Source organism: Lissotriton helveticus, chromosome 10 (genome assembly GCF_964261635.1).
Source record: "Lissotriton helveticus chromosome 10, aLisHel1.1, whole genome shotgun sequence".
Classification (NCBI taxonomy): Eukaryota; Metazoa; Chordata; class Amphibia; order Caudata; family Salamandridae; genus Lissotriton; species Lissotriton helveticus.
Genome location: NC_136071.1, coordinates 214,242,668 through 214,314,756, shown reverse-complemented (window position 1 = coordinate 214,314,756; position 72,089 = coordinate 214,242,668).

The window sequence follows — 72,089 nt, the reverse complement described above, 5'->3', positions numbered from 1 at the left end:
CCAAAGTCCAACATTTTCCCAGATTTTTCTTAGATTGGTGTGAGAATAGTACATCTAACCACTCCAAAGTCCCACAGTTTTCCTGCTTTTGTTTATGTTGGAGTGAGATTAGGGAATTTAACCTCTCCGAAGTCCAACACTTTCCCTTTCTTTACATACATTAGATTAGGAATAGTAAAACTAAAAGTTTCAAAGTCCAGTTCTTTCACTACCGTTGCTTACAGTGGATTTAGAATATCAAATCTGACTTCTTTTAAGCCCAACACTTTTTCTAGTGTTGTTTAAATTGTTGCGCTGTTTTCTTTATTTATTTTTCTTTAATGGGTATATTATTTATCGAAAAGAATTGTAATTTGAGTTTGTAATTTTATTTTTTACTTGCTTACCCGTCGCGCGTTGCTGCGATCTGTGAAGAAAGGAAATTCAAGGAAACTTGTTATGATAACATTCAATTTACATTGTGTCGTTTTTATTGAAACGTATTCATTTTAATATGGAAAGCATTTCAAAGTGTTGTTTTCATTTTATTCATTTATTCGAGTGCTTGTGGATACACGTTTTTTTGTTTTTCCGTCTGGTGCGTACATCAGTATTTGAAAGATTATGAGGGCCCTGGGGGGCCGATATTTAAAAAAAAAATTATGCCAGAAACCTTTGCGGGAGTGTACTCAACAACTTCCGAATGTTTCCTGGCGATTGGATGAATGCTGTTTTAATTCTATTTATTTATTTGAGTGCTTGTGGATACACGATTTTTTGTTTTTCCGTCTTGTGCGTACATCAGTATTTGAAAGATTATGAGGGCCCTGGGGGGCTGATATATAAAACATTTTTATGCCAAACCTTTGTGGGAGTGTACTCAACAAATTCCCAAAGTTTCATGGCGATCGGATGAATGTTGTTTTAATTCTATTTATTTATTCGAGTGCTTGTGGATATACGATTTGTTGTTTTTCCGTCTGGTGCGTACATCTGTATTCAAAAGATTATGAGGGCCCTGGGGGGCCGATATTTAAAACAAATGTATGCCAGAAACATTCGCGGGAGTGTACTCAACAACTTCCCAAAGTTTCATGGCGATCGGATGAATGGTGTAGTAATGCATAAAGGACAAACATACAGACAGACAGACATACAAACAAACATACATTTGTTTTCATATATATAGATCAATTATGTATTAATTGTATTTGTTTAAATTAACTGTGATATATATTTTCATTAAGAAGCACTTCAGCAGACCACATAGTTGTAGTATGCAAAAGTCGATTTTGGGAAGCACTTTACTATAATGGGGCAAATGAAATGTGCAATTTCTCTATCCCCATGGCATGTAAGACCTCTTTTATAAAGCCCTGTATAAGTACATGATCCCCCACCCCTGGGACCCTGGGGGTACCTAATATGCCAAACTATTGTTGTTTATCACTCTTTAAGTGCCCAATTTAAGGGCACAATTTACCTATAAAAGCAGTGCTGCAACCCAGGGCTGCTTTTAAAATGACCTCAGGCTCTCAGCAGTGCACACATGCAAGTGCAAAAAGGGCTGCAGCCTCTAAACTTCCATGCCCTATTATATACTAGGGACTTAAAGGCAGTTGTAATCCCCCTGACATATTATGTACTAGGGACTTATAGGGTAGGTCATGCCAAGCAAAGGTGTACCCTAACACATAGTGTACCCTAATGTATGTGTGGGTTTTCACTGTAACAGTGAGTGTTTTTGACATAACACTGGGCCTAGGCCTGCCCAGAAGAGACCAAGGCACTCTCAGAGTAAGAAAACCAGCGTCCAGGGGTCTCAAATGGGGCAAAAGGTGGGGGGGACACTAAAAATTGGTCATGATTTCTAACAGCAATTGACTAGGGCATTACTTTTTGACTTTCTCAGGAATTGGTGATAGTGGTTAAGGGAGGTCTTGAGGGTGGTACAGTCTGTGCGCTCCTTGTTGGTGTGCCATTTCCTTTCTAGTCAAGGTTCTCAGTTCCATGGTGTACCAACTGTCCTGTTTGCTGGATCTTTGGAAATTGGTGGCTTTTTTTAAAGTTCAAAGTTTATTGAAGAAGAAATTATAGCATACATAAAAAGAAATGTCATATAGGCAAAATCACAATGAAAAATGTCTATGGCTATTAAAAGGGGAGAGAGAAGGAGGGAAAGAAAGAAGGGAGTGGGGGGGACGGGCGGAACAATAAGAGGGGAAAGCATTACTTGAATCACAATTCTAAGTCAACAACATTAATAATATTAAGTAAAATATGAAACATAAACAAAAGAATCCATGAGAAGGAGAAAGGAATAATATCGGAAGATATTCATCAGGAACATAAAGAAAAAAGACAACAGAGAATTTATGGAGGTTTCCTAACTTCATCCCGAGTGCTAACTATAGTGGAAGAAGCTGAGGCTAAGTTTGTTAGATATGAGGATAAAGGAAGCCATAAAAGATCTCTTTTAATGCATAAAGAAATAGGGGTGACATTGCCTGTATCTAATCTATGATGGAAACAGACAGCGTTCCAACAAGCCCTGAAAGTGATTTTCCCAGCTTCTTTCTAGTTAGAAGTAATTAGGTGTAGGGCTATCGCTAATAGAAGATCAATTAATGAGGGGATGGGGGTTGGGTACGGCCAGGAGGGTGATAAGGAGCCGAAAAAGATGTTGGAAATGGAAAAAGGGATTTGGGTATTGAAAATTGTATTAATTTGAGACCAAACTAAAAGCCAAAAATGGGAAAGAGAGGGACAGTCAAAAAGCATATGTTTTAAATCGGCTGAAGAGCCTTTACATGACCAGCAGTCTGAGGGGAGGTCTGTGGAAAACGAGGCTAATTTCATTGGAGTTAAAAGAAGGCGTTTGTAGATGAAATATAGGGTCTGAGAGGTATTAGCTGCTTTTGACATTTTATGAATTTGTAACCATAATTTGTCCCAAAATGGAGTAGACCAACATTCTACAAGATCCTTTTCCCAGGCCAATTCGCATTTTCCCTTGGGCCTGTCAGAAGATAAAAATAAATTTCTATAAATAGAGGAGGCCGAAGTAGTAGAAGACAATAAAGGAAAGAGATTGGAACATTTGGCAGGAATATTGGGGTTAGGTGGCAAGGAAAGAAGATATTGCAAAAGAGGAGGAAGAAGTGAATCATATTGAGATTTACAGGCAGAAAATTTTAATTGAAGGGGCGAAAAAGGGAGAGAGGAAGGTTATTAGATACCAGTTGAGAAATCCAGATTAAACCTTTGGTTCTCCATGTTTTCCAATAAATAATACGGCCCTTAATACGTAATAAGTGATTATGCCAAACAGGTTGTTGATCTAATGAAGAAAAAGCAGGGTAGGAGGACGGAAGAAGAGGTATTAATATTTCACGTGTATGGGAGATCACTTGAGGGCGAAAGGAAGAAATATTGTTAGTAAAAGCAAGAGATTCATTAAAATGAAAAGGAGCTATAAAGTATTTCTCAATATTCAACCAAATAGGAGGATGGACGCTAAGATCCTGATCATGAGAGCCAACGAGAATATTGCCTCAAGGAAAAAGCATAATGATAAGATTTGAAACCAGGAAATTTCAGACCACCAGAACGTTTATCAGCTTTGAGAGCATTAGGAGCTATTCGAGGAGACTTATTCTTCCAAAGGAATTTGTTTAATATAAAGTCAATTTTTTTAAAGTAAAGACCAGGAATATGGACTGGAATCAGGGATAAAAGATAGAGAATTAGCGAAGAAAGCATCATCTTAATAGAGTCTAGGCGACCCCACCAGGAGAGAAAAAGTGGATGCCAAAGGTTAATAGATGCAGATAAAGTTTTGGAAAGATTAGCAAAATTTCCTTTCAAAGTTTCTGGAATGGTAGGAGAGAACCATAAGCCTAAGTATTTAGTTTTAGAAGTTTTCCAAGAGAAATGGAATTTGGTGGCTTTGACGGGGATGACTCTGTCAGAGCTATCGGTGATCCAGGTGAAGAAGTTCTTGTTCTATGTTGGTGTGGTGTCAAGGTTAAAGGTGTTGAGGGCATTGGGCCATTGATACTCTGATACTTTGCTCCAGCTGTGTTGTGAGGTCCTGTGCAACTTGTTAGCCGTGCTGGGGTATACAGTGAGCGTGAAGTGGATAATGGGGTGGTCTGTCATGGTGAGCTTGGTGACATGGCTGGACTTGACTCAGTAGCTGGCTGTGAAAATGGGGTCGAGCGTGTCTCCTCAGATGTTTGGGGGGTTGATGATTAGTTGGGTGAGGCTGATGTTGTTCATGCTTTCACAGAGGATGGCTGTGTTGGTGTTAAGGTCATCAAGATGAAAGTTGAGGTTTCCAAAAAAGATGTAGAGTGTGGAGTGAATGGCAAGCAGTGCGATGAATTCGCGGATGGCATTGCAGAAACTGGGACATGGTCCTAGAGGTCTGTAGGTGAGGGTGCCACTGATGGTGTTTTTGCCATCGGTTTTGAGTTGGAAGTTAAGGTGTTCCAGAAATGGGGTGAAGTTGCCTGCAGCAGTTGTGCAGTGGATGGTTTCTTTGTGGTTGATCTTGATTCCAACTCCAAGTTTGTTGATATTGTCCCAGTGTGCTCTCTTGTAGCCATCGACCATTGCTGAGGCTTTTTCAGGTGTGGCTGCGGGGTTCAGCCAAGTCTCAGCAGGGAACAAGACATTGGGGTAAGGGGGGTGATGGTGTCCCACATCTCGGTGGCATGCTTGCAGAGTGATCAGGTGTTGAGCAGGAGACAGTGGAGTTATTCTGACATAGTCGTGGTTGGTGTGGTGGAGTAAATGAGATGATGGTAGCAGGAAAAAGGTCCTAATATTGAAGGCGGAGTGGAGTGACAGCAGTTGTTGTGGAGTCTGGGGTCCAGGACTTGGAACTCGGATGCAGTGTATCTGTGAGGAGTAGGAGAGCTAGGATTCCTGGTGCTGGGTGCAGTCCAGGTATAGACAGACACAGATGGGCGAGCCTTTGGCACACCTTTGAAGCTCTGGTGGCACGCCTACTGCATGCGTACTACGTGACCACACTGCAGTGTGCATCAAGTAAGTCCTTGGAGGAGGGAGGGGTGCAGGGTGGTGGTGGGTGGGGCAATCGGGAAGTGAGAGGAAAAAATTGGCAAGAAAGGGTGGCGCAAGTAAGTAAAATAAAGAAACGGGGGAAAGCAATTTATTCCACACAACAATTACAATCAATGTTACAGCAAGGAAACCAAGAAAATATCAATGCAGAACACCAGTAGAGCCAAGCAATAAAACAGCAAGGCAAAACAGTCGGAGACAACAAAGTAAATAAAATGGACTAACAAACTAAGCAAATCCTATAATCCTATGCAAAAGGCATAACGTGAAGTGTGCAAAAAGCAGCTGAGCATGGCGGGGAAAAAGGGAGACCTGCAGACGAAGCAGCAAAGTGGACCTGGTTCAAGGACATTTACTTTCAACATGCTCAACCACACTTGCCTGCCCAGTTTACACTACTTCTGTTCTCTTCACCCACATGTGCACGCAGAGTAACTCTATGCTGTCTATGAATACGGTGTTATCAGTGATGTCATCGATGGTGCGACTTGAGATGTCATTGTTGATGTAATATGTGAGGTCATAAGCAGAGCCAGCCCTAAATAAAGGCAAGACTGTGTTCCTTCTTCAACGTTCAGTACATTGCATAGCCCTGAAGACCTGCGATACACGTAAATATTCACTATGGAAAAGCGGAAAACATTCACATTGCTAAGGCTTGTTTTTTGGCAGGTATTGTGAAAAATAACATATATCACAATAAAAATCTTGTATTCTGCATTTCTCTTTCAATACACATTGATACACGTGGCTATGTTGGCTCGCTGCTTTGTACTACACCAGCGATGTGCTGGAAAAAGAATATGAACAATTTAAATGCAAAAACGTTTTCCTTTTATTAACAGAGCAGCGGAAAATCAGTCTTCTTTTCACCTTTTACTTCTGGCGTGAGTGTGCAGTCGCCCAAACTATTGCTCTCAACGGTGCTGCTGATATTATCCACGCTGCATAATCCGGAAATCTGTGCCGCCGACACACACGCTCTGGAAGACTTGAGAGAAAGACTGAATAAAATTAAATCTCCCTAGCCCCACAAATACTGTGACAATCAAGCCGAATTTTCACGGACATTGGGTGCCATCTGAAATCTTACGCCGCCTTTAATGTTAGAAACAGGCCTAATCAAAATTACACTGCTTATTTAAAATATCCCTTTCATTTTGCCTAATTAGGCAAGCCTTCGAAGAGCCAATATTTCCAAGCACGGCATTCATGCGTCTAAACTGCCCTTTGATGAATTACTTCAAACTGACTTCTTTTCGTCGCTTCGTATTGCAAAAATGCTTTTTTATCTCCACAGAGAAAGCGCTTGCAGTCAAACCCTACTGCTGGCGATTCTGCAAACGGTAACAAGCGAGTCTCGCGATGAACTGTGGAGCCATTTCAAAACTAATTAGAGCCGCGGTTCCAGAAATGCGCTGCGCGTGTCAGAAGGCCGCTGGCAGCCACGGGGGTGCAGGCGAGCCCGAGACTGCTCGCATGGCTAACACCATCTCCCCAGGAGAGCTCCAAATGGGGGGAGGTGGAATCAGGAAAATGTCTCAATCTCCCACTGATAAATATTCGAGGGATAATCTTCGCTACCATAATTATTTCCCTTCTAGAGGCCTACGGCAGTGCAGATGGGACCCCAACTCTTCAGGGGACAACTATTCAGCCCAAGACCAATTAATATATGGGAAATATGGGAGACTTAGGGGGCCTTTTCATATTCTGCAGGAGGCCCATCATTTTGTGTTACACCACTGTGTCCTACCTCGGTCTTAGCTTACTACTGCATGAAGTGACATCATTACATGCTCTCACTTAAGAAGCAAAACTTCACAGAACAAAGGTGACACGCTGCAGAGGTGGTTAGACATGGGAATAATCGTGAATTTTTTTTGTATTTTTAATATCATGGACCACTGTTGAAAACGAGAATGTGTTGTTTTCTGAAAATAATTTATATTAGATAACAAATAGAAACAGGCCGAGAAGACTAAACTCAAGCAAAAATAAATATGAACTCCTTGAAAGCATTTTCAGCTAACGAAAGGAATTTGGGGACTCAGTGGGGCATGATGGGGCTTAAGTGGAAGATTACAGCACTAGGACGCAGGGGAGACAGCCTCCTTGCAGTCGTCTGAGGAGTGTGGCTTGTATGGGACATAACTCCATCTACCACTCCAAAGCAGAAAGGTGCATAGCAAAACGTGTTGTAATACATTGCTTCCTGCAGCTCCTCAAATATCTTTAGTTCTCTCGTCAATCCAGTTATCCAAATGCCACCCTAACTGCCTGATGTGGACATGAGCTGGAGAATTTTCAACTTCTGTTTGCCCTTGTCACTTAGAGAGCCTGATTGATATCTTCGTGATAAGCACAATCCATCGCAACAGCGATAGACTATGCTTACCACCAGCGTAATGGTCCGCCCGACGAATTTAGATGCTGATGGACAATAGTTTGGCAATGGTGGAGACTACTCTGTCCTTGCCGTGGACAAACTTCTCTGACCGCCTGATGGAGAAAGGGACCGTCGGAGAAATGGCAATATGCCCACCAGTCCAATTTAGATGAGTGGATATATAGCTGATTTTTACTGCCCATCACCGACAGGACAACTGTGGTGGTAAGCAGCAGTAAAAAACAAAAAAGTGCCCCCCTCGCTGTGGATTAGGACTTCCATGGTTTTAATTTGCAAAAACAAAAACCTACTTTGGATTTTTGCTTTTTTGAAAATAAAAAAAAAACTTTTGAGATTTTGCTATACAGCTCCATTATGTGTGACAGAGCCGTACGGCAAAGTTCCCATACATTGGCAGGAACTGCCTAGACTGCGGTTTCTGCCAAAGATTAAAAGGTCCATCAGGCTGATGGACATTTCAAAATTTGGCAGATGGTTGCTCATTCACAGGGTCGCTCATAAATTGTTTAAAGTTCATACTATACCATAGGCCGTGCTTTTGAGGACGTCTGCATGTACAATAAAAAAATACTAACATGAGTCGTAGAGGGGCTTTGTTATTGTGTACACAACACATAGCCTTATATAAAAGTCCACCAGATGAACCTACCTATCCTGTTCACCCTTTAGAAACCTCACATGAGAAAGGCAATACTGGAGGAAGCGTGGAGGGAAGGCTTGGGAATTTCAGGAAAGGTAGTGTAATCTGGGGGTGCATCAGCAGAATGTGGAACCAGAGCGGAGCCTCCATCGTTTCTCCTCTGTGGAGGCTCCCCTTCCCTTTTCGGTACACACATAACAATTGCTACAACTATGCATTAGGAAAGTGTGTAAGAACAATATGTTTGCTCTTGACTTCTATGAGGTCATACTAAAGGAGTGGAGAAGAGAGTCCATGCTCCTCGTAGGCTTCTGCAGACCTCCCCTTCCTAACTTTAAGGCCCTGAATATGAGTGGCGGAATTTCACCCGGAGAAATAACTAATTTTGAGAGTCCTGGCATCTCTGGGGCCAAATTATGTGGTCTGCAAAAAACGGACATGAAAATTCCAGTCCTGGAAATACCGGACTCTGTAATTCATGCTCTAGAAGCAGTGGGCAGGAGCACGGCCTGTCCAACCAAACCCCTGTAGCAGAATGGGGAAGCAGACAATGCCCCCTCCCCCTGAAAGACTCAAGCCTAGTATGACACCTGCATCCCAGATCATCTCTTACCCCTTCAGAACCTAACTCTGATACTTTCCACCTTGTTTGATCAGGCATAAATGTCAAGGGCTTTTTCACCAAAACTGGGAAAAGATTTTACAGAGTCGATGCATGGTCCATTGTGCAAGTGCTGCCTTCCCCTTTACAAAGTGATAAAAAGTGTACTAGTTAGAATATAAGTTTATCTTTTTCCACCTCCTGCTGTCAAAGTTTTTTTTTTCATAACTTGTCCTATCCCGACTAATGTTTAATTGAGGACACCCTAGCATCTTAAAGATGATATAAGACAGTCACTCCTAAACAATTTAAAAAAATGGGAAGACTAATGTTGCTTGCCTACAGATTCAAGTTTTCAGTGGTTGCACCTGGTTTGTGGCCCTGTCCAGAACAAAGATAAAGTGTTACTGCTCTGGTGGCTAAACGAACGCTGCACAGAGTTTCGACAGTGGATAGCTGTTGCCAATAATCATTCATTGCAGTTCATTCAATACCTGATCAGGGGTTATAGTGCTATATAAATTCAATCTTCCTGCCACACAAGTGGTAAATATTCACCCATACCTGGTCGAGCTCATTTGTGAAAGATCTTATTTACAACAGTGCTTGAAATGTAAATGAAGAGGGACAAATATTCTATGTGCTAGAGTACGCCTGCTGCTGAGAAGTGCTGATATTCTGCCATTAAAAGCATTGGAGCAGTGCTGAGAATTGCCAGTACTATTCCTTCAAAAGTAAAGAACTGCTGGTACTGAGTACCCGATAGTACCTGCCCATTCAAAGAACAGTGTTACATCCTTCAGCACATTGCAGAGACAGCACTTCCGGTTTAATTTTGGGCTTAGAAGAAAAGTTTGTGATGAAATCTCCGCAGCTCCCCCGGCTGATAATTTGATTTGCCCTGCAGTGCCATCTATCACTATTGCGAAGGTCTGTATGTCTGGCCCACTCTGCAACGATGGCATCTTTACAAACTCAGGAGAAGTGTCAGAAGCAGCAAATGCATCCCTACTTGCTCCAGCCAGAGTTCTCAATGGCAGTACTTCTGAAGTTAATAAAAGCCCCTGCAGTAGAGACATGCAATAATGGTATTGTGGATGTTGAGGAAAGTTGCAGAATATGTAAGACATTAGACAAACCCTCCGAGCCGGATGATAGATTCCTCTTGTTAACCAAAGGATCAGATACTTCTACTGGGGAAGATGTAGAACGTTCATTAGCTTCGGTTAATACAACAAGTGGGTCATCAGTAGAGCTTGATCCCATGATGCCATATAAGGAGCCACAGGAGGTCTAAAAGCTGGAAGACAGCTGGAGAAAATAGTGAGAATCTAACGGTCCCTGCACTGAAATGGGAATATTCAGCCACTCAGCAGGTGTATGATGATCTATCTAATCCACAGGAGAGCCCTCCGCCACCTGCAATTTCTTTGGGCTCACCGGGTTAACCAACACTTGAGCTCATAGATCGCTCCATTAAACAACACCATGAAGAAACTCACTCTGATGGATGTAAGGTAAAGATGCCAACAAAGAAACTCCATGGAACAATGAGAATGCTCTCTAAGGCCTGCATTGCAATTGGAGAAAGGGTTGTGGTGGTCGAAATACAGGCTTCAACACTAGAGACAGATATGTCGGTTCTCAAAGGTCAATCATATGCTCAAGAATCTTAGATACTGGCTATACAGTGGAAACTCAAGGACTTGAAGAACAGACAACAACAAAATAATTAGCAAATCTTGGGCCTAGCGGAAGAAGTCAAAGACAATGAAATTAGATCCTTTGTGGTTAAGTTATTAAAGGGAGCTTTTCCTAAACTGGAGTATTGAGAATAAGAGAGCAGTCTATGAAAAAGCACATCCAGATTACAAACAACATTTTGATGGGTGTTCCTTTTTTAGAAGGCTGGATTTTTTCCATGTTACAGTGGAGATGTTGGAGACTCAGACAACTTATAAAGCCTTGACAGGAGAAGGTTGTGAAAGCCTATTTGATAAACCGTGCACATCTCAAGATTATCTTTATAAATAAGACTCATGTGTTGGCCTCAGAGATTAAGGCTAAAGATTACTTAGATGAGCGTGCAGGCTCAGCAGGATTTGCAGAGTCGTGAGGGAGGTATTGACTGGCTCAATCCCAATGGCCTGTATAATGCTACTGTTGATTTGTTTTCCCCTCTTTTTTTCTCGTTACCTTTTTATTCCTTTCGTAGAACTGTGATGATTCTGAGGATGCTTAAGAATTTGTACCTGGGGTAATTTGTTTTATATTTGAGAATAATTATTCCATCTGTCTTCTCTAACTGTCATTTGAAGAAGAGGATTTCAAAATTGGTGAATATATAAGTTGGGAAGGAGGGCGAGCATGTGAATCATCTCTCAGACCAGTGGAGGTCTGATTGCTTAGGGTGGGGTATTAGATGGAATGGTTGTGCAGGGTGTGAGATGCGCACTGGGGTTGGGAGACAGGGTGAGGGGAGGGAGGAGGCAGATAACACAAGAGGAGAGGCAAAGGACGAGAAGCTGTGCAAAATTCAGCAGGATTGATGGCTTCAGTCAGTTTTATGCCTGATTGAGTTGCAATATTGAGTGTGGTGGGATAGGGAAGAACTTAATTTTTTTATGGCACGAGAAACTCAGATATTTGTAGCCCCTATTAATCTTTGTGGTCTGAATGATCAATCGAAAAAAAGGACTGTAGGAGAAGGGATACAACTATTGTGAGCAGCCATTGTCTGTATTCAAGAAACCCATATAGAGGGGTCTAGGAAAGATCTTCTAGAGTCTTTGGGCTATACTTTGTTAGGATACACCACACAGGGTACAAATAGGCAGGGGTGGCAATTTTGGCATGCTTTAATGTGTATTGTCTTAATCGCAGCATGTCTAATAATTACGTGAGATGGGTTATAACTCAATGCCAGTTTGCCAAAGGGGTAGCTACACTCTGTTCTATCTGTGGCACCATTCTACACAACCCGACTGTACTTGATCACTTAAAAAAGGAACTGGCTCTGTGGCCTACAACAATCATATTTTTGGGGGATCTAAATATACATATAGCTAGTGGTCCGGCTGATTTAACAGAAGGGTACTATCTGGGCAGGAAGCCAATATTTTTTCAGTTGCTTCAGGGTTTGGTGGATATTTGACAAAAGGTTAAGGCTCCAGACCCAGGGTATACCTTTTTCTCTGCCCCCCCACAGAAAGCATGTCAGATTGGACTATTTTTCTACATCTCTGACGAGTGCAATGTAGAGAAATATTTTGATTCTATCGTAGGTAGAATGGTTAACTATGAAGAACCGGGTTGCTTAGATGTAAGTATGAGCGCAAAATCCATTACGCTCGCGGATTTTGCGAATTTTCGGTAAATTTGCAATCCGCGAACTCCCGCGAATTTACCACGAATTCGCAAATCCGCGAGCGGCGGATTCCGGGGGCAAAAGTTCAAGCCTTGCTGGCCTGTTGTAACTATTTTACGATGGCGCCGGCAAGCTGCCAGCGCCATCCTAAAATAGTTACTGAATTAGCTTCAACAGGAAGCTCTAATAGATAAAATAAAGCAGGTGCTCGAGCGCCTGCTTTATTTTATCTATTAGAGCTTCCTGTTGAAGCTAATTTAGTAACTATTTTAGGATGGCGCTGGCAGCTTGCCGGCGCCATCGTAAAATAGTTACAACAGGCACAAAACGGTGGCGTCTTCTTGAATAAATATGAAGGGCAGGGTTCATTCTGGCACGACGGTCCTGGCACAAAAATTAAACCTCAACCGGAAGCACTTACAGATATCAATTAAGCATGTGCCCTAGTTGAAGCTTAAATTCAGTGACTCATTCATCGGCCCAAAAAACAATCGTGAGCGTTGTCAAGGCTGGGCAGATGTGCCTTCTTCCCAAATATACCATCGAAAATCAGCTGTGATGCTGGACAGAGGCCTTTGCATCCTTGACTTTCACGAGCGCAATCCTCGTGCTGTTCCTGTGGCCAGGAGCTTCTGTATCTTCATCTGCTGCTCTGATCGGTCTCTGACCTTTTATACACACAAGAGGCATGTGCACTCGCATGGAAGCTCCGTCCGTTTGGCCCCGCCCACACACTCGTGGTGTGCACCGTCTTCCCGCCATTTACCCACTATGATAGCTCACTCAAGGGACCCCTGCGCCCTTCGGCGCGATTGTATAGTAACACACACCTGGTCGCTGTAGACAACTCTCTGGCACTTTAGGTAGCTGTAGTGTAGTAAAAGCACTATACATTTACCCAACGAGGTAGCACTTACTGATTATCCAGTCGAAAGTACTCCAGTTGAGTAGAGGTATGGCACAAAACGGTGGCGTCTTCTTGAATAAATATGAAGGGCAGGGTTCATTCTGGCACGATGGTCCTGGCATGGAAGCCCCGCCTCAAATCCGCCGATCCGCAAATCCGCAAAATCCGCGGATTTTGCGGATCAACGATCCGTGAATACGCAAATCCGTGAATCGTGGATCCGCAAAATCCGCCCATGCTTACTTAGATGTCCCTTATGGAAATGAAAAAATTAGTAAGGCACTCAAAGTTCTACCTTCTGGAAAAGTAGTGGGTACAGATAAGATTCCTATTGAGTTTTGCAAAGTTTAACATTCAGCAGGAGGTACAAAGTAGTTGCAGGCCCGGAGTCCTGTGCAACTACAAATATTGTAGTTTTTAAGAAGAAAGGGAAACTCCCTCATGATTCTGGGTCATATAGACCTGTCTCACTGATAAACAGGGATATCAAATTATATTCTAAAATGTTGGCCTCTAGGCTGAGGCGTATTATTGGTACATTAGTATCCCTGAGACAGGTATGTAACGTTTACAACAAAATTTTTACAACGCACTACCATTACAACGCAGGTATTACCACGCATACCATTACAACGCATTGCGCTGGGGGGCGCTCTAGGATAGGGAATAAGTTTAATTTTCTATCCAACACCTTCCCTAGTGTCCACGGGGACTGGAGTTGGACTAGAAAATTATACTTACCACTATCCAGCACCTCTAAGCGCTATGCGTTGTAATGGTATGCGTGGCAAAAACCGCGTTGTAAAGGTATGCGTGGTAAAAGTATGCATTGTAACGTCATACATCCCTGAGACAAGACAGCATTATTCTTGGCATAGGAACTACTGACCTTATCAGCCTTATTACAGTACTATTTGATGGGGCTAGAGCGATCGGAGGTCGTATGGCCTTGGTGCTTCTTGTTGCCAAAAAGTCTTTTGATCGGGTGGCTTGGGATTACCTTTGGCCTGTGTTGAGGTGGTATAAATTTGGACAGGGATTTGTCAGGGCTGTTCAAGCAGTCTATAGGAATCCAATAGCTAGGATCCAAATTATGGGAGGGCTGTTGGACTCTTTTCAAATAATGAGGTGTACAAGACAGGGGTGTCCCTGTTCACCCTTATATTCTCTCTATACATAGACCCACTGATAAGAAACTGGAATCCAACGTGCTAATTAAGCCAATGAAGTTTCATGGTATCAGCACAAACATCCTTGCATACAAGGATGACATCGAGGTTGTGACACCGGATCCAGAAGGGTAATAGGCAGGTGCAATGTCATAAAAATGCTGTTTTGCCAAAAATCCAGTATTTTTTTAGGGTGATACCATTTCAGTTTGAAAGAAGCTGGTTTAAGTAGTGGAGAAGATTTCAAGCAGCTTTCTATGCTCCTATGCAAGGGCTCGTAAGTTTATGATGCTGTCTAGGGCACGATGGAGCTGGGCTGTACCAAACTTCAAGCATTATCAGTGGGAGGCTGCCCTACAATATATGAAATCCCTAATTGTGGGTAGGCATATTGATTCACAGGTGGCAGAGGCAATTCCTCCTATTTCATGAATTGCTATTAGGTGATGATGGTAACGCTTGGTGTTTAAAGATTGTGGAGCCAAGGTTCTACAAAAAAGTTAAGTTCAAGACCTTACATGCTGCTTTTGAGATCTGGCTGACGATTAGGAAGAAGATTGGGATCGAGAGATACAACTATTACATCCCTATTAGGAGGTCCCCGCTGCGCCTAAAGATTTATCACGATGCATATTGTCTCATGTGGAAAGCTTATGGGCTTGAGAAACTTTGCAATTTCTTCGATGGAAAATCATGTGCTCTTATTCATGGAGTAACAGTTGGAGTATGGGCTAGATCAGAGATTTTTTTTTTTTTGATTTCAAGAAGGTTTTATTGAGAAAGAAAATTATACAAATAGTAAAACCAGATACAATATAAGCGATACATTCGGCCACAAGCTGAAAAAATACCAACCGGAACCCAACTTGATAAGTGAGTACAATATTTGCGAATAAGATACAAAAGAAATCAAGGAGAAATAAAGGATCTGATCCAATATAGGGCTTCCGTGAACAAAAACAAACCGTATCACTATCTGATTTAGGAATGGGGACAAGGGAGGGAACAGAAGAAGAGAAAGAGAAGTAGAAAGGCAAAGAAAATAGTAGCAAAAAAGATGAAAGGGAAGAGAGGACAGGAAAGCAGAAACAAGAAAAAGAAGGATTCCCACAGGACTAACACAATCTAGAACAAAAAACAGATAATAATTAGACAGACAGAGCAACAGGGAACTGAGGGACTAACCCTTTCGAGGAAAGTTCCATATAATCATCCAAAGCAGTCCAAACCCCTTTAGAAATGGAAGGCGTAAGGTGTGCTAGATCGACCGAGGTGTGGGCACTGCGTAAAAAGGATATCCATGCCCACCACGTATGGTAAGAGACAGACGAAAAGGATTTCCATTCCAGAAGAATGATTTTAACCGCAACAGTCAAAAGAAGATCTAGTAGCTGTAATTCCAAAGGGTCCAAAGGAAGAGGGGTAGGAGCAGCCAAGGTACCTAATAAAACTAAGGGAAAGGAGAGATGAAGCTCAATGTTAAAAATAAGAGATAAGTGTTTCTGAATGAGATCCCAAAAAGGTTTAAGTAGGGAGCAGTGATAAAACATATGGGGAAAATCCCCAGCCTCCAAACCGCAACTCCAGCATAGATCATCCTCTTTAAGGTTGAGCGAGTGAAGACGTACAGGCGTCCAGTGGAGGAGATTGATCGAGAAAAACTTGGATTGCATAAGGGAGGGAGCTATTTTATTACGAAGAGATAGTTTACCAATGGATTGCCAAGCTTCGGATGATATATGGTCCGTGATATTATGATCAAAATGACGTGACCATTTTTGTTGGACAATCGTCTGATCAGGAAGCGAAGTAGCAGACAAAAATTTATATATTTTAGAGGCAACATGACCAGATTTGATCCAGATGTGGAACAGCGAAATGGTGGAGGAAGAGGGGTGAAGACGGACTTTAGAAACGGCAACCTTGATTTTAAGAAAGGTATAAAAGTCGAGATTTGTCAAAGAGTGTGTGTGCGCCAAGGAAGAGAACGGTAAGGGGTCCCCGGAGGCATTATACAGATGCTGAACAAGAGAGATACCCTTTGTTGCCCAATATGCCATGAGGGTGGGAGAAATATTTAGCTTGATTTTGGAGTTTCTCCAAATAGAAGACCATCTAGTTTTATGCAGAGGAATGGCCATCTTCCTATCTAATTTCTTGACCGCAGCAATTGTATCAAGAATAATAGACCGTGAAAACAGAATATGCAAAGACGATGTAGTACAAAAAGAGGCAAGAGGTAAAGGTGATGCCAAATCTTGTTCGACGAGCAACCAAGAGGGAACATGACGAGATGGAGGAGCAAACCACAACGCTCCTTGAGAAGCCAAGAAAGCTGTTTGGTACTTCTCCCAATCAGGAAAATTACAACCTCCCATATCACAGGGTCGACGCAAATATTTGTATGCTAAACGAGCTCGTTTGCCATTCCATAGGAATTTAGATGTTATAGCATCAATATCTCGAAAGAAGGAAACAGACAATTTAAGCGGGAGCATGGAGGAAACAAAATTAATGATCGGCGTGATCATCATTTTCAGAGTTTGTAGGCGACCCCACCATGAGATATGTTTTGGAGACCATGTATCCAACAGACTACGGACCTTGAGGAGAGTCTGAGATTCATTATAAGCCACAGTGGCATGAAGAGTAGAGCAGAAATAAATTCCCAGATATTTGAGATGTTTAGATTGCCACTTAAAACCAGCCAAACCCATATGAGCAGGAAAACAATAGGCATTTAAAGGGAACATCTCCGTCTTATCCTTATTTAGGGTGTAACCCGAGACCTTTGAAAACAAGGAGATGGTGTCAGAGATAGCAGGGATGGCCAAGGCGATATCGTCCGAGAAAATTAGAACATCGTCCGCGTAAGCGGCAGTTTTAAGACAATGAGGGCCAAAAGAAAAACCTTTTACATCAGGGTGTAAGTCAATCAAGCGGAGAAGAGGATCAATAGATAATAAGAATAAGAGAGGAGACAAGGGACATCCCTGTCTCGTGCCTTGACGAAGATTAAAAAACGAAGACGTAGCACCATTAACTCTAATATTAGCTTTAGGTTGGGAATATAGGGACATTACCATATTAATGAAAGAGTCTCCGAGGTTATGTGCGCATAAGACAGCTCGAAGGAATGGCCAAGAAACCTTGTCGAAGGCCTTTTCCGCATCAAGGGCCAAGGCCGCAGCAGGGAGATGCGATCGCTTGGCAGCACCGATAATATGACAAAAAGTGCGTATATTATCCCTTGCTAGATGACCTTTTACAAAACCAGTTTGGGAAGGATGCACCAGATGGGGAATAAAGGATTCTAACCGTTTAGCTAGGATTTTAGCAAAAATCTTTGCTTCCATGTTTAGGAGGGAAATAGGACGAAAGTTTTTAGGATCCGAATGATCTTTCCCCTCTTTTGGAATCACAACAATGGTGGCTTCAGCAGCCGAATCAGAAACAGAACCATTCTGAACAAAAGAATTAAAAACCGATTGTAACTTAGGTACAAGCAAAGGAAGAAATGTTTTATAAAACAATATTGGATAGCCATCAGGGCCAGGGGCTTTACCAGAACGTGTGGCCTGAATAGCAGACACTATTTCTGCAGAAGAGATAGGGTTATTTAGAATAGAGCGATCTTCCTCAGAGACTGACTGAATCGGAATTGATTTAAAAAAATCTTGACATTGGGCAAAAGAGGATTGGTTAGAAGGAGTATACAATTTATTATAGAAGTCGCGAAAAACTTCAAGTATTTCTTCTGTTTGGAATTTTTTAGATCCGGTGTGGTCCGTAATAGAAGAGATTTGTGAGGACTTAAAGGAACAATCTTGAAATTTTAACGTAGCAGCTAGAAGTTTCCCAGCCCTATTCTTTAATAGTAGCTTCTTGGACTTTTGCGCTTGGACACCAATATGAGCCCTTTTAGTAACAATTGTATTATATTTGTACTTGAGGAATTTTAATTGTTGTAAGCAAGACGGATTCTTAGTATGCCGGAAGGAGGCTTCAAGAGTTTTGATTTCAGAAGATAAATCTGTAAGTTCTTTTTTAATCGATGAGTTACGCTTGGACATACATTTGATAACCTGACCCCGGAACGTGCATTTAAAAGAGTCCCATAAAACGATCAGAGAAGAGACAGAACCTTCATTTTCACGGAAAAAAGTATCTATTGCTGTAGAAAATTCAGCAACCTGGGAAGAATCATATAGGACTTCAGTATTTAATCTCCATGAACGAGAACGTGGTTTAGGGGCAAAAGATGAGAGCGTAAAACTGACCGCGGCATGATCAGAGACCACAATAGGGTGTATAAGCGGATCGTAAGAAGATGAGAGAAGAGAAGAATGAACTAGGAGATAGTCAATACGAGAGAAGGAAGAGTGGGGCGAAGAGAAGAAAGAAAAATCACTACCAGTGGGATTATGAAGGCGCCAGATATCCTGAAGATGAGAGATGGAACACATGTTAAGCATTTGTTTATGGGATTTTGGAGGACGAAACTGAAATGAAGAATTCCTATCTAAGAGAGGATCCATTGGTAAATTAAAATCGCCACCAACAATGAGGTTACCAGCATGCGGGGTGTTATTCAAGGTGTTGGTAATGGCCTTCCAAAAAGTGGGATCATCAACATTCGGAGCATAGATATTCATAACATATAAATCATGCTGACCATTCAACAATTTAGACAACAACCACCGACCCTCAGAATCATGATAAGAAGAAATTATTGATAAACCAGAGGTCTTCGAGATTAAAGTAACAACCCCATTCCGTTTGCCTGAGGCATCAGAACAAGAAACATCCGAAACCCAATCCTTCTTTAGAAACAAGGCTTCTCTAATAGTGATCTTGGACTCTTGAAAAAGAACCAAATCTGCAGAGAGAGACTTACAATAGTCCAAAATTTTCGACCTCTTCACCGGATGATTCAACCCCTTAACATTGAGGGATAACACATTTAAGCCTGGCATGAAGAAAGAGAGGGGTAAACAGAAGACGACACTGATAGCAGAAAGAGAAAATACGTCATAAAGACAAGGGACCAACCATGGAACAAAAGAAAGACAGTGGGAGCGTGCCTGTGGGAGGACCAGGAGAAAAAAAGAGAAACAAGAGATGATAAGAGAATAGAAAAGAGAGAGAAAAGATGTAGGAGGGAAGGTCTAAAAAAGACCCACATCATGCAAGGGAGAACGTGGAAAAAGCGAGCAAGGGCCCCGAACAAGGAGCAATATTGGGTAAAAACAGTAGCCCAATTCTAAAATATAACAGCTGATAGCAGGAAAAACAGAAAGGTAATAAGGAACAAATACTGTCGGAAAACATCATTACAATGTAAAGAATAAAATTGATAACGAAAAAAGTGCTACATTGCAATATAAGGTAAAAGAACCATCTAGCGAAGGGGCTAGCTAGGATATGTCACAGTAATATAATAAATAGCAACCACAAACTCATAGGAGAAAAAGCCAGAATAGTATATAACCTTGACGTGAATAAAATACAAATCGTAAAAGCTAACCACATATTTAAAGAACAAAGTCTAGCAACATATGTCATTACTATGAAGTTGAATTATAAAGGAAAAAAAAAAAAGAGAGATGTATGAAAAAGAAACTAGCAAAAGACAGCACCGTAGATGAGTAGAGAGAGAAAGAATAGAAATAAAGGAACCAGATAAAGAAATATCAAACCTAATACTGAAGAGAACTATATCAAATACAATATACTAATATCTTAGCAGTATAAATATGTATAAAGAATAAGATTAGTAGGAGAAGTAAGAACACAGTAAATATAGAAGGTACATCCGAACCATTAGATAAATGCAAGGCATATAATATATTCATAGGAAAAGATCACATCATAAATGAAGAAAAGGCATAACTGTATAGGATAAGAGTAAGAAAGTCAGATATATAAGAAAGAAAGTAGGACTGTAAGGTAGCAGAAAAGGAGAAAAAGAGGAAAAATGATAGATAAAAAGAAAGAGAAAAAAGACACGTACTAGAAAAAAGGAAAGAAATGTTAGAGAAGTGGAGAGGAGGAACAGAGAAGGACGACAGCAAGAACTAACAAAGCTAGAATGTGGATATGAGTACAATACAAGATAAGAAAACAGTTGAGAGCCAAAAAGTGTTCACATAGAAAAAGAAACATACGAAGAAGAGAGAAAATCGAGATTAACATGAAGAAAAAGAAGAACAGAGTAAGCACGAACAAAGCAAGAAGGAGAGACCGGCAAAGAAGCCAACTGGAGAGAGATCAGAAGCAGGCATTCAGACAGAAACAACCAGAAACAAACAAGAAACAGTTCAAGTTCCCGAAGAACCAGGAGTCTGCGAAGTTGCTCTTTGGATTTCCATCTCTATCTCCAACTGGTTGTCCAGGAATGTAGCCAAGTCCGCTGGTTCATCGAAGATTCTAGTGCGACCTTTATGAGTGATGCGAAATTTTGAAGGACCAGCAAAAGAAAAAGGAATTCCCATTTCAGACAGACGTTTCCGCAGATTCAGGAAGCCCTTTCTCCTTATAACTGTGTCTCTGGCAAAGTCTTGTGAAATGGAGATGCGATGACCATCCCAGCTGACTTGTTTAACTTTCCGCATATGAGAGAGAATCAACTCAGTGTGCTGATGTCGTAAGGGCTTAAAAATAATTGCTCTTGGCTGGGTAGCTGCCTTAGGTCGAAACGTTGGAACACGGTGTGCTCTTTCAATCTCAAACTCTCTGTGGAAGGAGATTTGTAAAGTGTCCGGGATCCAATGAGATAAAAACTCTATCATAGAGGAAGAAGCTTTCTCCGAATCCTCCGGAACACAAAAAATACGCAGATTAGACCTACGATTACGGTCCTCCTGCTCAGTGAGATCTCTGCGCAATGCCGCCATTGAGCGCTCCAAGTGGGTGAGAGATCTGGACTGCTTGTGCATACCATCCTCAGCAGAACTAATTCGTGATTCTGTGGCTGACACACGAAGAGATAGGGCTTTAAAGTCATTTCTGATAGCAGAGACCTCCACTTGTAACAAGTCTGTGTTAGTTTTAGTTGACTGCGCAATATCATGTACTTCGTTAAGGCGCGCCAAAATGGTATCCAACGTGGAAGCAGTGTCTGCCTGAGGAGACTCGGGCGACGGAGAGAGTGACTTGAGTCTTTTCAACGACGAGCCCACATCTTTTAAGTCTTTGGCGGTCGAAGACCGATTCATAGTTGCAGCTGTGAGGTAGAATACTGCAAGAGTACCACTTGAGATAAATAGGAACACAGGAATTGCGCAAAATGACACAGAGAAATCTAAATAGGCGCCCACGCCAATGTGTGCCAGGATATTTTAGTAGCGAAGGAATGTGCAGAGCAGGGAAACACAATATTAGAATAGTAGGAAAAAAATGTCGACACCTTGTATGACAGAAGCGCACTGAGAAATAAACAGCACGTCAGCAGCTTAAAAAACCAGCCAAGCAGCAATGAAATAATGAAAAAAAGACACAAATGTTACCAGTAATAAGCCTCATGGAAGGAGCGCACTAGGAAGCCAGGCGGCACTGCAAAATTGTATCCATCGCGGCGCCTCTGAGGTAAAATGACCGGAACGTCAATAGCGGGAAAATGGCGGCCGCTCGTCAGGAATGCGAGCGCTTGTGAAGAGAGCGGCGGAATTCATAGAGCCGGTGAACCAACACACAGGAAAACAGCCTCAATCAACTCTCTTCATGTTCCGCTGGAGAGGTGTGCCTTTTCCGCGAAGAAGGGCAGCCAGAAGCGGAGAAAATCGCTCAACGGGTCGAACTCGCCACGGAGCTCAAGCGCAACCCGCCATGTAGAAGCGGCGTGCAAGCCACGCCTCCGCTAGATCAGAGATTTTTAAAAATATCTTCAGTTCAGGGATTTCCTGCTAAAGTAATGTGGAGGAGTAACCGGCTTCACCAGAGAAGCACTGTTGTTGTTGCTCCCCAACTTTGCTGGTAGCAAGATAAGCCAAATTTATGAATATCTGAGAAGCAGACAGAGAATTGGCAGAGAATTAGCAGAGACGCTTAGAGATTGCAGATGCTTGCTTTATCGATTCACTAGAGATTTGTCGTACTTTACTATGTATGTCTGTAAGGGATTTGTAAAGCACTGGAATCACCCCTGCATGGGTATTTCCGTGCTATTATTTGCAAGGCTGCAGGTGCAGCATTATAAGACACTTTTCAACCTGTATTATACTCCGGCCAAAATAGCGAGTTGGGGCAGGAGCATAGAGATCTGTGGCCCACAGTGTCAGAGCCAAGAGGCAAATTTGGGACACATGTTTTGCACTTGCCCGGTATTAAATTCTTTTAAGCAAGAGGTACCTTGCTTTTTGCGGACTGTCTTGCAAATAGAGGTGGTATCATCTCAGCTCATGCTTTTGGGGGTTGATAATAATGCAGGTGGCATCTTTGGTCCTTCTTCTGTTTTTGCTGCAATGGCGGTAGCCCGTATATGCATTGCTGCGGTGTGGCTCAATCCTGTACCCCGAACATTTCAGCAATGGCTGGCAAGGCTCTTAGAAATGTTTCATCTAGAGAGCAGCCTATATCACCAGAAGGGCAATTGGGGGGGGGGGGCGTGGGTGGGGGGAAGGAGAGCAGGGCCCCCATGCAAGGCTGGTTACAAGGGATGTCCTGACAGTCATAATGTACCCGAATAATGGCTCACGCACACATCATGCTCAGTATCAGTTGGAATTTATTACGCACTTGTTCTTAAACAAAGCAGCGTCATGAATTTCTGGTTTGTTAATTGGCCATTGGTAATGAATTTTCATATCAGCATGGAAAAGATGAATTATATTTAATAAGTGTATTGCTTGTAATGCATTGTCTTCAAGTGACTTACTGGTTTTGCTGTTTTTTTAATCTTTCAGATTTTCATTTCATAAATTATGTAATTCAATTCTGTTCCTCTTGTTGAAAAATAATCAAAATATTTGTTTAAAAAGAAGTCCCTGCAGCTTACTCAGATCACTGGTTAAATCCACTGAAGGATATTTTTTGGTAAGTCCGTAAGCACTCTAGCAGTATTTTCCTGTTAAAGTGCATTGCAGACCATGTGTTCTCGTGGCTAAGTCACTGACATGGGGCCACAAAGGCACTGGCTTCATCACTTGCGCAAAAACCATAGGAATCGAAGAAAAGACCCTGCCCCTTGTTATTCATGTAGTAACAGTGTGCTGCAATACGAAAACGGTGTCGTCTAGAACTTTCCACATAGTATCACTGTTGGAACTGGCCCTTTTTGCAGGGTTATCCCCAAACTTTGTGCTTCTTCCTCCCTTATTTTTCCTGACCCGTGGCTGTTGGCAATAGGACTCTGCGCACTTTACCACTGCTGATCAGTGCTAAAATGCATATGGTCTCTGTGTAAATTGTTATTGTGATTATATATACATGATTGGCACATTTGTATCACCAAGAAGTCCCTAGTAAAGTGCACTGGTTGTGCCAGGGCTGGTGATGACAAATGCTACTAGTGGGCCTGCAGCACTGATTGTGCCACCCACATGAGTAGCCCCAAAATGGTGTCTCAGGCCTGCCACCGCAGTGCCTGTGTGCAGTCTGTGAATTGTCATGTCCTCCTGGTCAGTGTCCCCACTGGCCAGGCCTAACCCTTCCCTTTCTGTGCACATTGGTCACCCCTATGGAAGGCCCAAGGTACCCCCTTGGGCAGGGTGCAGTGTATGTGAAAGGTAGAGCATGAACTTGTGCAGGTGACATGCTCTGGTAGTGAATTACAGCCATTTTCGTTTTTCACTGCTGCAATGCTATCTTGCTCCACGGGCTATCATGGGGGTGTAAAAAGGTCAGGCTACCAATCAGTATAAAAGATCCTTAAGTATTGCCCGGCGGTGTCGCCTCTTAAACCCACAAGATATTAACCAATGAAGAGGCAGGCGCTGAAGACAGGAAGGCAGGAAACAAGGGTTTATTCTCTCCGGAGGAGAACACATCAGTTCGGACAGCAAGTATCGTCACGAGGTGCTCTACCCGCATCTCTGAGGCCTGGCCTCTTATACACAGTTTTATGATCTTTATTGCAGGTAACACATTCTTGTAATGCTTTGAAGTATGAAAGGACATCCTCGGAATCTCCCCTTCAGGCCCGTTCCCACACACATTTACAGTTGAAGTCCCCACCCCGGTCACAATAGGTGATGATTATCGCGCAGCTGGACATTCCGCCGATTCACGGAATGTGTGGGGTTGATCGGATATCATAGGGTGGGGGCTTTGATCAATTCGAGGGCCCTTTAATGGGGGAAGCTTCCTACTGTACGGGGGGGGGCAATAAACAGTATCCGCAGGGCCAGGTGGCGGCCTGGGAACGAGGAAGACAAACGGGCGCGCAGGAAAGGGGGGTTTGTATCAAAGGGCCTGGGACCATGAAAGGAGTGAAGGGAGGTGTCGCGCTGGGAACAGGATGGGATTCCGGGACAGAGCTGCGCTGAAGAGGGGTTTACGACTCAAGGCATGTGAGAGCGGGGGGGGTGCCGGCGAGGTTGAGGGAGAGAGAGAGACGCGCTGGCTATCAGCGAGGGGCAGGGAGGCCATGGTGCTCAAAAATGGCTGCCGCTTACGTGCACGAATGGGTTCAAGAAGAGCAAGATGGCGCCGATAATGTTGACGTTTGCAGCCTAACTTTTAACAGTCCTCCCTTTTCAACATATCTAGCCAACTTGCCTACTCAATGTCAATCTTCATCAAATTCCTAACCTCGGCATCATATAATGCTCCCATGCGTTCGTTTCCAAAGTCCACAGTCTTAGGGCAAATACAATTTGTACATAGTGAACACAGAGGTGGCAGACATTGAATTCCTAAGCATAGACCGCATATTACAACTACAGGAATCAGGATAATGGTGAACAGTCTCCAGCCCCAGTTCTTAACGGTGTTCCAGAACCAACCACCAAGCGACCATTCTTCCTGATCCTGGTGGACTTCTGAAGAGAGTCTGTGAAGATGTTCGATGGCTTTGTACACTGAGGGTGAGTTGTCCGGTATGTATGTACAGCAGCTGGACCCAATAATGCGGCATGCTCCACCACGGCCTGCAAGAACCACATCTAGGACAAGGCGGTTCTGGAGGGCCACCAAGCGGACCGCTTGAAGCTCGGCGGTGTTGTTAGCAAAGATACCAGCTGTGATGTTCATTGTTGTCTCAACTGCCTGAGTCAGATGTCGGATGGCACGGCTGTTTGCCATCGGGCCCCAGAGGGGAACAAGTCCCTTCATAGCATCAAGGAACTGCGCTCCTGTTGAGTCGGCTTGCTCAATGTCCTTGGCTCGTTTTTGTCTATGATGATTCGCTGGGGCCACATAAGTCGGAGGAAGGATGAAGGAGATGAAACAAGTGCCCCCCCAGCCTTTGGGGAGCCAGGTGTAGGCCTTTGTGCCGCAGACGAAATACATGTTTGGGGACGACACAAAGGAAGGTGGATCCGTGGAGTCCAAAGTTCTGGTAAAACGGCAAGCACTGCGGCCCACCAGCTGTGTCCCATGTCCTTCTATGCACATGTGACCTGTGACGTTGATGACTGACAGGGCCACAGTCAGAGTGGCAGCCGTTCGTTTCCGCAGGTAGGAGAAGGTGGGTCTGGTTGGATTGTTGAACACCTGCATTTCAATTCGTTCTTTAGCAGGGATGTCCATGTGGATTGAGTCGTTGGAGGTCTGCGGGCAGAAGTGTGCCTTTGTTTTGTTTCGCCAGACCCCGTGGAAGAAATGCGTTACGGTTTTGCTGGAGGTGGCATTGTCCTTATAGCTTTCTTGCAGGAGGATCAGCCAAGCAAGGCAGGAGCCATGAACTGAGAAGGGTGAAGGGATGAATGGTATCGAGTGTCCAGTGGCGTGGGGTAGCAACCCACAGATCCAACAGTTGGTGGCATTGGTGGCGAGATTGTGCTGGTGAAGGAGCTGTACGAAAGAGTTATTCCAAAACTCCTTTCGTCTCTCTCTGAGTTGAGGAGAAAGCGAAATCAGATAATGTTCCTTCATGGTGGTAGGCTGAGCAGTGGTCAGGAATGTTTCGTGTGCAGGTGCATTTTCTTCCACAATCCAGAGTGTGGTCATGAGGAGAAAGCAGAAAAGGATTGTGATGAAGAGTGCAATTGTCTTTGAGCTGTGGAGTCTGTCTGTTCTTGGGTTTCTGTAGTGGGTATTTCCTGTTGCCTCCATCATCTTCTTATTTGGCGCTTCCATCATCTTCTTATCTGGCGCTTCCATCATCTTCATCTTCAAGGTGCTCGGTAGTGGGCAGAACCACAGACTTAGTTTAGCTTCTCTCCAGGTAACCCTTGGTTGCTTTGGGTCACCGTTCTGAGATTCAGCTTAGTTCGTGGTCTACTTAGCCGAAGCTCCCTCCTTTCGACGCAGGAAATACCCTGCTCTGGATGGCACAGTGGGATCAGAGAATTTTGAAAGTTCAAGTGCTTCGGTATCTGGATAGCAGGTTAGCGACGGTCGGTCTTTGTTCAGGAGCTCTTCTTGGTTGTCGATGTTTTCTGTCATGGCCAGGGTCGAGGAGACCTTCTTACAGTGGTGTGCGTGCAGCCAGTGCCGTTTCCCCTCCACACGAAGAGCCGTCCGGGTGGTGATTAACACTTGCCAGGGGCCCGTCCACCGGGGTTCCAAACTCTTCGACCGCTGAAAGTTTCGGATCAGCACGAAATCTCCAGGTTGGATGGCTTGACCCGGACCCCTGGAAGCATCGGGGATGGCCTGCTGCACCTGCTGATGAATGACAGACAGAGTTTCAGTCAATTTATACAGATAATCAGACATTAGGACGTCCGGGACGTCATGAATGGAAGTTGGTTTCGGTGCAGACCAGACACTCATGGGTCGACCGAAAACAACTTCATAAGGTGTTAAGTGATGTCTGGTGGGGGTGGAACGCATCGATAGCAATGCCAGTGGGAGGGCGTCTGGCCATTTCAGACCCGTGGTAGCCACTATCTTGGCCAGTTTAAGCTTTAGTGTGGCATTGTGTCGCTCAACAAGTCCAGCAGACTGGGGATGGAAGACTGCGTGGAATTTCTGCTTGATGCCCAACCCCTTTAAGATGAACTGGATGACTTCGGCTATGAAGTGGGGGCCATTATCGCTCCATAAAATACGACAAAGGCCGTAACGGGGGAAAAACTCCTTTAACAGTACTTTTGCAGTGGCCATAGCAGTGTTGTCACGGGTTGGGTATGCTTCCACCCATTTGCTAAATGCGCACACCACGACAAGTACATATTTCAGGCCTTGGCACCTGTCTAGCTGGATGTAGTCCATCTGCAGGACTTCAAATGGGTGATTTGGGACCCCAAATCCTCCCCGAGGTACTACAGTTCCTTTCCCGGGGTTGTGTTGCAGGCATATCAAGCATTGTTGGACCAGGCGTTTGGCGGAGTCTGTGATTTTATCATTGTGCCAAACTCTGGAGACAAGTTCAATCATGGGGGCTGACCCTATGTGGGCAGGGGAGTGTGCCATAGCCAGTATGGGAATCAGGTACGAGTCAGGTAGCAACCATTTGTTTGTGTCTCTTGTCCGCCAGCAGCCTTCGTCATCTTTTAATCCCACCCGTGTCCATTCAGTCAGCTCGTGTTGTGTGCTAGCCGTTTGAATGTCTCTAATAGTGTCCCTAGCGTCAGTCCATTTTTCTGCTTGTGACCTGGTCACATACATACGTGTTGTCGTCCTATTTTCAGCTGTCGTTCGGGCAGTGATGTCGGCTAGCGCATTTCCCTGCCCAATGATGTCTGTCACCTTTTTGTGTGCCTGGCATTTGACGACTGCAAGCTTTTTGGGGAGAAGGACAGCTTCGATCAAGGCGGAGACTAGATCCCCGTGCAAAATGGGGGTGCCGTGTGAGGTCAAGAATCCCCTTTCCCTCCAAAGGAGCCCAAAATGGTGAACCACCCCGAAGGCATACTGGCTGTCGGTGTAAATGTTCGCTGTGGTTCCTGCTGCCAGAATGCAGGCTCGTGTCAGGGCAATCAGTTCCGCTGCCTGGGCAGATCGTTGCGTGATGCGGGCTGTCTCGACTACAGTTCGAGCCGTGGTGACTGCATAGGCAGCGGAAGTGGTGCCATCGGGGAGTTTGATGCAAGAACCGTCCACCCACAGCTCCCCGTCAGGGTCAGGGAAAGCCGTGTCTCTGAGGTCAACCCTACTTCTAGTCTGTTCGTCCGTAAGAGTCACGCAGTCATGTACAGGGTGCACATTGGGATCGTTCTCTGGTAAGGGTAACAGAGTTGCCGGGTTCAGTGTGGTGCATCTTTTCAGGGCGATATGGGGTGCAAGCAAAGTCAGTTCGTATCCAGTCAGTCGTGCACTCGTCAGGTGTTGCGTCTTGGTTTGGTTCAGGAGGGTGTCAACTGCATGGGGTACCAGTACCGTGAGGGAATTCGAGAGTACGATCCCCTCACTCTGTCGGATAGAGATTGCAGCAGCAGCTACAGCTCGAAGGCAGGCAGGCAAGGCTCTGGCTACAGGGTCAAGAGTGGCAGAGAAGTAAGCGCACGGTCGTTGCTTTGGGCCAATGGCCTGGGTCAGGACAGATAAAGCGCACCCCTCCCTTTCGTGAGTGTAAAGGGAGAAGGGCTTTTTGTAATCAGGGGTACCTAGGACAGGGGCCGAACAAAGGGCATCTCGTAGTTCCGTGAAGGAGGTTTGACACTCAGGGGTCCAAGGGAGTGGGAAGGGGACGTCTTTACCTAGCAGAGAAAGCAGCGGTTTCACGATGAGGCTAAAGTTTGGTAACCACTGTCGGCAGAAGGAGGTGAGGCCTAGTAGGGAGCGAACCTGTTTCTGGGTTTTAGGGACAGGAGTTTCGAGAATGGTTTGGATCCGGTCGGGAGTGAGTTTCCTTCCTTCTTTGGACAAAAGGTGGCCTAGGTAAGTGACCTGGGGTTGGCAGAATTGCAACTTCTTCTTGGAGACCTTGTGGCCATTTTCCGCAAGGAAGTGCAGGAGTTGAATGGTGGCTGTAACTGCTAATGGAGTGGTGTCGGCTGCCAAAAGGATGTCATCGACATATTGCACTAACACCACTCCATCGGGTAACTGGACTTGATCCAGTTGTCTCTTGAGGGCCTGGCTGTAGATGCTAGGGCTTTCTGTGTAGCCCTGGGGTGCTCGGCAGAACCTATATGAGCGGGCTTTTAGGGTGAAGCCGAAGAGATATCAGCTGTCTGGGTGGATGGGGATGGAAAAGAATGCGTTTTTGAGGTCAATGACAGTGAAGGTGGTGGCAGTAGAAGGAAACAAAGTCAGGATAGTGGTGATGTCTGAGACCACAGGGTACTGGGGTACCACCACTTTGTTGATCTCTCGAAGGTCAATGATAAAACGGTATGCTTTCTCATCTCCCTCTCCCTGTTTCTTGATGATGGGCAAGATAGGGCTGTTGCAAACGTTGCTAACCACTTCCTCTACCACTCCTGCGTCTACCAGTGACTGAATAATCTTTACCAATGCCTTCTCGCCCTCGGGCGATACCCGATATTGTGGAAGTTTTGGGAGTGTTGCGTCTGGTCGGACAGTAATGTGCACTGGGTCAATCAACATGCGCCCTACGTCCGAATCCGCCTTGGCCCACAGATACGGAGGCAGTGTGTCAAGCAGGGATGTGTCAGAGTCGGTGATGGAAAACATGCGTCGGGGAGGGCAATGTCTAAGCAGAACGGGGTTGTCGTAAAGGAAAACTCGAACTCCGTCTTGAGAACATCTGATCGTCGCTCGGAAGTGTTTCAATAAGTCAAGTCCCATAATGGCGTCAGGGCTATTGGAGGAAAGCAAAAACGTGGTGTCAGTGGTGTTGTTTTCTACGTCAAAGAGGATCGGGGCGGACAAGGGGTTAGTGGAGGGCGTTCCATCGAAACCTGTCGATGTTATAAGTGAGCCAGACAAGGGTGCCCTTGGAATCAGTCGTTTAGATAATGCACTACGTGTTGCGCCAGTGTCCACCAGAAATGGAGACTTGGTACCCACGACCTTAGCAGTGACGTAAGGGCCTTGCTGGTCAACATAGAGCTCGACTGGATCCCTCCCTTGCCCTTGGCAGTCCTATGCAAAGTTGTGGGCGTCATCGTAGTCAGATTGCTGGTATTGGTTCTGTCTGGGTCGATCAAATGTATTTGGTCTGCCCGATCTGTCGTTAGTCGTGTCATTTGGGGGCCCTCGCTGTTGTCCCTTATTTCTCGGTCCACTTGCTATGTCCTTGGGGTCTTTGTTTCTGATTATTTCCAGAAGAACTGGGCACTGGGATTTCCAATGGCCAGTTCCTTTGCAGAAAGCACACTGGTCCTCTCTAAGGTCTGTACGTCCACTGTGGGGAGTCAAAGTGCGGTCCTGGGGAAATGCAGCCTTAGGGACGTTCGTCTGATAGTTTCCCCGGTATTGGTCTCGTCCTATAGTCACCCCTTGCAGTTGGGCAATCATCACCCTCTCTTTCAAGTCCTTCTTCTTTTTCTCTGTTGCCCTATCGTTTTCATTTTTCTGATGTTCATAATATTGGGCCATCTGGAGGATAGCCGTAGGTTTGGAGGCTGCCCAACTACTCTCGCTAGCCTGCAGTTTCTGGGAGACCTCCGATGACAGACCCTTAACATAATTCTGGACAAACAGATGGTGTCCGGTTGCAGTGGTCATGTCCTGGCCGCTGTAATCGGAGAACACCGTTTCAAACCGGGAGAAGTATTCCGATACATCCTCCTGGGGTTTCTGGCGACAGGCCGTTACTATCGACCAGTCCACTTTCTTTTCTGGAATCAGGGTTTTTAATTTTTGTACGATTTTATCTGGAAGGTCTAGAATGGATTTCAAAGGCTTTTGTCCAGGTCCTCGTTGTTTATCAATGTTATCGAGTTGTGACCAGGTATGTCCAAACAGCTCAAGGTGGTCGACTTTCCGGATTTGCTTCCACACATCAGCTGGTAGACATAACCCGAAAAACAAGTCGATGTCAGCCAGGGTCATAATCGTTGAACCTAGGGCTGTACCCAATTCAGTATAGAAGGCAGAGGGTTTTTACGTAGGTCAGGCAGAGATTTCCGGAATGTCAGAATCTCTTGCCGGTCCCATGGCTGATGCATCTTGGTGGTTTGCATCATCGTTAGTCCCTGCACCTCGTGGAGGAACCCAGTAAGGGGCAGCCTCTCGTATCGGCATCATGGTGTTAGATTGCTCAGTTTGTGGTTCGGTCGCTACGGATGTCGTGGGTTTAGTTCCCGATTCTCGTTCAGTGAGGTGGCGGAAAACCTCAAGCGTACGCGTAAGGAGGTCCGTCACATCACACTCGCCCTCATCCCCGATATCGACCTTCCGGTACAGAGTCGTTAGGCTCTCGGGACCTTTGTCTCGATATCGGTCCTCGTATGCGTTCAAGACATGGTAACACAGTCGTATGGTAAAATGTCGTCTGTGACTCCCTGTATACGAGTTAAACATATCCGTGATGTACTCTTCATCTTCCTTCCTTTCTACCAGTGTCCTTGCTATCTTGTCGATCCCTGTTCGCTCATCTTTGCTTAGTCTGTTTGTTCTTGCAGAACCAGCCCTTCGGGTCTCAGGGTCGCCTAACGTTGTCGTTTGCGTAGTATTTAATACAAGGGGTTCGGCCGGCACAGAGGCCATGGGGGCCGAAGCTGTGGCGCTACCTTCGTTTGTACCTGGGGGTGGTGAGTGCTGTGCTAAGGGTTGGGAAGGGGCATATGGAGGGGGCATGTAGATGGTCGGAGGACCTAACAGCAGATCATCGTTGGCTCGTTGTTTCGAGGGTAAATCAGGGTAGAGCATGGAGGACGTTCTAACCGGACACTGGCTTGATGTTTCCATTTCTAGTTTCTGTTTGGCTTTCTCTCTTTCCTTTATCTCTCCTTCTAGTTTCTGAGCAGCTAGGTGGGCTGCTTTTCGCAGCTCTTTTCCCAACCTACTCTCAGTTTTCTTTTTACGTTGTTCAGTTTCTTTGCGCCACATGCCGAAACTATCAAGCATAGTGGGCGTTGTCTTGTTTTTACCGAGGGCTGCTTCTAGCGCGTTTATTTTGTCATCATCAAAGGATCCTATCAGTGGCCACTGACTTTCTCGATCCTTTTTCGTATATTTATGCCACAGCTTGTTATAGGCTATAGCGATCAATCCATGCTTCATGAACATGTCCTTATTAGGGGTGCCCTCCAGTGGAGCCGGATGGTTCATCTCTAATAAGCGGTCCGGGCTAAACAGGCTATCAATCAGTGGGGAGAAGACAGACATGACGGATCACAACGGGGACAAAAGTCAGCACTGCCTATCTTATCACTGCGTGCAAAGACTAGACAGAATATTCCTATTCTACGTTGTTTGCAGGCAGTGAATACCTCATGAACCAATATCAAATAGTCAACGTTCGGTCAATCAAAACAATTCAGTGGGGAGAATAAGTAGGCCCGCAAAGGTCTGCGTTACCTACCCTTTCACTATCTGCAAAAAAGGGGGGGTGCCTTCCAGTTTGCAGACAGAGAATCTCCAGAAAACAGTCTGGGAACAATAGTTCAGGTTCAAATAATTAATCAGTGGGGGAGAAAGATAGGCACGACGGCTGCGTTACCTATCCTTCACTGCTTGCAAAGAGAGAGCCTGTTGTTTCTCCGTTTGCAGACAGCGAATCTCCAAATAAATCAACAAAGAGTAATACTAGTATTTTCTAAACAATTGAACAATCATTTCGCAATTCGTCGTGTTTACACGACCTTACCCGGACCGCATGGACAGTTTCTTGTCTTCCGAATCCAGCGCCCGATCGTCCTCTTTTCTTCGTAATCCTCGCGGCACTCCTGATGGTTCCCAGTCAGGACCGTAGATCACTCGAGAGAGGTCTGTTCGGAACCAGTGAAGTTCGGATGATCGGCTGTCAGACGAGGGTCTATCGGACAGGTGCACTCCCGATCGTTGCAGTCATTCACTCTGTCGTCAGGACCTCTCCCACTGGATCCACGTGTCGCTGATGGGCCCCACGCTTGGGACGCCAATTGTAAAAAGGTCAGGCTACCAATCAGTATAAAAGATCCTTAAGTATTGCCCGGCGGTGTCGCCTCTTAAACCCACAAGATATTAACCAATGAAGAGGCAGGCGCTGGAGACAGGAAGGCAGGAAACAAGGGTTTATTCTCTCCGGAGGAGAACACATCAGTTCGGACAGCAAGTATCGTCACGAGGTGCTCTACCCGCATCTCTGAGGCCTGGCCTCTTATACACAGTTTTATGATCTTTATTGCAGGTAACACATTCTTGTAATGCTTTGAAGTATGAAACGACATCCTCGGAATCTCCCCTTCAGGCCCGTTCCCACACACATTTACAGTTGAAGTCCCCACCCCGGTCACAATAGGTGATGATTATCGCGCAGCTGGACATTCCGCCGATTCACGGAATGTGTGGGGTTGATCGGATATCATAGGGTGGGGGCTTTGATCAATTCGAGGGCCCTTTAATGGGGGAAGCTTCCTACTGTACGGGGGGGCAATAAACAGTATCCGCAGGGCCAGGTGGCGGCCTGGGAACGAGGAAGACAAACGGGCGCGCAGGAAAGGGGGGTTTGTATCAAAGGGCCTGGGACCATGAAAGGAGTGAAGGGAGGTGTCGCGCTGGGAACAGGATGGGATTCCGGGACAGAGCTGCGCTGAAGAGGGGTTTACGACTCAAGGCATGTGAGAGCGGGGGGGGTGCCGGCGAGGTTGAGGGAGAGAGAGAGACGCGCTGGCTATCAGCGAGGGGCAGGGAGGCCATGGTGCTCAAAAATGGCTGCCGCTTACGTGCACGAATGGGTTCAAGAAGAGCAAGATGGCGCCGATAATGTTGACGTTTGCAGCCTAACTTTTAACAGGGGATGCTGGCTACAGTGGCTACCAGCATATCTTCCCATAGGAACAAGATAGGACATAAAAGTCTAGTATCCCTGAACTCAGAATTTAATAACACACCTTTTGGGAAAGGTTATTTTTAAATCCTGTGTTTGAGAACAGCACTTTTAGAAAGTTGCTGTTCTCTTGTCTGACCTGTCTGTGTGCCTTGGCCTGTTTGTGTATTGACTGTCTGGTTTGAGAACGACAGGGACTGGGGATTCCCCAGGAGGCTGGCTGTGTCAGCCCTAGGCTGAATGACTGCATTGTAACTTGAGTGGTGGGAGGAGATAGCACCTGGGCCTGAATAGGGCTGTGCCTGCCTTCCACAATGCTGGCTCCACCTCCTGCTGGGTGGCTGACGACCCTGACCCCAACTCTGAAAGGAAAGGAGAAGCCAGGAAAACAAAGTGCTCAAGGAACACCCAGAAATGGTTCAGACTGGGCTCAGAGCCCTTCTGCACAAAGGGAACAAAGACTTTTAGGGGTATAAGTACAGGACCCCTGACAACAGAAAATTATATCATCCTGGAATCAGGAAAGGAACCTCTGCCAAGGAGAAAGCTGAAACTGAAGAAGGAAGATTGTCCAGCTGTTGCTCGGCTGGATTGCCCTGCTGTTGCTTTGCTGCCAAGGAGAGGGGAAGGACTTTGCTTTGTGCTGTATCCCTTGCTTGAAGGAATCTCCAAGGGCCTGAGAAGAGCTGGCTCCCTGTTTTTGAAGTCCCAGGAACAAAAGGACTTTACCCCTAGCTTCCCCTGAGCTCTACTGAAAGAGTTTTGTCCTTCCTGGAGTGCGTGGCCCATGTGCGGTGCCTCTGGAAGTTGTACCCGTGTTGGGAAGCTGGAAATCAAGCTTTAAAGACTTTGCTCCAGAAAAGTTATCGCATCGCTCGCTGCGGAGCGCATCCCCGACAGTGCAAGGAAATTCCTGCCGCTACGAAGGCCGAGATCGTCGCAGCGCCTGTTGCCGCTGCCAGAGCCATCGCATCCTTCGCTTGCGGGATGCACCAGACCGGTGCGGGAAGACTAACTTCGCTGCGAGTGTCGTTGCAGAGCGTGTCGCCACTGTGTGAGATCGCCACTCCGCTTGCTTGCGGACCGCATCACGTCACTGTGAACATCGTTGCAGAGCCATCGCATCGAGGAGCTGCGAGAGAGAGATCGCCGCTGGATCGCGCATCGTCGCCCTGGAGATTGCCGCAGCCCCTACGAGATAGTCGCATCGTGCCTTTGCGTGAACAAACTTCCTACGGAACCTACGTACCGGAATCCATACAAGTGTCCTTCCTACCCATACAGACCGGATTCATCACAACACGCCCGCTGCTGCAGCGGGGCTGTCGCAAACGCCTCCTGAAAGTCTGAGGAGCAACGCATCGCTTGTTTTCCACCGCACCAGCTTCTGCTTTTAGAACTTTGTCACATCTAAAGGTACTGTTGGCTAAACGTGATGCAACTGTGAACTTTTCACGCAACTGTGGATTATTTTTATCGCAACTTTAAGAACTCTTTTGCAGCCATATTCTTGAACTGTGTATGTTAGATTTTTGTCATTTTGGTCTTGTGTAGTTTAGATTAAATACCTTTATTTTTCTTAAAACTGTTGTGGAGTCAGTTTGTGGTGTTTTCACTGTGTTACTGCGAGTGTTGGTACAAATACTTTACACATTGCCTTTTGATTAGCCTTGACTGCTCGAGCCAAGCTACCTAGAGGGTGAGCAGGGGTTATCTCAGAGGGTTTCCTCCTTACCCTGACTAGAAGCAAGGGTCCCTATTTGGACAGTGGTACCTACCTCTGCCAACTAGAGACCCCCAGTTCTAACAATCACTCTCCTCCCTCTAACTGCCTTTTCCCATCCATGCTCTGGATGCTGTAATCCTTCCTCAGCCTGACCCACCCACCCTCAGTATACTGTTCTATTTTCAGCAACTGGTGTACGAAGAACATGCGCTTCGATGCACAGGCATTCTCTCAAAAGCACTTTGGGGCATATTAACAAGGAACAGGGAAAAGTAACGCTAAGAGCGTTTAGCGTTAATTTTTTTAACGCCCGCTATCGCTAGATAATATCGCCTGGTTATTGCGTTATTAACAACGCTAACCGCCTAGGTGATAATAAATCCAGCGATAGCTGCATTTTGGGAGGTTATCGCTGGTAATGCAGCGATAAAACTACAAGGATAGGGATATCCTTGTTGATAGCCCATGGTGGACCTAGCCATGTAATCCACCTCCCATTGGATTACATGGCAAAGTCTGAAAATGTAAAAAAGCAGTGTTAACCGTGGTTAGCGCTGCATTTTTTGTCTCTAACAGGGTTAGCGTGAAGCTTGATAATAGGAGAAATGTCGCTTAGCGACTTTTCTCCTATTATTGTGCTCTGGAACGCCCACTTTGCATCTCATTAGAGATGCAAAGGGAAGCGTAGTGAAAAAGGATGCTAACATGCGATTTTGCATGTTAGCACACTGTTGTTGAAAGGGCGATATTTTTATCTCCGCTTCTTTGGCTTTTAAAGCCAAAAAAGCGGATATAAAGCCCTTCTTAATATACCCCTTTGTTGCTTCTTAGTGCTACCTCCACAATAAATCAATTATTTTTATGAAATACCGATAAACAGTCTTAACATAGCACCGTTTAAAGCCATCTCCTTGCCAAAAGGGTAGACAAAAATACTTTAGTGGGGTCTTAACACAGGCCCCTGCAGCCCCTACGGCACAGTGGAGTTCCCAACTCTCCAAGGGGGCTTCAATCCTTCAAGGGTCCCCATTCAGTCTAGGGTCAATGATGCTTTGTGAGATATGGGAGATTTCAGGTCCCCTTGTCACATTGGGGGGGGGCATTGTGCTTTTAGTCACTGTACCTTGCTGCACTCTGGGCCTCATTTACTCTATTTTGAAGTATGGCAGCGCAGCAAGCCTTCCTGCTGCACTGCAGTGCATCAAAATAAAAGGGCAGGAATTCACCGTATCTACAAGATACAGCACATTCCTGTCCTTCTCCGCTGAACTGGCTGTTGTGTTGCTTAATTATAATTACTGTTCCTTTAATCCTTCACATTCTACTCATGTCACTTCTGAATGTGGAATGTTACATATGTCATGTATTTGCATTGCTGTGTAAGAGTCAGTTATTCTTGGATACTGAACTTGCTGGATTACTTCCCATATGCTCTTCGTTTGATTAAAGCATTATTATAATATACTTGGATTTCCTCTTCATTTCACTGGCGACGGGATTCGAAGAGCAGAACCTACGTGGAATACCTCATTTAAATCAATTTCATTGATTTTCTTCATCTTTGTTGGAAGGACTTTAAGAAGAACTTAAAAGAAACCTTTGGACTTCTATCTACTTTGAAGAACATTCCTGATAAGTATTATCACCTTTTTTCAGATCATCTCTGTGTGTTGAGCATAATTAATTATTATTAAATTGAGGCGAAAAGCAAATGGTGCTTTAAACAACTAATTGGCATTAACTTCATCGTTCCCTTCGCAATTTGACTATACACTATCGAACTGGGAATTGAAGAAAGAAGCGATTTACCGTTTAAATTGCCAAATAGCGTTGTTTGAAAGAACTGTTGTCTTTCAAGAAGCGTTGCCGTTAACTTCAGCGCGTGTGACAACTCGCACCACAGCTCGCTCGAAGGCTCGCACCATTTCCAAAGGTAAACAACTCCTCTTCGTTCTATTCCTTCTTCTTCAGTGACGTTTACCCTACGCTGCGTGGACAAAAAAACGTCGTCCCGCTTTGGATTCTGGGTAATCACGTCTGACGTCACACGTTGCAGCGGCCATATTGAAAAAACTTGAAGTCAGATCACGGACTTCTCCGTTTCACGTTACAGACTTGTCACGAAAGAAATCAATCATCTTTTCTTGTCACGGCGGATTACCTTAACGGTGATTCGCACACCTTCTTGAATACATCGTAGAATTGATTACTTTCACGACGGATTACCTCACAGCGGATTTCTATTAACGGTGATTCGCACACTTTCATTGACACAGCGTGAAGAAGATTGCAACGGCGAGTTACCATTAACGGTGATTCGCACACCTTCAAATGACCTTATCGGAAATCAACAACGGTGACTCTCACACCTTTATCATTCCAGATATATTCATTACATTATAGGTGTATGAATTTTTAGCGATTTCTAATTAATAAGTTGTATAACACTGTTATAATATTAATTGTGATAATTGTGATATAGAAGTATTAGTCCAGCATTTTCTTACTTAATTTTCTTTTTAATTTATTGTAGCTTTAGGTTTTAATCCAGAATGACTCAACCCAACTACAATATTAGTCCTCCTCAAGCATTTTGGGTTTCGGGTAATGAACCACCACTTAAGTGGTTGGAATGGAAACCCTATTTTTGTAATTACATTGATGCATTAGATGAGGATGGAAAAATGTCTCATGCTCAGAAAAAGAGACTTCTTCTTCATTCCTTAGGTCCTGTTGGACTAAAAGTTTATGAAACTATGACTAAACCATCCTTTCCTGGTGATTTAAATGTTTATATGTTAGCACTTTTACATTTAGACACTTATTTTGCTCCTAAGGTGTGTATTGGCGTAACGAGGTATACATTTTTCTCTAGGAAACAAACTAAAGAAGAAAATATTGATCATTTTTTAGCAGATCTGAAGAAATTGTCTTTGGATTGTAAATTTGGTGTTCTACAAGAAGAGTTAATTAGAGACCAAATCGTAATGCATTCATATAATACCTCCATACAGGATAGGTTATGGATAAATGGGGATTCTCCTCTTGATGATATTCTTGCCATTGCACGCAAGGCAGAAATGTCTGGCAGATGTGCCAATGTGATAAAAAATGATAATAGTGCAATGACTAACGAGGTAGTTTGCAAAGTCAATGCTACTGATAAAAAAAGGTTTAACTATAGTTCTAGGCAGTCTTTTAGTTCTAACAACAAGACTTCCTCAACTAAACATCCTCAGTCCTCCTCAAATTTTAAACTTAAGTGTTACAGATGCAACAGTTTAGACCATTTGGCTGACTTCAAAGGATGTCCTGGGTTGAAAGCCAAGTGTTCTAGTTGTGGTTTGAAAGGTCATTTAACGAAAGCATGCAATAGGAAAAAGAGAAGTAAAGTAAATTTCGTAAATGACATTGATGAGGAAGAGAATTTTGAAAATGATATTGAGGATAATCTAGTGATGAATGTTCACGATAAGTTAGTTTTAAGAATAAGAGATGAAGATATGGTTAACAAACCTATTTGCACAATGAGTATTGGTGGTGTAGTTGTAAAAATTTATGCCGATTCGGGCTCACCTTACACCATTGTTAATGAAGAAATGTGGAAATCTTCATTTATCCAACATGTTGGAGAGAGATTATTACCATCAGATATCCATCCTGAAGGTTATTTGGGAGACCCTATCTCCATCTTGGGTTTCCGGTGGTTTGTTTTCAGGTTCAAGGACAGGGAGTGTAGAGGGAAACTATACATCTCGAAGAAAGGACCACCTGTTTTAGGGTGGTTCGACCAAAAACAACTCCACATCATCTTGGATCCTAATAGTAAAGAACAAGTCCTAGTAGTTGATGATTGTTCAATTGTTACGAATAGCATTTTGAAGAAATTTCCAAAAGTTTTCAGTAAAACTTTAGGAAATTTAATTGGTTTTGAACATAAAATCATATTAAAGGATGATGCTTGTCCTAAGGTGCACAAGTGTAGGAATGTGCCTATTTTAGTGAGAGATGAGGTCAGTAAAGAATTGGACAAACTTGTGTCTACTAACATCATAGAACCTATTGAAGCGAGTGAATGGGTTTCGCCAATTGTCGTCGCAAGACGTAACAATGGCAAAATCAGGTTGTGTGTAGACCTAAGATATTTAAACAGCAATATTGTGGTCGACAAATTCCCACTTCCCAAGATCAATGAGATGGTCTCGAGTATTGGAAACGCTCAATGGTTCTCTACCATAGATCTGTCATCTGCATACCACCAGATTTCCCTTTGCCCTGATTCAATGAAGTTCACGTCCTTTGTGACACCTTTTGGTTGCTTCCGATATAAACGCATGCCGTTTGGCTTAGCCTCAGCGGCTGCTGTTTTTCAACGGCTTATGTACCAATTATTCAAGGAAGAAAAAGGTATCAGATTTTTTCAAGACGATATTCTGGTTTTCGGAGATGATGAAAATGAGCATTTATCAAGGTTACATAAAGTTTTGAATATCCTTGAAAGTAAAGGCCTCACTGTTGAACATTCCAAATGTAAATTTGCTCAGAAAAGTGTAACTTATCTAGGCCATATCATTGACGCTGAGGGAGTTAAACCCAAACCCTCTTTGGTTTCAGCAATCTCCGAGGCTCCTGTTCCTACAAGTAAAGATGACATCAAGTCATTCTTAGGAATGGCTGAGTTTTGCTCTAAATATGTTCCTAATTTTGCGAGTGTTTCTTACAATATTAGGCAACTTTTAAAAAAGGGTGTGAAGTTTGAATGGTCAGAGTCTTGTGATGAAGATTTCATGAATATTAAGAACGCTATTGCCCAGACCACTGCCTTGCACAGTTTTGATCCCTCTTTGGAAAATGTAATTACTACAGATGCAAGTAACAAAGGGTTGGGAGCTGTGTTGGTGCAGATTGATGAGAAGGGGAAAGAAAATATTATAGCCTATGCATCAAGATCTCTTTCTCCTTGTGAAGAAAAGTACCCTATTATAGAAAGAGAGGCTTTGGCTTGTGCCTGGGCTCTTGATCATTTTAAATCTTTTGTGTGGGGTAAAATGTGTTTGTTACGCAGTGACCATAAACCATTAGTAAAGATTTTGACTACTGAAGGGGTTATTAATGCTTCTGCTCGTTTAGCTAGGATTTCCATGAGATTACAGAATTTCATTTATAAGATTGTTTATGTTCCTGGCAAAAGCAATGTTCTTGCGGATTTTCTGTCAAGGATGCCTGTGATGTTGGAAGAGGTAGACAATAATGATTGGAACGAATTACAAATAGCATATGTCCATGATGAAGGCCTTTCAGCATTTAGCAGAGAAGAGTGGAATAATGAGTATATATCTGATGAATGTTTACAAAGGGTAATTTCCTACACAATTGAAGGTTGGCCAGATAAGAAAGATCTTTTGGATGATATTTTCAGACCTTTTTGGGAGGTCAGGTCTGAACTTTCTGTTTCCCAGGAGACTTTATTGAGGGGTGAGAAAATCGTTCCCCCTAATGGTTTACGTGAGAGCATTATTGAACTTTGCCATGAAGGTCATCCTGGTATTGTGAGATCCAAATCCTTAGTAAAAAACTTATTCTGGTGGCCTGGTTGTGATTCTCAGATAGAAAAGATTGTTAGGGATTGCGTAATTTGTGCCTCTGCAGATAAAACCTTACGTATTTTCCGCCCTCCTATGTTGGAGTGTTCCCCCCCTGATTCATCTTGGGAATCTGTTGCTGTGGATATTATGGGTCCCATTCAAGATCAAGATGGTTCTCATCGTTACCTAATAGTCATCATAGATCTGTTTTCAAAATGGCCGGTTGTTAAGATAGTAGAGAGAGCAGATACTGATTCCGTTTTGAGTTTCTTGGATGAAACTTTTGTTACTGAAGGCATTCCTTCTTGCATTCTCACCGATAATGGCGTTCAGTTCTTGTCTGTTAAAGCGAAAAGATATTTTAGTAAACTTGGTATTAGGCATAGAACAACTTCTCTCTATAATCCAGGCGGAAATGGAGTTGTAGAACGCTTTAACAGGGTTTTGAAGAATACTATTCAACTTTCTAGTAGCAATAATTTGGATTGGCCAACTCAGGTTGGAAAAGTTGTTTGGAATTATCGTATTACTGTAAATGATTCTACTGGTATTTCTCCTTTTGTCCTAATGAAAGGTAGGAAACCACGTTCCAAAAGTATTCCTACTTGGCTATTCTCTGGAGAAATTGAACCCTACTCTAAGGATCTTGTTAAGGCACGATTGGTACAGGTACACGACAAAAGTAAAAAATATCATGATTGGAAGCATGGATCTAAAGAAGTTAGGATAAATATTGGTGATTGGGTTAGAATAAAAAAACCTTATAAGGTACAGAAAGGTGAATCTACCTTTTCTGAACCTTTTCAAATAATGGAAATTTTAAAGAATTCTGTTAAACTTAGCAATGGAAAAGTTTGGAACTTAGGTAGAATTGCTAGATGTAATCCTAACATTTTTTGGAAACCAGAAGATTTAGATGTTGAAAGTTCTGATGTCAATGACAATTCAATTGACAATCCCAATGCGAATCCTGGTACGAGTTGTATGCCTGACTCAAATGTAAATTCAAATGTAAATATTTCTAGAAATGGTGATCTAGAATCTTCTAACAACATCTCTGAAGATTCCGTTTTCACTCCTGAGGACAAGGTTCAACCTACTAGTGGAGATTCTTCTCTCCGCCATTCCTCAAGGAAGAGGGTGGTGCCTTTGTGGCTTAAAGACTATATCACTAATAATAGTTAACAATAGTTAGCACTTCACAACCATTAGTCGTAGTTCCTCCAAATTCCTTTTTTTGTTTTTCTTTCCTTTTTGATTTTATTATTAGATAGGGGGATGTGTTGTGTTGCTTAATTATAATTACTGTTCCTTTAATCCTTCACATTCTACTCATGTCACTTCTGAATGTGGAATGTTACATATGTCATGTATTTGCATTGCTGTGTAAGAGTCAGTTATTCTTGGATACTGAACTTGCTGGATTACTTCCCATATGCTCTTCGTTTGATTAAAGCATTATTATAATATACTTGGATTTCCTCTTCATTTCACTGGCGCACAAGCAGCAGCTGTGCGCCAACACACACACCCTGGCGTCATGGTACAAGGATGCCTGCGTCGCAGGGATGATTGTTTATGTGCAGGAAGGGAAACCTTCCTGCACATCAACAATCCTTAAATGTGTGGATGTTGCAGAATGCAGCTCACATAGAAAGAGCAAAAAAAAGAAGAGAAATAAAAGTTATTCTCCTCTTTGCACCACTCCTACGCCTTCCCTTCGGAGGTGTAGGATTGTGACGGATTCCCAGGTTTACGACACTTTATAAATCTGGGAATGTGCCAGGTTCCATGGATGTTGCGTGGGAACACCCACAGCAACACCCAGGGAACACCCACTTTTAATGTGTGAAAGAGGCCTATATTTAAAAGGCCATTGAAAGTCACGCAGGGTTACTTTACGTGGCCATTTAATTATTGGCAGTCACACTGCGCCATCAGTGCGTCTAAAAAGTGACACACCGTCAGCACAACAGGCTTGTAAATGAGGCCCTCGGACCATAACAGAGAACTCCAGTAATTTTATGGTTTCAGCGGCAACATTTTTTCAACACTTCAGTGTGTTTGAATCTTATTACAGAAAGAGAGTGCCACCTAGAGGATTGTAAAAGTAATGCGGTAGGTGAAAATAATGATGTTCAGACGATATGGGCAACACTTATGTGAAAATGAAACGTAGCACTTATAACTAGAGTTGGGAGAACCATCAAATTACCAAGGAGTGGCAAGGTTAAAGGCAAGGGCCCATGCACGAGCTGAGCCGTGTAAATATTAGCCACGTAATTTGTGCAACAAGCATCATATATAGTAGAACAAAGTCTCAATATTTAAAAAAATTAAGTTCTTCAGCATACAGAATCGATTCACCTCAGTATATCAGTCTATATTATTGCATTATTAGGTATTTATTAAAAGTGATAGTTTAAACTTAGTTCGAACTTAAATTTATACACACCTACGCACCCTCACGACAATGCCAGTAGTGAACCAATAGGCAAGTCAGTTGAGCACCCTATATGAGGCTCGTGGACTGAAAAGGTCCAACATATTCAGAGACACTGTTGCACTACTGAAGCCTGATTGATGGTCTGATGGTTGAATAGCAACACTTATTTCAACGACTTGAGGGGAGGAAACATTTGTCAGATTGCATCTAGTGGAATCAAAGATGTAAACTATGTTAACTAGTAGATGGCCTATGCAGGGAACAAGTCCAGGGTACACGAAGGTGGACTGTGTCTACCGACTTTTTTCCCGGGGTGGATAACATCTCCTCTGCCATGAAGTGGGACCGCACAGAAATATGCTGAAGTCGTCCCAGTGGAATTTTCAGGCACAGGACACATTTAACAGCGCCTTGTCTGCTTTCAATCCGAGCAGCTAAGTGCAGACAAGGGGACTTTGTCATGTGAAATTCCAGCTGATCCCAAAACAAAGGCCATCAGGTCTCCTTTTGATGGCTGGGAGCTAACAGGAACTTCACACCTAACTGCAAATGCAATGAAGGTGAAACAAAGGCTCACAGCTTGTTATCACTTCACATGTACTTAAGAAGGGTATGCTTTTTTTTAAACAAATGTTATTGATTTTGATGTTATGCAAGATACAGGGCTTGAAAGGCCAACATACAGTAATATAACAATAGGAAAAAAAAAAGGCATAATGAAAAATAAATTCCTGCTCACATAGTCCTGCCCCACACCCCACCCAATGCCTGTCAACGAAACACAAAGTAAGGCCAAGTAGTACAGCATTTGTTCCATTCCGACTTAAACCTCTCTCATACTGTGAATGTCTGAACCTTCTCATTGATCAAATGGTGCACCGACCGGACTGGTTCCAACTGTATGCCCTGATAGTTCACCCATGCCTGCCATATCTTGGGGTGTTTCTGAGGGCAGCCTCTCTCTTTATATACCACCTCCTCTTCCTCTAAGCCCATGCAGTGGTCTATTCTCCTCTTTCATAAAGCCAGGGACGAGGGAGTCTTGGCCTTTCACTCCTGTGCAATGACCTGTTTTGCCAAAGTCAGACTCAAAAACAATTGCAAAAGTTTATATCTGTTGTAACCTAATGTGTCAGTGATATGAAGCAGAATACATTTTGGATCCATGTGAACTACCCAGCACAGAACACCATCCAAACATGTGATCATTCTGTGGCAGAACCAACTCAACGCCGAACAGCCCCAAACCGTATGGAGTAAAGTTCCATCCTCCATGTTACACCAAAGGCAGAGTGGAGAGGCAAATATCCCCATCCACCAGAGCCAATGGCACATGAAATAAACCCTGTGGAGATATTTAAACTGGATCAGTTGAAAGTTGGCTGCACTGGCAGCCGCACAAGGTGCTCCCAACACCTCATTCCAGTCCTCATTTCCCCGAGCCCCTAAGTTGGCCTCCCATGCCTCTCGGAGGGCACTGAATGTGTCAAGGTGATTGGAGAACAGTGTCTTGTAATTCACATGACCTTATGGTCCACCATATCACCCACGAGAAGTTTGGCTTCCAGTGGGTTAAATTCGGGAAGAACGGAGAAGGCAGTTAATAGTAAGGCAGTGCATGGCAAAGTTGTAGATAGCAATGAAACTGGCTTCAATGAAGTTGGTATTCCATCTACAGGGTCTGAAAAGATTTGAGGACAGTCCCACTCATAACATCCCCCAGGGTTGATATCCCAATTAGGTCCCACTTGCGAAAGCCATCCAATGCTGACACCTGTGATAGCTGACACCTCTGTCATGGCAGTATCCTCTCCGTCATCCTTTCCCACCGCCCCATTTGTTGGAGATAGGAATACCATTAATTCATGACTACCCTCATCGCTGGGGGAAGAGCATTACAGTTTTCCCCACCATTTAGATAAGAGAGAAGAGTGGTGTCTCCCCTTGCCAACTTCTCAGATGCACCCTCAATGTCGTACCACCAATTACTTATAATAAACAGATGGGATGCACGATAATAGGTTATGACATCCTCCACGGCAATGCCTCCGCAATAAGTGGATTGAAAATATTTACTGAGGGTGATACAAGATGTCTCACGATTCCAGAGAAAGGTAGTAAGAATAGAATTAAATTTACGGAACCAGTGTTATGGAATATCATATGGGAAGTTCTATAGATGATACAGAAGCTGGGGTAGAGACATCATTTTATAAATGGCAGATCGACCTGTCAGAGACAGTGGCAAAACCGACCAGGTCCGGACATCGTCCCGTAGACGAGTCAATACAGGCGACAGATTACATGCCCATGCTAGCGTCCTATCAGGGGATACAAAAACACCTGGGGCCTCATTTATGAGGCCGTGCGTCAGTTTTGCGCTTCCGATGCGTCACTTTTTGTGAGGCATCGGCGGCGTAAAACATGCCTCCTGTTGCGCACTATTTACAAAGTGACGCATCTAAGCAGATGCGTCACTTTGTAAACCCCTGCGCTACATTATACCTGCGTCAGGAATAATGTATGCAGAAGGGGCGTTTCCCCGCAAAAAGCCTCGTAAAAGTGACGCAGTGAAATCTATGAGATTTCACTGCGTCACTTTTAGGACACTGTTGCGTCAAAATCTTGCGCCTGCCTCACAGCAGGCGTAAGACTGACGCAAGCCCTTTCACATGGGGCTTTCCCCATGTGAAAGGACGCATTGCTGGAGTGCGTCACTTTTGTAACACATTCCAGCAATGCGTGACTTTTGCGCTTACCGATACATCAGAAATACTGACGTATCTGTAACTCCTTGCGACATGATGCGTCATACTGTAAATATGACGCATCAATCATGTCGCAAGGAGTGAGCACTGAGAAGTGACGCATCGCTGCTTTCACACAGCGATGCGTCATTTCTCATAAATGAGGCCCCTAGATACCTGAATCCATTCAATGCCATCCACAATCTCAACGCCCATGGAAAGCCTTGAGGACAGGCGCCTACTGAAAACACTGCAGATTTAGACTCATTGATATGAAGACCCAAGGTTTCCCCAAAGATATGCATATATTGAAGGATGGGGCATCCGCTATTCCAGTTGCGATAGGAAGAAGAGGACATTGTCAGCGTATCATGCTATTTTATCAGAATGCCCCTCCCCCTCACAAAGCCCCACACCTGAACATCACTCCTCACCCAGGCCATTAACGGCTCCCTGGTAAGGGCATACAGCTGGGGTAAGCAGGGGGCAACCCTGCTATGTCCCCCGCTGTATTAGAAATGAGTACAAACTGGAACCCGTGACCTGCACTGTTGCTGTCAGATCGGTGTATAGCAGCTTAAGATTTGAAAGAGACAGGGCGACGAAGTTCAGGCGTTGAAGTAGGTTTAATAAGTGCTCCCAACTCACAGAGGTGAATGCTTTGTTGATAATGGCATGGAGGATCGCTGTTGGTCCATCCAACTTGTCAGCGAGCGCCAGCGTGTTACATGATCATCGAATGTTATGGCGGGTAGATCGGTGAGGCATAAACCCTGCATGATCAGCATGTACTAGGCCAGGGATTATGCGTATCAACCTGTTCACAAGCACCTATGCCAGGATTTTTACCACCAGATTCAAAAGGGATATCGGGTGATAAGAGGAATGCTCATCAACTGGCTGACCCAGCTTGGAAAGACCACAATCTCTGCATATACCAATCGGCCAGTAGAGTGGCCGCAGTCATCATGCAGAGGACCTCTCTCAGCCTGTTCCAGAATCTTGGGCATATAGGCTTTAAAGAATTTTCAGGGGAACCCATTGGACCTCAGTCCTTCCCAGAAGGTAGACCTGTCAGGACTGAGGAGAGCCCCTCCCCGGTGAGAGCACTGTCCAGTGTGTAAATATTGGCCAAGGAGGGGTCTTAAGAGGAAAGTCATGCACCAAATCCCCTATTTGCTCCTATGATAGGGCATCTTTACGGGCATATACACCTTCGAAATGGGCACCAAAATATGTGCTACTATCCTGGGATCTGTGAGTAACATGCAGGATGAGGGGAATCAAAGAGAAATATTGAGTGCCTTGATATAGTTCATGAAGCATCCTACTGGTTTATCTCCCCATTGATAGATGCAGATTTGGGCTGCTAGCTATGACTGTTTGACCACATCTAATATAGTCTGTTGCCACTTTTACTGTAAAAGACCCATTTGTCTACACGCCATCTGTCCACTATTCCGGCGACCCTTTGCATCTAAGATTGCCATTAAGGTTTTGCGATCCACCAGGTCTCACGCCCTACGCTGCTGCTTCCCCATGGTATAACTCATGTCTGCTCCTCACAGTGTGAGCTTTAAAACCTCCCACAGTATTGTAGGGGATGTAACGGAGCCCACGTTGTGTGTAAGATATTCCTTGATGGAGCGTTCTATTGTTATACGGTATATTGGTTTGTGTAGATGCCAGGGTGATAGACGCCAGTGGAAAGCAAGGCGCTGGTGGTCCACTCAGAGCCAAATGGCTATGGGGGAGTAGTTAGATAGTCCCCGCAATAGAATAGCAACCTCTGATATTCTACGAAGGTAGAACGAGAAAATTATCTAGGAGGGAAAAGGAGCCATGTGTAATAGCAAAGAAGGTGTAGCCCCCTACTGATGTATGATGTGTCCTCCAGACATCAACCAGACCCAGTACGGCTAAAAAGGAGGACAGGTGGGTTGTCCTAGCCTCCTGAGGTCCAGTAAGCGGACACCACTGGTCTAAAGAAGGATTTATGATGTCATTCCAATCAGGTCCCATTACTGTGAACTCCCTACGGAGCTCACCCCATAATCTTGTTATCACAGCTACAAAAGACGTAATGATGGGGGTGGAGCGTAAACACATATACATGTAACAGTTTCTCCATATAAAGTTCTGGTCACTACAGTATATCAACCCTGTTGGTCGATCCCACATCCTGGCGTGTTGGAATGGAACAGTATTTTAGATCAGAATGCCAGTACCCCGTGAGCCACTCATGAACCCAGAGTGAAAGACTTGAGTGTACCCGAATCGGGCTAGGCATGGGACCTTCTTACCAAGGAGGTGAGTCTCTTGGAGGAGAAAATATCAGCCTCTACCCTCTTGGCATGTTTGAGGACTGGCCCCCTTTTCATCTTGTCCAGTAGGCCATTCAGATTCCACGGAACCCAGTGGAGCAGGTCAACTGAACTATCTAGTGTTGGGTCACTCATGAGGTGCTAGGGTGATATTGCCATCAAGTGAAGTGAGTAGTGAAGTAGGAGAGCGGCAGTCACACGAAACAAAAATGACACATATAATAGGAAGTACTTTTGCCAACAGTAACATAAACAAAGGTGATAGTTGGCAACTGATGGCACCTTTGTGCAAAATAAACAGTTATACGCTGATTCGATTGCCTGTCCATTCGAATAATCCTGTGGCATTAGTAAATTAGCCCCTCTTTTTTGTTGTTGTTTTTTTTATTGAGATAATTGATGTCATACAAAAGAGAGATATATACAAATACATTATATCCTTATTCAAATTAGACCTTAAAAAGAAATTCATATTACAGGATAATATCAATTCTGTAATAAATATATATTGTCAAAAAAGTGAAACTGTGCTATTAAAATATTCTGACAGTAATTCAGTAAGCAATACATAATCGGGATACCATTTAAAACCGTGTTTAGGCACTCGAACTTCTCCACCTAGCAAGTGGTGCCCAAATATTTCGTCCTAGTTCTCTATATTTTTTACCTTTTAACTCATAGAGGCACGCCTCAATATTATGCAGTCCTAGCAACCTTGCGATCCACATTTGAAAGGTGGGGGGGGAGGAATCTTTCCAACCTGCTGAAATAAGGATGCGAAGTACAGCAGTAGATATAAAGACCAGGGCTTCAGCAGCACTTCCCAACTTCAATTTCTTATCGACACCTAATAACATTAATGAAGGGGATAGAACAATCCTACATTCTAGCAGCCCCTCCAAAAAGTTTTCAATTTCCCTTACTATCAAAGATAGCTGGTCACATTGATGGAACATGTGGGTTAGATCGGCTGGGCCCTTATCGCATCTAGGGCACTTATCATTCTCCACCAGGCCCCAGGCATGCAGCTTCGCGGGAGTGTGATACAAATTAAACAGCGTTTTGTAGTGCTGAGCCCGTAGGTTAGAGGATCGAAAAAGTCTCTTGTCTAATGCAAGTGCTAGATCTAAATCAATATCTGGATCGCCTAACTTCGCCGCAATTGCAGATTCCGTTTTTTCCAAATCATCCTGGATGCTCACCATTAAATGATTATAAACTAGTTTAATTTTGTTACCTCCATTCCATAAATAATCAATTAGGGGAATACGGTTCAACACTGAAATCCTTGGCCTAAATGCCATCAATGTTTGAGCCAGTTGTCTATATAAAAACCAGTGATTTGAGGGGATCCCAAACTTATGCTGAATCACTTCAAACCTAAGTACCTCCCCTCCCGCCATAATGTCCCCTATGGTCCTTATTCCATGTTCTTTCCAGATCTGGCAATTCCTGTCCAAACCTAAATATGGGAACACGTTGGAGTTCCAAAGGAGATGATGAGCATTGATCTTAGGGATCTCCAGCATTTTTTGGGTAGCTCTCCATGTCCCCCAAACCCCTTCCAGAATCTTATACCGGGCCTTCTTATAGTATCTCCGGTCTACCTCACTCAAAAGTAAGCCAACAGCCTTCTTCCCTAGTAGAAGCTCAAAAATGGAAGGGGGATCCTGCCTATCCCCCCGAACCTCTTGCGGGCTTGGGGCCGATTGGAACAGTATAGACATTTGAGCCAGAAGGCAAGACAGATGATATAAACGGAGGTTTGTTAGTGCCATGCCCCCCCTTTTAAACGGGAGCGACATAAGCTTCATGGAACGCCTGGTCTTCCCATATTGCCAGATAAACTTATTGAAGATTAATTCCAGATTTTTTATTAGTTTTTCGTCCAGCAGTAATGGGATTGCTCGAAACAGGTATAGGACCTTGGGAAATATTGACAGTTTGAGGACATTAACCCTCCCTACCAAAGAGAGGTGTAGTACATGCAGCCTTTTTAATTCTGTTTCAATCGATCCCATAAGGGGGCAATAATTATCAGTGATGATCTTCTCCACTGATGCATTGATTCTCACCCCCAAATAAACTGCTGAGTCTGTGTATCTGCTGTCTGACTTAAAGATGTTCTGTGTGCAGATGATCTGGGTTTTCCCCTCATTTAGCAGATACCCAGACCTACTTCCAAAATCCTTCGCCAACTCAGCAAGTACCGGCATCGCCTGCTGTGGATCGGTGGTAAAAACCGCCAGATCGTCAGCGTATGCTAGCAGCTTATTTGTGAACCCATTCAGCATCACAGGATTAATCTGTGGGCATCCCAAAATTTTCTGGATCAGGGGATCTATATATAATGAGAAGAGGATCGGAGAACAGGGGCATCCCTGGCGAGTTCCCCTCTTTATTACAATTTTCTCCGAGCTCTCTCCCATTACTGACACCCGTGCCACCGGATCATTATACATTGCTCTGAGAGCTCTAATGGCCTTAGGGCCAAAACCCCTACCTAACAGGATTCCCCACAAAAATTCCCAGACCACGCGGTCAAATGCTTTCTCCGCGTCGAGGAGGATCATGGCCATCCCTCCCTCCCTGTCAGCATGGGCGTCAAACAGCGTTATAGCTCGTCGAGTATGGTCGGTCGTGCCTCGACCCGGCACGAACCCATGCTGCCAAGGAGAGACGAGACCGCCAATGATCCTCCCCAACCTTTTGGCCCAGATTTTCGAGTATAGCTTAGTATCCGCGTTAATAAGCGAAATGGGGCGGTAAGAGCCCGGGTTCTCCTTGGGTTTGCCCTTCTTGTGACAGATAATGATATTGGTCTCTTTCCAAGAATCGGGGATGTCCCCTGTACACAATATTCCATTGAAAAGATCATGTAGAATAGGAGCTATCTCAGATTCAATGTTTTTGTATACTTCCAGGGGAATTCCATCGGACCTGCTGCCTCTCCGGCAGCAAGATCCCTTAGAGCAGCCTGAATCTCACTTCTAGTTATATCCTGTTCCAACTCCTCTCTCAGTAGTTCATCCAATATTGGGCCCCTATCCCCACTCTCCACCACTTGCTGTTCTTGATGGCTCTCTTCATCATACATTTTCTTTTTTTTTTTGTGGTAAATTAGCCCCTCAATGAAGAAGAAATTGATGTATATGACATGACCACCAATACACTATAGCATTCTGAATGATTGCATTGGCCTTTGACATACTTTTAAACTTTAAAACTCTTACACAAACGCACTTGCACACTAAGATATGCAGATTGGTGTATATACATTACCGACTTTATTACCCAGTGGCGACTCCTCCGCTACTGCGGTGGAGCATCGCCACCCCCCCCCCCACCAGCATTCTCAAAAAAGTGAAAAATAATACGATAATAAAACGGGTTTTAAACCTGTTTTATTATTGTTTTATTTTTCTTGTGCGATTATTGGGGTGGGGGCCAGGGTGAAGGCAGGCTGGAGGGGGAGTGGCGGGTACTTCCTTCACTGTGCATGTGGGTTTGGCCGGTCGTCTCAGACCAGCCAAACCTGCATGTACAGTGAAGCTCTCTCCAACCCCAGCTGCATTGCCGGGTTGGAGAGAGCAGGCACAGGCTCCCAGTCTGTCTGGGAGCACGAATCATCGGTGCTCAGGCCTATCCTGAAGCTGCTTTCATGCACAAGAGCAGCTTCAGGATTGGCTACAGGGCAGTCTGGAAGCCTGTGCCTGCCTGCAGTGGAGAAGAGAGGAGCAAAAGAGGGCGATCCTGGAGGAGGGCAGGTAAGTTCTTTTTTATCTTTTTTATTTGTCTCCGTCGTCCCCATCCACCCCCGACCCCCTCCCCCACCTGCCTCTTTTTCCTGACATGAGCCGCTCCAGTAAGTACCCTGAAACCCTACTCACAACCAGATGGCATGGGCATTGGGTTTAAATGATTGTGAGCCTGATTCACAAAAGGCCTCCACACTCGTGGCAGAGGACCCATGATTTTTGCAGAAGACCCGCACTCATGGCAGGATTTCCACAATGAGAAACTGAAATTCGGAGGTCCCGTCATGAGTACAGGCCCTGCCATGATTGTGGAGCCTCGGCCACGAGTGCGGAGGCCCTGTGTGAATCGGGCCCTGAGTGTCAAAGGCATTTTCGTGTACCTATTGACTTGCCTCACTTGCTACACATTCCAGCATTGGCTCTTTAACTTGCAGATGTCAACAAAAATACCTTTTAGCTCAAGTAGATCAAAAGTCGCTAAGAGCACACTGCAAACTTGCTGCAAATGTGTGCAATTTATCGCCTGACACGTTATTAATTTTAACAGATTACATTTTAGCTGTTAATTTCTATATTCAAATACTACAATGATTTATATTAGAATATCATTTACAAAAATATCACCTGACATATTTTTTTGAGTCCCAATATTGCTACAAAAACATCATCCTTGTCTGTGTAGATTTTCCATTATCAAATCCAATGTGACAATATTTTTGTAAACGATATTTATGACCCAACATTAGTGTCAGACAATATTTAGGGCATTATTTTCTGGAATAATGCCTATTAAACAGTAAATAACGAGTTTAAACTTTTGCCCAGACAGTATTAATTTCCCTAATGGCCTGGAGAAAAGCTTTTGTCTACAGCATGAAAAATAATTTCCTTACAAATGATTTTAATTGGAATTCAGAGTGGAAGTAATGATTACTTTGTTGTTATGAAGATATTTAGTATTACTGTGTAAATTCATGTCACAGCACAGAAACTGATGTCAAAACTACAGATCTTTCAAGAGGGCACTCGGGGAGCAGCACATCCCACATATTTTAATTCCCTTTTTAAGATCTGATATGATACACCTATAATGACTATTAGTGAGAAACCTAGTTTATATATATGTGATGTACAATACAGTTGTGCAGGGTTGTGTTTTTATAGAAAGAGTGCTTCCATGTGCCTATCATGTTTACACGTAGTAAACCCAAACTGAAAATTAGTACCAAGTAGACTCCCCAACAACTAAACTCAGTGAGTCGGAGGAGACAGTGTTAATAATCGTGTGTTCCTGTGCTTTCCTGCTTGAGAAATTTAGGAGTCATGAGGGGATCATAAACAGAAACAAGCATTGCCTAAGTCAATGGGTCTAGCCTATGCGAGAGCTATTGGCTACTGCAATGTGTTTAAGTCTTGTTGCACACCGGTGTGGCTGCTGTTCAACTTGACTAAAAGTAAAGTGGAGTGGGGCAGAGCGGAGTGGGGTAGATTGAGGAAGAGTGGAGTGGGGTAGATTGGTGTAGAGTGGAGTGGGGTAGAGTAGGGTAGATTGGAGGGGGTGAAGTGTGGTAGATTGAGTATATTAGTGTGGTAGACTGGAGAGGGGTAGATTGAAATGGGGTAGATTGGAGTGCAGTGTGGTAGATGGGGTGGAGTGGAGTAGATTGGAGTGGAGGAGATTGGGGTAGATCCAAGTGGGGAGATAGGATTAAGGTAGATTGGGGTAGATTGGGCCAGAGTAGAGTGGGATATTTTGGGGTAGATTGGAGTGGAGTGGGGCTGATTGGGGAAGAGTGCAGTGGTGTGGATTGGGGTAGATTGGAGCGGGTAGACTGGAGTGGAGTTGAAAAGATTGGAGTGGAGTGGGATCTTGTAGAATGTGGTTGATTGGGTGGATTATAGTAGGGTAGAATAGAACGGAGTGGGGTAATTTGGATTGGGATAGATTACAGTAGATTGGAGAGGAGAGGGGTAGATTGGCGGAGTGGGGAAGGTTGGATTTATGTGGGGTAGATTGGGATGGAGTGCGGTAGATTGAGGTGGACTGGGTAGATTGCGGTTGAATGGTGTAGAGTGGGATAGATTAGAGGGGTAGATTGGAGTGGGGAGTTATGTAGATTGAATTGGGGTAGATTGGGGTAGAGTGGATTAGATTGTGGTGGAGTGGGGTAGATTGAATTAGAGTGTGCTAGGTTGGAGTGGGACATGTTGGAGTAGATTGGAGCTGCGTGGGGTAGATTGGGAAAGAGTGCAGATTGGGTAGATTGGAGTGGAGTGGGGTAGATTGGAGTGAGGTGCTGAGGAGTAGATTGAAGTGGAGTGGGGTAGATTAGAATGGCGTGGGGTAGAGTGGAGTGGGGTAGATTGGAGTGGGGTGGAAGGGAGTTAGATATATTAGAATGGAATCACAATTGGAGTGGAGTGAGATAGATTAGGGAGATAGGAGTGGGGTATATTGGAGAGGAGTGGAGTGGGGTAGATTAGGGTGGTATGGAGTGAGTAGGTTAGGCAGATTAGAGTAGGGTAGATAGGAATAAAGTGGGGTCGAGTAGAGTGAGGTAGATTAGAGTGGCATAGATTGTATAGGGATGATTGGAGTGGGGTAGATTTGAGTGGGATGGGGTGGATTGGCGGGGGATAGAGTGGTGTAGGATAGAGTGAGGTGCAGTTTGATTGCAGTGGGGTGGAGTAGAGTACTGTGAAGTGGGTAACATTGGGGTAGATTGGAGAAGAGTGGGGTAGATTGGAGTGGAGTAGATAGGGATAGATTGGATTGGGGTGGACTGGGCTGGAGTCAGGTTGAGTAGATTGAAGTGCAGTGGATTGGAGTGGGTTAGATCAGAGTGGGGTGGTTTGAATGGAGTGTGGTAGATTGGAGTGGGGTAGATTAGAGTGAAGAGGAGTGGGGTAGATTGGAGTTGTGTTGGGTGTTGGGTAGATTGGAATGGGGTGGGGTGAGGGAGATTGGGGTAAAGTGGGGTACAATGGGGTAGAGTGGGGTAGGTTAGAGTGGAGTGGAGGAGATTGAAGTCAGGAGTGGGTGAGATTGAATTGGGGTAGATTTGGGTAGATTGGAGTGAGGTAGATTGGAATGGGGTGCTTTTGAGTGGGGTAGTTGGATTGCTATGCATTGGGGTAGAGTGAAGTAGGCTATATGGGGTAGATTGGAGTGGGATCGTTAAGATTGTGGAACAATGGAGTGCAGTGGATTGGGGTATGTTGGAGTGGAGTGGAGTAGGGTAGTTGGCTGCCAGTGTGGGTTTGCAGTCAGCAGCTTTCAATGAATGCAGTCAGGCCATAGGGTGTTGGCAAACCTCGGGCTGCTTTACCGGTCCAAGAGGGAAGGCACCACCTGCGCTGAAATCTTCTGTCTTGTCTACAATTAGAAGAAAGAAGATCATCCCAATGTCAGGGGTGTCAGCAGCGCCAAGAATAAAACGCCACTAACCTTAGGTACGGCCAGCAGGAACGATGCCATGAAGAGTAGTTCCCAACGTCCCTTAAACACTACTCTCACCACAATGTAGTACCACACTATGGGTAGAGAAGTATCCCAGGGGAAAAAGGGAATGGGATAAAATAACAAAAGGTATCCTGTTCCATCACAGGAGTTGGTAACCTTCTTTGGAGCACCCTCTGGGATCCCTGTATGTATGAGAAAGCAAGAGCAGAATGAGTAGGGCCACAATCTCACACTATACAAGTAAGCAGAGCGAAACCTATGCCCTTCATACTTACAGGAAGCAAAACCAGGATGTACCTAGAGGACTCTGCTGGGATGTACTTGAGAAACACGCACACCATACAGCTAGTACACTCCTAAGGATGGAGTTTAATCCGTTATTGGAGAAGACTTTCCCCAATTAAAACAAAGAAGCTGTAGGGCGCCTAGAGAGGAGAGCGCCTTTATGCGCAGTCTCCGACTCTCTAGAGACACCCAAATACCTGTGTGGATGATGGTTCCGATGGGAGGTCAGGCCGGATGACAGGAGGCGGAAAATGAGAGGAGAGCGCCTTTATGCGCAATCTCCGACTCTCATGAAGGACGCTCCACTCTAGCACAGTCTCGCACCACACTGGACTCGGACTCCATAAAGGGGTCGGCACAGTATCCGGGAATGCGTGAGTGCTTCGTGTCTTGTGCCCGAAAAGAAACGAAATCAAAATGACAGCTTTCTCCCGTTCGACTCCGGAACAGAGACGCGAGCACCCGCCTGACCTGGAGGTGCTTCGGAGTTTCAAAGGAATCACGGCCGCGCTGAGTGTAGCGCAGTCACAGTACTCGGTGAAGGGTCTTAAGGCTGATTTCAATGGAATCACGGCCGCGCTGCAGTGTAGCGCTGTCACAGTACTCGGGGAAGGGTCTTGAGGCTGCAGCGTCTTCTACTGCAAGCAGGCAGCGCAACGCCCGAAACGGCAGACAGGTCAGCGGAAAGGCTCAGCAGGCAGTTTGTCAAGCCCCGTTGCTATAGGAGGCGGGGCTTAAGTAGCCGTTTGTTTCTTCCTATTTTCCTGTGATATGCCCCTAAGCATTTTGGGACATGTAGTTCCCTACGCATTCGTGACATTCAAAACCGTGAAAGGTGAGGGATGCCTGCACTGTATGTACCCATAATCGCGACACCCAAAGGTCCGGTGGCTGTAAAATCTCAAGAGTCTGCCTCTTGAGTTATCCCCTCTAAAAGTTCACACCGGGCCGCCGTCACTTTACCTGCATTTGATGCTCCCGCCTCGAGGTAGAAGATCATCATCTGCTCTGGGTCAAGATGTGCCGTCTCTGCTGCTTCGAGCCAGGACTGAGAGTCGGGTGCAGAATTCGGCCCAGGCTTTGTAATTAAAACTCCACAGGCAGAGGGGGAGGGAGGCTCTCATTTCCTGCTAGTTGTGGAGGACAGGGTCCCAGTGGCATGCCCCTTGTCCACAAGACTCAGTGAGCCAAGTTCACCACACTGCAGTCTGCTACAGCCCACATCTCACAGCTGCATCCCTCAGCCCATGCATGAGCCCCAAATCAGGCGCAGAGGTGAGGTTCCGTGATTTCGAACCAGACTCCATTTTATTTGAGTTGTTCAAGACGCCATTTTTGTGTTGCCCTCACGTAGGCCGTGGAGGTAACCGAACGAACAAAGTTGCATGGGCCTCATTGTTCATGTATGCATTAACAGGCCCTTTTCTGACTTGTGAGTGAATTGCAGAGAAACTGACCTCTTCACCTGAAATTGACCTCGCAAAACCAATTTCCCTTAAGTTTGATTCTTGTCTAAAATTGCCAATCAATGTTCAGGATATCGTTAACTTTTAGTTTCCTTGCACATATCTTATCCTAATCAGCATCTGAATTGTTTCTTTCCTTACGACTTTTCATTACATGGGTAGTGCTTTCAATTATGGGTTTGTCCGACTTGTGGAAATTGAATTTGGGACAGTCCTAATAATTAACTTTTGGGTTGGGTTACTGTAAATTGGGTTTTTGTTAATGTGATACTCAGTTAGAAAATGTGTCCTATTGGTCAGAATTTTGCGCAGTGGGTGTACATTTGTAATGAGAATATGGTGCATAAAAGGTGATGTCTTGCTCTATGAAAATTGAGCAGTTTCCTGAGTTGTACACCGTGTTGTATTGCTTGGTTTACTGTTACTAGCTGCAGCTAATAAATTTGATCTCTGATGCCACCTAGAAGTATTCCGTGTCTCTGTTTGCCAAGACAGGAGAACCCGAAGACTTTGGGCGTGTCCCTTGCGCCGCTGGGTTCTAAGAAAACCCGGTTCTTCAGTTGGCGCCCAACGGTGGGGCGACTTCAGCGGTACCGGTCCAAGCCTGAGGATCGTGAGGAGCCAGGTGAGGAAATTCTGGAGGAAGGCCGCCACTTCATTGACCCCTGCATGTCGACGTGGACCGAAGGTCTTTTCTGCGAGGCTTCCCGCTTTCCAACGGCTACGAAGGACTGCTGCCCTGACTGTCGCCCTGTCTTGGACCCTTGATTGATCCTTTGTAGAGCGAGACGATAGACGGTCTTCTGGTGGCGTGACAGATATTTTGGTTAAGTATAAGTGGGTCGCTCCCACGACTTTGTTTTGGGTTCTAGGTTTTGTCTAATTCGGCTGCTGCAGCAATCGAAGCCGAGGGGCTCGTATATTTGCGAGTGTATCGATAGTTGATAACCCCTTGAAGTTTGAAGCTAGATTAGTGAGCTATAAGATGCCTGGTCTTAGCAAAATTAGGAAATGGTTTAGTTGTGGTTGCAACAGGGATTCCCGATTGGAGGATTCGTGTGCGATACCTCCGGTTGGAACTCCAACTTATGAGCTCTATTCAAAACACGGAGTGGGTCCTGTTACTTATAATGAAGTATGGGTCCGCTATACAAAAAAAGATGGTGTTTTACGATAGCCCCAACATGGTAGTTTTGAATTAAATATTTTAGATAATCTGGAAGTTGCGCTATTTAAGAAGAAAGCCCTGCCGGCAATGTTTGACTCTTTCCGCCTCTGGCGTAAGGAAGCCAAACAGCGAGAAATTAAGCAAGCAAAAAGAGATAGGAAAGACAAGAATATGTCAGTACTACAAGCTGCTAGGCAGTTTAAGGATGATGGAGAAGAGCGTGCGAGTGAAGTCTCAGATAGACAACGTTGCATGGCCATAGATAAATGTTATCCGGCCTTGCCGCCTTCTCCTCCGAAAGTAATCAAAGATCTTGAAAAAGATCCTTTGATCTCTCATTTACTGAGATTGCCACCCCCTTATGTGCAGGGTGCTACTGCGCCTCCATTACCCCCGGTTGTTCCACCCTTTGTTGTTCAACCTCCTGCTGTTGTTCAGCCACCCAGTGCTCCTCAGATGGTTTTGCCTCCTACTGCGCAACCCACTCTAGGGTCGCCATCTTTGCTACCAGCCTTGCCTCAAACTCCTTTGCCTTCTACTTCTGCATCTTCGACTCCTACTGTTCTTATCCCTACACCTTCTCTGCCTCAAAATACTTATTCTCCTGTTCTTATGTCTGCTTCTTCTCCTTCTGCTCGAAAACGAATGACTGAGACTGTTGTTAATCTGTTGTCTCCATTGTTTGGGTCACTGAATATGACCCCTGTTTCGGAACGTAAGCAGAGTCGTAGTCAGCTTCCTAGTTCCGAGGAACGGACAGTGTTGGATTTGTTGGCTCGTAGATGGATTTTAAATGCTTCCAGGTATAATTTGCCAGCGGTTATGGATGTTTTCTTTCAGTGGGAGCCGCCTAAGCAAAGGTATGTTTTTGATGTAATGTGTACTTTTCTCCGTCAGGAATGGGAAGATAATGAGTTGGGTCTGATTCCGCAGGAAGTGCTTGATGTTCAGTCTGAATTTGCTTAAGGGACGATAGTGGAATCTGATGTTACAGATGCCGTGGAGACGATACTTGTTTTTAGGTCTAGATTACCGCCTCAGACATTGTACGAACCTGATTCCTCTGTTAGGAGGAAAGTGAAGCAGTATCCTACGAGAGAGGTTCCCCCTGTATGGAGAGAGGAAGTTGTTGCTAATGTTAATCAGGGTATTCAGGGTGCACCGGCACATTTTCAGCGAGTATGGGTACATGTCCCTTGGAAAAGAACAGAGGTCTTGGCTCTTAAGCAGACCTTACCTGACCCCCGTAAGAATCCTGCCGGTTATTGCAAGGAGTTGTCCCAGACAGTTGAAGCGTGTATTATGAATTTAGCTGACATAGATATGTTAATGGGTAATGTAGTCCCTCAACCTTTGTGGGCGAAGATTCATCATGAGAATCATGTTGCAGAATTAGGTGATACTTGGGCGAATATTGTTGCTGCGGATGGTCGACAGGTAGGAGGTGCTAAACCTGAACCTTTAGTTGCAGATTTACCCGGTAGAATTATTAATTTGATGAAGACTATGATGCGTCCCCTACGAGTGAATTGGGATAAATTGGCAGCGTGTAAGCAAAAGAAAGACGAGAGTGTGTCTGATTTCTTCACTAGGTTTGAAGAGACGTTTATCGATCACAGTGGTCAGGACATGAGTACTGAAGGTGGTCAAAGGTTGTTCGTGGATACATTTGTCTTTAATTTGCTTCCCGAACTTTCTAATAAGTTAAAGGAATCTAAGAGTTCATGGGCTGTTTCTTCGTCGGCCCAGATATTGGCTACTGCACAATATTACGAGAATAGGGATAAAGATGAGAAGGATAAAGCGGAGAAGAAAACAAAAGATTTAAAGACGAAAGTTCTTCTGCAGCAAGCTTATCCGCCTCGTCAGAATCAGCCTCAGTTTCAGCAACCGCCACAATTTCAGAGGTTGTTACAGAAGCCTGATCCTTATCTTCAGCGATTCTTTCCTGGCCCTAATCAGTGTGCTTATTGTAGAGAGAAAGGTCATTTCAAGAATAGTTGCCCGGCTTTGTTACAACGGGCGAATGGCGTATCTGGTCAGAGTGGTCGTGGTGGTTTCCAGCAAGCACCTAGGGGTAGGGGACGTGGTGTGTTACCCCAGAATGAGCGTTCCTCTTCCCTTCAGAATTCTGCTAATTATTTTGACAGACAGCATGTTCCGAGTGGTCAGTCTGCACAGTACTATGTTGATGATTATTATGTCGAGAGTGAGAGTGCTGGTTATAATGATAGTTAGGACAGCCATGGGCAAAGAGAGGGAGTAGTGTCAGTTCCAGTAGACCAGAGTGGACCTTATGTTGAAGTGATTACATCAGGCCCTTTTCTGACTTGTGAGTGAATTGCAGCGAAACTGACCTCTTCACCTGAAACTGACCTCGCAAAACCAATTTCCCTTCAGTTTGATTCTTGTCTAAAATTGCCAATCAATGTTCAGGATATCGTTAACTTTTAGTTTCCTTGCACATATCTTATCCTAATCAGCATCTGAATTGTTTCTTTCCTTACGACTTTTCATTACATGGGTAGTGCTTTCAATTATGGGTTTGTCCGACTTGTGGAAATTGAATTTGGGACAGTCCTAATAATTAACTTTTGGGTTGTGTTACTGTTAATTGGGTTTTTGTTAATGTGATACTCAGTTAGAAAATGTGTCCTATTGGTCAGAATTTTGCGTAGTGGGTGTGCATTTGTAATGAGAATATGGTGTATAAAAGGTGATGTCTTGCTCTATGAAAATTGAGCAGTTTCCTCAGTTGTACACCGTGTTGTATTGCTTGGTTTACTGCTACTAGCTGCAGCTAATAAATTTGATCTCTGATGCCACCTAGAAGTATTCCGTGTCTCTGTTTGCCAAGACAGGAGAACCCGAAGACTTTGGGCATGTCCCTGGCCCGCTGGGTTCTAAGAAAACCCCGTTCTTCAGAGGGGCACCCCAGGTATGTCAATGTGCTCCCCAGCCACCACTGTCATTGAGCCTGCCCATGGTCAACCAACTAGCAGCGCCTCATTGTTAGTGACCTTGCTGAGAGGCATCAGAATGTGGCCACCATGATAGGTGTCCTGGCTATGCCTTAAGACAGGAATGCTTTTGAGTGTGTTCTGTCCCTGTGTATAAGAGATATGCATGCACTGTAAGAATGTCAGATGTGGTCTGTCCCAGTATTTACACAAATAACAATTTAAATACCACTATTTTGCTTAAATATTTTTGTAGCACTACTCATCCTAATCCAGGGCATCACACGAGCACAATATACATTGACAATATATTAAGTGTGTGTTTGTCAATGAAAAAGATGTACTACATAAGACAGTGAAGGTTACAATGTGTAAGAGTCACCTGTCCTTCATAGCTCACAGTGCTATATTAGAATGATTACAATTTATATGAACTGTGCCTTAACCCCCATAAGATATTTAAAAATGCAGACTTTGTAACCAGTTAATCAGAAAAGATTTACTGCCACGTTTCACTTATTAAAAAATAAATGTATACGTTGAGGCCCAGATTTTGCATCGTGGGTGCGTCACTTTTTTAGCTCAACTCTGATGCAAATTCTCATTTTTTACATAGTAATGCACTGAAATGTACTCATGATAGACCTGCTAAACGTATCTGGAAGGTCTTAAGATCAGATGTCTGTTCTTATGATGTCACTTCCTGTAAGGTCATGGAGTGTGATGCCACTTCCTGTAATGTCACATGCGATGTCACGCTTCGTGATGTTACGCTCCATGATGTCACAACGCATGCCTTTACAACGCGTTTTTTACATCGCAACATTCATTAAAACACATGATTTTACAACGCATGACATCACAACGCATTTTTAGAAACTACGCTTACAACGCATTCCATTACAACACATACTATTACAATGCATAATACTTTTAGGGCAATAGTAGTGTAAGTGTTGGTTAGTATAGGGGTAAAAATTACTATTCCCACTCAAGTGAGTGAAACAGTAGGGTAAGTGTTGGGTAGTATAGGGGTAAAAATTACTATTCCAACTCCAGTGAGTGCTACAGTAGGGTAAGTGTTGGATAGTGTAGGCGTAAAAATTACTTTTTCCACTCCAGTGAGTGCAACAGCAGGGTAAGTGTTGCATAGTGTGGGAGTAAAAATTACTGTTTCCCATTACTTACCTAATAATGCGTTGTAGTGGCATGCGTTGTAATGGCAAGCATTGTAGTGACATGCGTTGTAATGGCTGCGTTGTAATGGTATGCGATGTAAAGGATGGTGCCTTGTAATGACTGCGTTGTAGAGGTATTATGTTGTAATGACTGCATTGTAATGGTTGTTTCCCGTTCCATATACCTGTAGTTTTTTTTTCGGTGGAAGGGCATGGTCTTGCAAAGACATTAATTTAGTTTTGCTTCTAATAGAAAATATTTTGTCTTTGAAAATTTTGAGTATTTAATTTGTTTTGACATTAGGGGAGGGGATGCAAAATAGACAAAGCCTGAAGTGTTTCAATCGTTGTTATAGAAGAGGCAATGTATATTCTTGGATGAGATATTTATATAAACTTGAATTAAGTTAGATTTGATGGATAAGGTTGATTCCTTGCAATCTCTCCCCGTCTGTTTTAGTATGGGTAGTACAGGGGAGCTGGTTTTGTGCCATTTGTTTTCAATATTTGTCATCATTCTTTTTCTGAATCACATTTAACTACCAGGATAATCGTGTATTTATTGACAGTGTCATTGATTTCAGCATGTAAGTCCAAATGCAATGATTTAGAAGCGAAGGAGTTTTCGAGAGTCCGTGATAGTTTTTTGGTTGGATCCATCAGCCTGTGTCTGACGTTTTATTGGGAGTAATAGGAGACGGCATGGGACAAGAATGTGAAAAGAAGCAGGAGAATGACTTAATAGCTTAACAAATAAGGAAAAGAAATAGTTGATGAAACTGAGATCAGGAAAGAGTACACCTGGGGGTATATTATCAAGACTGGGCGATAAAATTATCGCCGCTTTATCGGCAGGAAACTGCCGCTAAAGTGGCGATAATGGGCTTGATAATATACCCTAGAGAATTCCCATAGAAGCCCAGGTTAGATGTCTAACCTGGGTTTCTATGGGAATTCACATGGCATAAAGTCATGCTCTACCAGAAACACAGGTTATCAAGGACTGACACATATCACAAAGCATAACATACTGCTACATATGGCTAAGAATCAAAATGAGTCTTGGTCTCAAAATCTTTCTTCTTGTTCCTGGTTCATGCCAGAACCAAGCTAGAAAGAGCTTGCAAAATGAGTCAGAGGAAGTAAACCATTTGATCTGCAACAAGTATTTGCCAGAAAAGGCTGGAATGTGCTGGCAACAACATATATTCTCGGAATACCTTAAGTGCAAGCCTCTGTATATCCCATCAAGGCAGCAGGCTTCAAGACTCACCAAGGCTTGCTGAATCTCAAGCAATGCAGATGTACTCCTCCAAAATGGCTTTGAGAAGTGAACAGAAAACAAAGAGCCAAGTGAACAGAACATAAACACAAATGTGAACTGTGTGAACTGCAGCTCAGCTCTTTGGTCAACAGGCCAAACCCAAGCCTATGAAGTATATAAAAAAAGAAAATGTATTATACAGCATCCTTTTTACATAAACACTCACCAAAACACATTACTGGTTCAAGAAGCACACAATCCTTCTAAGTGTGCCTTACAGTTTCACCTAACACTTTTCCAGTTCTCTCATTCAGGTGATGTCCCTCAACTATGTTGCCCTACTGGCTCAAGGCAGTAGCCATGTTGGGGGGGGGGGCATGGCTAGCAGTGTGGCTGGCATGGCCAAGGTGGCAGATGCGCTCTAACAAGGCTCTGCACACCTACTTTGTTATCTGCCATTAACCCTGGCCAAAATGCCCTGTCTGCTGCTTTAACCTGCCTTATCTACCTCCTGCTGCTGTCCCTTACTGATAAATGTTGCTGCCGGGCCATACAAACCCCAGGAGCTGGCTTTAGGGTGAGCACCCAGATGAAGGTGGCTGCTGTTGCAAAGTTTTTGTTCCAGCGCTGTGAAGGTGTGCAGACTGGTACCCCCATGACTGCCCCTGCTTGGTGACAAGCCCACAGGGCAATTGTTTTGTCAGCCACCGGCGGAGCACTGATGGGATGGAACCTGACTCTAGAGCTACCCCTACTGGCGGGTGAGTAGACTGAGCCCATGAGACAAGAGAGTGGATTGGCTGATGCCTGTTTAGTCTGACTGTGACAGATGAGCAAGGGTAACGTGGGGCCGCTGCTCTCATGTCAGACCTAGGCTCAGCCACAGGGAGCAAGGCGACTCCCATCACATTGCTCCTTTGGTCCTGGTCTAGCACCCTCAGCCGCCCTCCTGAGCATTACTGGGACCCCACACCCATGAGTGACTGAACGCTGCCTAGGTGAAGCAACACATGTCTTAGGTGCAGGCAGTGCTATGGATGCTGTTAGGCAGCTCCGAACACTCGTGGCTGTCTTGGACCCTTGATAGGGTACAATGGAGTGGGGGGTGTTCTCTGTGCTGTGCAACCACAAAATAACCTGTAACCGGTGGCGCAAACGTAGTGAAACTCGGGGGCCGTGCCAGACCTCACTGTAGCCTTGCTATACATTGTGTGTGGCTGCAGCTGCAGGAACTACCCCCCTTTTTATTCGATTGTTCCCACCGGGGCCTGCCACTTGCCAGGCATGTTGGTGAAGCTGCAGCCTCTGGATTGGTGGGTGGGGCTCAGAGGTTGGCTTGGGCCTAGGCCCCACTGCTGAATCTGCAACGGCCTGGAATCTGAAGGCAGGGAAACAGGAGCCTCATAGGGCTGTGACACCTTGATGCCTCCACAGGTGTCAGCAAACAGGCCCACCTGTAGAATGCCATAGATGCCTGGTCAAGCAACAGCCAAGTCCACACATCGTTACCTAAGTCTTCGCCATGCAGACGCAGTTGTCTACATGAAATGGGCTGCTTGTGCTGCGGCGCTATCGTCCACCATCTGGCATGTGCAAGCAGACCCTACATTCTACGACTCCTCCTCTGCCTCTTGGTGGGTGCTCCTGCCGGTTGTCTTTCTGGACTGCTCGTGCTGAGGTGCCACATCGCATGCTAGGGTGCACACAAGCAGGCCCTCTCTGGTGGTACTGCCACAGGAACTCTGAAGCTCCCGGTGGAAAAGGTGGAAACACCTTCAGTTAGCGCTGACTTCGGCACTTTGGTGGACGTCGAATACTTTGCAGCCTGCGCCCTTCCTATTCATCAGGCCAGGCAACAAATGTACACAGGAGACCACAAAAATATCTCTCCTGGCATTAGCCCCTCTGATGCCTAGTGCAAGACAGTTGACCATGGGTTACCAGCGCTCGGGTACTCAGGCTGCGATGCTGTGTCATAAATCAGCTATGGAGCAGCCAACTGGAGAACTAGTGGCAATGGGACCACGTGCCTCGGATATCTCCCTTGGCACTAAGCTAGACACTGTGAGTTTGGCCGTGGAGAAGATTAAAGCAACTCTTGAGCAGACACATGCTTCGCTTGAAAGAAGAATTGTCTAAGTGACAGTGGACTTCACCCTATTACCACCTTTGTATGTCATCCCCCTCCTTAAATTCCTAGCCTACATGCTAGGGGATGTGCACAAATCTATCTGCCTGCACTGATGAATTGCTGCCACCATCTGTTCTGGACCTACTCCTTAGCTTCAGCTCCTTATGACCACTGTCATGAACTAAGATCATCTTTCTTTCTTCCATGGCTATTCTTTTGTCTTCCCTTCCATTCTCCAGCAGAAGTTTTTCCAATTCAAACTTCCTTGCTTCCCACCTGTCCTCCAGCTCCTCTGGGGACACTCCACTGCTCCCTTGTCTGGAGGGTTCCCTCCCTCCCCAAAGCACATCGACCCTAGGAAGAGTCTCTCCAGATTGCCAACTGGCATGTCTGGCTGCTACCCAGGCCTTCAGCCCCTTTTATAGCTCCTCCAACCTGGTGAGGCCTCTGACTTTGACCTTTAGGCTTTTGCGAATAGCCTTCAACTCTTTCACATTGAAGGATTCCAACCTACCCTCCTCAAAGGCCACTTCCAAGAATGCAACAGATGATGCTCTTGATTCAGGCATGATGAAGTAGCAAGTTCTCAGCAAAACTGGCAAGATCAAACATTAGCCAAAAAGAACCAATAAGTGGTATATATTGGTCTGCGATATGGTAGTAGTGTACACCAATCGCTGTAGGTCAAGTGCAACCAAAAGTCCTATCCTCACCGCCGAGGACCAATGTTAGAAATGGGTTTCTCTAGTTGGCAATGGTTTACATCTTTGTCCAAGTAGGGACCCTTCCTTCTAGACAGGATAAAGGGGATACACTACTGAAATAACCCCAGCTGACCCCTTTGGTAGGTTGGCAAGAGCAGTCAGGTTTATCCAAGAGGCATGTGTAAAGCATTTGCACATAACCAACAGTAATACAGTGAAAACAAAATAAAAAGAAAACCACACGAGTTTAGAAAAATATCCAATATTTGTACATATGCAAAACAAGACCAAAAGAGAAAAATCCAACATACAGTACTTAAAAATATGCACTTTGCAAGAATACCTTAAAAAATGCTGTTCCTTGAAGTTGGTAGTTCCAACTACTGCGATACTGAAAACGACAGAATCCAACAGTTTCTGTTGGCCGCGCCAGAGCGAATAAGCGGTAGATTCAAGAGATTCATAAATTTTTTTTGTTGCGGCCGATGCGGCCGGAAGTGGCAACCATTGCAGTTGCAATGCAAAGCGTAGTGGTGTACTGTGCCGTGTCCTCAGATTGTGGTGCAGGCAGCGGCTCAGTGACGGTCATCCAGTGGCATTGGAGAGACCAGGGCTGCAGTGCGAAGTGGGGCAGTGCACAATGTGGTTCTGACAGATCACTCTGCAGGCGACAGAGCCAGTGAAAGAGCAGCGACGGCATTGTTGAGACCTGGGTGGCGAGGTGAAGCGAGGCAGTGTGGAGTGCTGTGCCCACAGGTCACGGTGCAAGCAGCGACTCGGTGGCTACGGCGTCGGTCATCATCGGTGAGACCAGGGTTGTGGTGTGAGATGCGGCAGTGCCCTCTGCAGTACTTTCAGGACATGGAGCCAGTGATGGAGTTGGTGACAGAGTTGGCTGCTTTTCCTCCTCTGCTGCAACTGAATCCTGATGTGCCCGAGGTGAGTGAAGTCTTTGCTGTCCCTGATACTTCATGAACAGGAGGCAAGCTCGATTACAATCCCTTGGAGATACTCAGCAACAAGTTAGGGAAAGTTCAGTTCAGTTCTTTCACTGCCAAAGGCAGAAGCAGCAACTACAGGCCAACCCAACAAAGCAACAACACAACAAAGGGCAGTACTCCTCCTGACAGCTCTTCCAGCTCTTCTTCTAGGCACGTTCCTTGATTCCAGCGAGTGCTAAAGCTCTGGGGTTTAGGCCCCAATATTTATACTCAGTTTCTCTTTGTTCTCTCGGGCAGAGAGGCTCTGTGCTCAGTCAAAACCAGTTCTGTCCTCCCTGGTCCAGCTTCCCAGCAGGAGGTAGAGACAGCATTGTGTAAGGCAGGCCAGGTCCAGTCAGGTGCCACTACTCTAAATGCAGCCCAGTTCTGTTCAGCTCAGTCCTGACTCATCCAGGAAAGGCAGGTCACTCCTCAACACCCCGCTGGCTGTCTACAGTGAATGTACATCCTCAGCCTCGGTCACTCCAAAGCCAGGCAGTCAATCCACAAACCAGCAGAGGCACACAGGATGGCTAAGCAAGAAAATATCTACTTTCTAAAAGTGGTATATTAAAACACAGAACATAAAAATCATTTTTACTAAAAGATGCATCTTTACATTCTGAGTCCAGGCACACTAAACTCCATTTCCCTATCGTGTCCCAATGCGAAGTTATCCGTATTAGATGTTATAAGTAAATTCCCATTCTATCCTTTGGACAGATAGCATTTCCATTGTGAAAACAAAATGTACTTTAATTCACAACCAAGACATGTCACACACCAGTACATGTCCTTCCTTTAACATACACAGCACTCTGCCCACAGGGGTACCTTGGGCCTGCAAGAGGAATTACGTACAGGTAAGAAAAGGTAATATTAGGGCCTGGCAAGTGGGTGCACTTACCAGGTCGACATTTGAGTTACAAACTGCATGCAGACACTCCACTGGCAGGTCTGAAAACCCTTTTCAGGGCCACTTGTGTGGGTGGTACAATACAGTGCTGCAGGCCCACTTGCAGCATTTGATTTACAGGCCCTGGCAGAGTCAGTGCACTTCACTAGGGCGTTACTGGTAAATCAAATATCACAATCATGGAAACACCAATCCATAACACAATTTACAACAGGAGCACTTGCACTTTAACACTTAAACCAGCAAAAACAGTGTCAAAACTGGGAGGTCAGAAAGCAAAAAGACAGGGGAAACATGCCAAAAGATGCCAGGTCTAACAGTATTGTAGTGCAAACCTATTGTAGATTTACTTGATATGCATTATTACACCATCTACCGGTTGAGTCTGGAACTATTTTCTCTACATCTACTAACCCTTTTACAAAGCTACAATCCAAGAATACTCTAACTCAACCTCTCCGTTCCTTCAATACATTTCACATGATGAATTTATGGACCTGGTCAAAGCAAGCAGGCCTGCCGGTAGCCTTTCTGACCTGTGTCCACCACAAACCTTCAAGACATTTCTTCCATCAACCTCTGCTGCCACTCCAGAAAGGAGCATCATCAACAACTCCTTAACCCCTTCCATGCTCATGACGAGCTCCGCTCGTCATGCAGTACACTGCTCCTGTGCTGATGACGAGCTGAGCTTGTCATGAACAATGGTAATCAAGGGGCTGCAGCACAGAGGGGGAATTGCCTTAGCACTAATGTGGTTAACTACTGGATTATGTCCAGAAGAACTCAAAAAGTCATACATCTGCCCATTACTGAAGAAAACAAACTTGGACCAGCTGAATCCTGACAACTACAGACCGATTTCTAATGGACCTTTCCTGGGCAAACTGATAGAAAGAGAAGCTTTCGCCCAGATGTCACAATTCATTGAAGAGAATATCATACTTTCAGACTTCCAAACAGGATTCTGTCTAGGAAGAGGCACAGAATATGCCCTCCTTGCCATCTGCAATGACCTGAAGAACACAGTTGAGTGCAACAGGGTTGTTGTGCTACTTCTCTTGGACCTCTTGGCTGCCTTTGACTAGATTGACCATGACACTCCACAAAGCCGGCATAGAGGGGACTGCTCTAGATTGGATCACATCATACCTTTACAACAGAACTAATGTCATCCATACCCCCACCTCTCTTGTCCACACCATATTCCACAAAAGCATGGGTCCCTCAAGGCTCTATTATCTCACCCATGCTTTTCAACATCTACATGAAGCCAGCACTGATCAATCAATTTCACCTCACGTGCCATAACTATGCAGAGGACATGCAAAACGCCTTCAACTGCAATGCCCAAAAGATATTGGAAACTCACCAATTTTCAGTTGCCTTAGAGCTGTGAATCAATGGATGACGTGGAGCCATCTCAAATTGAATGCTTCAAAAACGGACCTACTCACATGTGGCAATTGGAAACATTATGACCCACTCGCCATGTCGCCTGATGATGTGGGAACAACGCCTAAAATATTGATAGAAGTAAGAAACCTCGGAATGACCATGGACATCAAGCTATCTATGAATGCCCAAGTGGACAAACTAGCAAGATCAAGCTTTGTTACTATAAAATCTCTGCGACAAATATTCCCCTATGTGGGATTTCCACACAAGGTCGAGGCTACCATCTCTCTTTTTTCTCCAAACTCGATTACACCAATAGCCTGTACCATGGATCAACTTTAACAACCATGAAAAGACTACAACTGATTCAGAACTCAGCTGCCAGACTACTCTTACATATAAAATTGCAAGACTACATCTCTCCTTCCTTGAAAGCCCTACATTGGTTACCGGTTACCAGAAGATCCATGTTCAAGCTGCTTTGTATCACCCACAAAGCGATACATGGAACGGGACCACTCTTCATCAGGAATAAAATCAACAAACACATTCAACAAAGGAACTTCCCCTCTAGAGTGCACCTCACCTCAAAATCCCAAGATACAAGAAAGAACAATGGGTGGCACATCATTCTCGGTTCAAGCAGCCAAACTATGGAATTTTCCACCCCCAACATAAGATCCACTGATATTTGATATTTATTCATTTCTATAGCGCCTGAATCACCTCATAAGGGGTATCTCTACACTTAGGACGGTGTGCTACAGCCAAACCATAGGGACTCAGAAAAGAAAGGTCTTTAAAAGCTTACTGAATTGAGGAAGGCTCAGACAATCGCAAAGCTGGAGGGGAAGTTCATTCCAGAGAGTTGGGGAAAGATAAGTAAATGCTGTGCCTCCCTTTCTGGCCTTTTTAATTCTTGGAGTGCAAAGGAGTAGCTTGGATCCTGATCGGAGAGTCTATGAGGGAGTGTACTTGGTGAGTTTATCTGATTCGGGTGATACCCCCTTGGCCAAACTAATGAGGAACTTAGGGTACAGTCTTATCTCCTATGCAGACGACACCCAGCTCCTCCTCACATTTGGTAAATCTAACCCTGACATACAACTTATTTTTTCTGAGGGCATGAAGACCATTGCTGCCTGGATGAGGACCAACTTCCTCCAATTGAATGCCGAGACATCGGAGATCATGTTGTTGGAGGAGAAGCTATGAGCTGGACTCCCAGGTGGTGGGAGGAGGAGCTGGGTGTTGTCCGCATAGGAGATAGGACTGAACCCTAAGTTCCTCATTAGTTTGGCCAAGGGGTTTCATGATTGTTAAATGATAACCACCTTATCTTCAGAAAACTACTCAAGAATTGGCTCTTTCCCGGGGGGGGAGCTAGCCACACTAGGAAATGGCCGCACCGTAGGCGAGCTCTCCAGATCAAGCCCATATCCTGCAGTAATCCTGGGTTTATAGGCGCTAATTGCTGGTAAACTCTAACCGCCCTGCAA